Here is a 71,479-nt window from a genome sequence, read left to right as displayed (position 1 = left end):
GAGGAATTACTGAAGATTAAACCCAGGGGCATCCTATCTCCAAGCTACATCCCCAGATCTATTTGATGTTTATTTGGAAAGAGGGTCTCACTAAGTTGCTAAGATCCTTACTAAGTGCTGAGGCTGGCTTTGAATCTATGATCCTCCTGTCTAACCTCCCAAGTAGTGGGACTATAGGAATGCACTGCCATGCCTGGCCCATTTATGTTTTTCAGTACTTGGGAGACCAAGACAGGAGGATGATCACAGGTTCAAGGAAAATTTCAGCTCCTTAATGAGGCCCTCATCAACCTAACAAGACCCTGTTTCTTGGGAAGCTGAGACAGAGACAGGAGGATCTCAGGTTTGAGACCAGCCTCAGCAACTTATCAAGAACCTCAGCAACTTAGAACCTGTTTCAAAATAAAAAGTAAAAAAGGGCTGGGGGTGTACCTCGGAGGTAGAATGCCCCTGGGTTCAATCTCCAATGCCACAAAAAATAAGTAAAATAAAATAGCGATTTTGCATAAAAAGACTAACAACATGTCTGTTGTGTGATTTTACATTAATAAAATTATATACACACAAAAGAAAATTTGGAAAACACAACAAGTAAATAAAATAATCTCCAACCCCATCTCAGTTGCTAGCCCTGGTTTTTTCAGTCATTCTATTTTTGTTTGTTTGTTTGTTGTTTTGCAGTACAGGGGATGGAGCCCAGGGGCATTTTACCTTCGAGCTACATCCCCAGCCCTATTTTTTATTTTTTATTTATTTATTTTTGTTTGTTTGTTTTTAATTTATTTTTTTTTTATTTTTTATTGGTGCACTGTATTCATACATCATAGTGGGATACAAACTTTTGTAGACATACATGCACACATCGCCCAGTCAGCCCCCACCCGATCTCCACCCCATTCTCTCCCCATCCCTCCCTCCCATGCTTGGCTTAGTGGTTGACATCTAGTATTATAGCAATTTATCCAAAATTAAAAATGATAATCTCACATAACAGTTTCATTTGTCTGATACCAAGCTTTTGATGACTTAAAGATAACATTTCAATATTTCTTTTTACTTTCTTTCTTACCAGAGAATTTTTTTCTATTTTTTTTAGGTGAAACTATCATATATTTATATATTTATTTTTCAGAAAAAAAATCTATCCTAATATGGAAAATGGACTCTAGATACCCAAAACGATCTTGAAAAAGAACAAAGCTAGAAGATATATATTTTCTGATTTCAAACCATATAAAGCTACAATAATTGAAACAGTGTAGTACTATTCTAAAGGCAGATATATAAACCATTGGAGTTAAATAAAAGCCTAGAGCTAAATTCTTCCCTATATTGTCAAGTTATTTTTGACAAGGTTTCCACGAACATTTGGTGGTGGAAATAATAATCTTTTAACTAAATATTGTTGAAACATAATAATTACATGGAAAAGAATAAAGTTGGACCCTTACCTAATCCCATATACAAATATTAACTCAAAATAGATAAAAGACCTAAATATAAATCTTAAGACTATAAACTTTTAGGAGAAAATCTGGGTCATAAAACCTCATAACATTGAAATTGGCAGTGATTTCTTGGATATGATTTCAATGGCACAGGCAACAGAAGAGTATACAAACTCCCTAAAAAATAAAAAAAATATTGTATATCCAAAGACAATGTAAACAGAGTTAACAGTTACTAATAGAATGGGATAAAATATTTCCAAATGCTATATCTGAAGGTATATTAATATTCCAACTAGAAATCCTAAAAATTAACAACAATAAAGGCAAACAATACCATTTAGAGATAGGTAAAAGACTAACATAAATAATGAATCTCCACAGATAACCAATCTTAGTTGACTGTTGGATGGAAACTCTTGTTTCTCTGGTCCTGGTGTGTGTTACCTATTTCTTCTTTGTAGTTAATCTCTTTGAGTATTTTCTCTAGTGCTGGTTTTGAAGACATAAATTCCTTCAGTTTCTGTTTGTCATGGAAGCTTCTTATTTCTCCATCTAATTTGATAGAAAGTTTTGCTGGGTAGGACATTTTTGGCTGGAAGTTTTCTTTCAGAGTTTGGAATATGTTACTCAAAGCCCTTCTGGCTCTCATGACTTGGTTTGGGAAGTCTGGAGTGATTCTAATTGGTTTTCCTCTGAATGTCACTTGGCCCTTTGTTTTTGTTGCCTTTAAGATTCTCTGCTTGGCTTCCACATTGGTCATTTTGACAATTATGTGGCGTGGGGATCCTCTTCTCCGATCCTGTCTAAAGGGAGTTCTATAAGTTTCCTGGACCTGTGTATCAACCTCTTGCTCTATGTTTAAAAAATTTTCTGCTATTACTTCCTTGAAGAGATTATTGAATCCTTTGGTTTCACTTTCTTTTCCCTCCTCTATTCCAATTATTCTTAGGTTAGCTCTCTTAAAATGGGCCCATATTTCTTCAATATCAGATTCCTGCTGTCGAATATTTTTTTCTAGATTAGAAACTATGCATTCATTTTTGGAATGATCATCTTCTAAGAGCGAGATTCTGTTCTCCATGTGGTCTAATCGGTTGTTTGTGCTTTGAATTGAGGCCTTTACTTCATTAATTGCATCCTTTATCTCTTTTTGGCTCTCTCTGAGTTCTTTTCGAAGCACCTCTATTATTTCTACAGTTATTTTCCTGATTTGATCTTCTAGAAATCTCTGATTTTCTGTTTTATCGGGTTCTGATGTTGTGGGGTTGTGGGCATTCATTGCTCCAGTATTATTCCTCTTTCCCATGATTTCGGAAGTTTGTGCCTTCTCTGGGTTCTTCCCTTGGGTCACTATGACTTCACTTAAGGTGTTCTGGATCTCGAGTCTGTAGTATCCCAGACCCCACTACTCCTTTACTGGGTTGTATCACAGAGTCTCCGACCCAGAGATTCGATAGAGGCTGCTTTAGACTGTGGGGGGTGCCAGGTTGCACGTTCTCCTATGGTGTGATATCTCTGCCACCGCCCCTCCCCCACTGGGTCAAGTCCCAGGGAGTACAGTACTGGGATTTCTCCTCTGTGGCCCGCAATTTGACTCACTGTTCTTGAGTACGCAGATGTAGCTGTACTGGATTCGGTGAATTCTCTGCTGCTGCCGCCGTTGGCAATATGGCACCGCTGCTACGCCCTCGGCCGTGAGGCTGGCATATTTCTTCTTGGTTTTGATTTCCACTCTGAGTTCTTGCAGCGTGTGCTGAGCTCAGCCACTGGGAGCTTTAGATTTTACCTGCGGCGAGAAATCCCGCCTGGCTGTTCCACAGCGGCTCACCTCGGCTTGCTGTAGCCATCCGCTGCTGCCGGCAGTATGACGCTGCTGCCACGGCCTCGGGTGTGAGGCCAGTGTATCTCCTCTGTGGCTCTGAGCTCTGTTCTCAGTCCGCTTTCTCTCTGGAGCCTGGTGATTTTTTTGTTTCTCTGGTGATGGTGTTTTCTGGCTATAAAAGGCGCTGATTTTGTGGTAATGGAGATTAGTTGTTAGCGGGGCTCTTAAGCCCCGCTTTTCTCTTTCGCCATCTTCCCGGAAGTTATTTTTTATTTTGAAACAGGGTCTCACTGAGTTGCAAAGGGCCCCACTAAGTAGCTGAGGCTGTCCGTGAACCACAATCCTCCGGTCTCAGCCTCTCGAATGCTGGGATTACAAGCGTGCGCCACCCGTCATTCTGTAAAGGGTCTGTTCAGGGCCACTCAAAGCACACCCATCGGGTCAGCAACTGCCCTTCAGCCCACAAGGGATCTGGCACCACTGGATCCAGCAGAACTCCTAATCCAAATAGCACCTGGACCACAAAGGTCATGCAGCCCACCCACCCTTTGTAATTCAGAACACAAAACGCTAAACAAAGTTCTGAATTTTCCCATGCCAGCTTCAATGCTTCCTTTTAAGCAATGAATATCAAAATCTTCCCAAACAAATGCTTCCCACCCCTTTTCTTAGTTTGGGTGTTTGTTTTGTTTTGTTTTGCTTTGTTCTGTCGGGGTTCTTTACAGCCCTGCATCTTGGATCCCTAACCCACACGCGGTCTGCCTCTTAACTAATCCAGCTTCTTTCCTTACCTCCAAAACAGACTGTTTGCAAAGACACACCCCCTTTGCAGCCCCCACCCGCTCACATCTAGTCCTCCTGTCTCCGGCTTACCATTGTGCCCAAGGCAGGCTGCAGAACAATGAGTTCTTAGCAGATGACGGTGTTGCCCAGTCCCCGCGTTCTGAGCCAGCCTCAGTTATGTGTGGCATCCGGGAGTCAGCACTTTGCAGGCTTCTGTGACATTTGCGAGCTCACATCCCACTTCTTTCAGCATTTGGAGAAGAGAGGACAGAGGGCTGCTCTTGTCACCACCAATGAGCTCATCCTTCTCTGAGCAGCAATAAGAAAGATCAGTCTCAACCCGCAAATCGGGAAGGCTCATTTCATGAAAACGCACACATTCCTCCCCAGCGGCCTGACCACCGGCTGACCTTTCAAAAAAAAAAAAAAAAAAGGAAATGTGGACTGAGGCTGCGTCCCTAGAATAAATGAATCAACTGAACGGGAAAGACACTTTTCCTGAAACAAGCCCTTCACCCCATCCACCTGCAGCCTTTAATTTCTATCTGCCTTCCAATGTCACAACATTTTTATTTTCTGTCCTTTTGGGTCTGAAGTCACACATTTCTGGGAGCCTTCCCCAACTTCAACACTTGATGCAGTGTAACTGTTACGGATTGAGAGAATATGGTTTGGGGAAACTGTTCCCCGGGGACCCCTGCTAGGGTCCCGGACACACTTCCCTCAAGCCATAATAAAACCCAGAATGACCAAAAGCAAAAAAAAACAGTGGATTCTTGTCCTAAGCTAAGAATAAATATGCATAGCTTGGACAGTTGCTGAAGATTTAAAGAAGTTTATTAAAAAGATAGAAATACAGGAGATAGTCACAGCCCTGTGCCCGAGAGAGGGGCACAAGGGGGGCAATTCGATGAAAATACCAGAGAACTCCAGTTAACTGAGTGTTTTTATCCAGACCAATTCTGGATCTGTAGATATGTTACTCTATCTCTAGCCCAGTTTTTCTGCTATCTCCAGCCGGATTTGCCCGGAAGTGGGGGGCAGTCCTGCCTTCCTGACACAGACCTCTCCACCTTTGTTCTGTCCCCAAGATGTGTTAAATTGCTTCTCCATTTGTCTCTCAGAAATGTAAAGAAACCTCTTCCCTGGCTCTGGCTTTCTTCCTTCTCTTTAGAAATGTAAATTACAAGTCCCTCCTTCCTACCAGTCCTGGTTTTTCTAGTACAAATGATATATTTTTAAAATTGGAAATCTTTCCCAATACTGGTACCTTAATACATTTTAAAATCTCTTCCCAATACTAGTACAGTAACCATATGAAGTCATTTCTCCACTCTAAGTTTCCGGTTCCCAACCCAGAAGCCGGGAATACAGCGCCCTAACTTTTTGCATCATCAGAAGGGCTCACCGTGTAATCCTAGTGCAAAATGTCCCTCAGCTTTACTCACTACCCAACTCAAAACAGCAACTGTCCAACTGGCAGGTAAATAGTGCTGTGGGATTCTCCTTGGCTGTGCTGTTCTTGGGAGGTCAAGTCAAGGAAGGGTGTACTATTATGTAACAGCACAGGTTCTAGAGAGATAGACTTCCTGGATTTAAATATTCTCTCCACCATCTTCTGGTGGCAGAATGATAAACAAGTTCTCCAAATCCTAGCTCCTTCCAATTAAAAGTGGGGAACCAGAGAGAAGCATGCTGGGTAGGATTGTCATGAGTGAGAAAGGAGATAATGTACTTAGCACAGTGCTTTTGATATGATTTTGATTCAGATTAGATTTTGGCTATTATCTTGGTGATTATTTGGTATATACTGCAAGTACACTGCTAGAGAACAGAATCATTAGATCCATCCACAATAAGATCACACGTTTCCTAGAGAAGCATCAGGTGGAAGAAGACTGTCAAAGTTGAGATAGCAGAACTGGGCGTGGTGACATCCACCTGTAATCCCAGTAGTTGGGAGGCTGAGACAGAAGGATTGCAGGTTCAAGGCCAACCTTGGAAATGTAGTGACACTCAGAAACCTAGCAAGACCCTGTTTCAAAAAAAATAAAATAAAATAAAAATTAAAAGAGGGTGTAGCTCTCTGAGGTAGAACAGCCCTGGGTTCAATCTCCAGTACCACAAAGAAGAAAAAAGAAGTTGATAAACTGGGGAGTGGTTTAACCAGGGCTCCTCAAATTACAAGTGACAAATGTTCAAGAGAGTTTTCATTAATTTTGGTGAAAGAGGGATTATTAGCCCCTGTGCAGGATTGGAGTTGGCTTGGAGCATTCCTGCTCGTTATGGCCCCCACTCCAACTCCTCCCCTCAGTTCTGTCTCCCTCTGTGGATTAGTCTCATTCTCTCTTTCTACAGATGGCTTCCTTTATGCAACCAAAGGAGAAACGCTTCTCTCCCCCAGCATCTACATGTAAAAGCCAGGGAAAGACTTTAACTGGCCCTGATTGGATCATATGCCCATCCCTGGACCAATCACTCTGGCAAAATAGATCAAGTGTCCTGATTGGCCAAGCCTAGGCTGTTCCATTCCTTTGGTGGATGCTGTCTCCCAGAACCACAGAGAGTGTTGGTCCATTCCAATAAGAGATGATGTGCTGTTATCAAAGAAAGACAGGTGAGAGATACTGAACACATCATCAGATGCCTTGTCTAGGCAACAACCATAAATAATATATTTTCTTTCTTTTTTCCATTGAAGGTTCATTCTTCTTTATTACAAAACACATTTCCAACCCTTGAAATACCATCTGTTCCCATTTTAACAAGTTAACCATTTACTAATATGTAATATCTTATGCAATACTAATATTTAGCATTCTTAGCAAAAATCATCCCCAAGTTAAGAATGGGGGTAAAGTATGCTATGCATTATTAAAAACCAGTCACTTTCATGCCCACAGCAATAAGCAAAATCTGTCCTTCTGCCAGGCATGGTGGTGCACACTTGTAATTACAGTACTTGGGAGACTGAGACAGGAGGATGGCCCAGGTAGTGAGGCTCTCAGCAACTTAGTGAGACGCTGTTTCCAAATAAAATATAAAATAGGTCTTGTGGTATAGCTTGGAGGTAAAAGGATTCTGGATTCAATCTCTAGTACCACACAGAAAAAAATCAGACTTTAAATTCTTCAAGCCGAGCATGGTGGTGCACACTTGTAATCCCAGTACTTGGGAAGCTAAGACAGAAAGATTGCAGGTTTGGGGACAGCCTCAACAAGTAATGAGACTCGCAGCAACCCAGCAAGACCCTGTTTGAAAATAGAAATAGCAGGGCATGGTGGTGCACACTTGTAATCCCAACATTCAGGAGGCTGAGACCGGATGATTGCGATTCGAGGACAGCCTCAGCTACTAAGCAAGGCCATTCACAACTGAGTGAGACCCTATTTTGAAATTAGAAAGAATAAAGAGAAACAAATAGGGCTGGGTGTCGCTCAGAGGTAGAATGCCTCTGGGTTCCATCCTCAGTACTGCAAAAAAAAAATTTAAACAAACAAATAAGTAAAAATAAAATAGGGCTGAGGGTGTAGTTTGGAGGTATGACACCACTGGGTTCAATCTCCAGTGCCACATACAAAAAGAAAAAAAAAAGTTCTTCTGACTCTTTTGTTAAATCTTCAAAGCCATTTTCTACAGTGGGGAAGAAATGGAAATCCCTGCTGCTTTTCCACCTCCCCACAGCTGTTACCTGCTGGAGTGCAAATGCTTTCAAGTGATAGATTACTTGTTCAATAAGATGCCTCTTTTGCCGGGGCCAGGTGTGGTGGCGCACGCTTGTAATCCCAGTACTTGGGAGACTAAAACAGCAGGATCTCAGGTTCGCAGCCAGCCTCCGCTACTCAGTGAGGCTCTCTGCAACTTAGTGAGACCCTGTTTCAAAATAAAGAATAAAAATAATAGGCCTGGGGGTGTAGCTCGGAGGTAGAATGTCCCTGGGTTCCACCCCCAGTACTGCAAAAAAAATTTTTTTTAATGTTTTTAAATGCTTCTCGTTGTTAGAGGGTCGAAGTAAGCATCATGGGAGGAGGCTGGGCTTTCATGCCCCATGAGTACTTTGGTGCTTTTGATTATTTTTTTTCTGGGACTCTCCGGTCTCCTCAGAATAAAAAACCTTAACTGGGGCGCCAAATCACATTACGGTTTTTAGTGCCACGAGCCATCCTGGTTATGGGACTGCGGTGGTCCGCTGCCTTTCTGTAGCACTCCTGTCTTCTGCTGCGTCAGGGGTCCTGTTCCCACCTCTTCCATTGGGAGATAGCATTTTCTACTCTTGCAGGATTCAAAAAGCCCTCCTTTCGTTAGAATATCCAGCAAAATACTTGCCCTAATATATAGGTAAGTCTGGCATGTTACAAAACAAAAACAGAAACACAATCTGGATGCTGAAAGTATTAGGGAACACAAGGTCTCCCCCATACGTTCAGTGCGTTAAGTCTGACCCATCTCTGCTGATGGTTCTTAATGGGAGTCACCACACACTGGGTAAGAACTGTAGTGTTCACGCTAGGGTAGAGGAAGGCGTTGGGGGAAGAAGACGGGGAGGGAAAGGGAAGGTGCCCCAGTACTCCCCAAGGGAAACTGACCAAAGTATATTGTGTGCACCTACAGATATGACACAATGAAACTCACTATTCAATATAAATTATTATGCACCAATAAATAAAGAATTATAGGGTCTGCAAATCAAATATCACACTTGGTTAACAGGATTGCTTGATCTTCTTAAAACCTCTGCAAGACAGCCACCCTGGCCTGAAGCCATTGAGTTTCTGTCCCATCTTATAGGACAGTGACCTGATTCTCCCACCACAGAATCCCCAGAAGGGAAATAGATATCTAAGTGTCAATCAGGTGGTCTTTATTTTTTAAGGGGAATTCTTTCTCTGAGTAACACCCCAGCCCTATTTTTTTTTTTTTTTGAAACAAGGTTTTGCTAAATTGCTGAGGCTGGCCTCAAACCTGAGATCCTCCTGTCTCAACCCCCCAAATACTGAGATGGCAGGCATGCATCACCACTCCTGGCAACTGGTCTTCTTTCAAACTCAACTGACCACACATGTCTGCTGGTCGTCTTTGCTCTGTATCCTATAAATTGGGGCCAGACAACCCTTGTTCTTTTACTTTTTTTATTTTAATTGAACTGGGAATTGAACCTAGGGACATTCTGCCTCTGAGTTATACCCCAAACCTATTTTATTTTTATTTGGAAACAAAGTCTCACTAAGTTGCTGAGGCTGGCCTTGAGCATACAATCCTCCTATATCAGCTTCCCAAGTACCTAGGGTTACAGGCATGCACCACCACACCCAGCCCCCTGCCCTATTTTTTAATTTTTCTTTACGTGTCTCTTAGAACACATCTCTGACTTCGCTTTTCATTTTCCTCAATGGGAATTTTGAAGGCTTTGGCATCCATATCTACAGGGGCTCCTTTCTCCTTCAGCCTACAGCCACGGTTAGCCTGTCTCTGCAGAGTTCATCTTTCTGTCTCCGGCCTTTCGTGAGCCTGCTGCAGAATCGACCCACTGACTCGGGCTCTGTGTCGGGCTCAGGAGTTTCTGTCCCTCAGCGCAGTAGCCGCCTGACGACATTCTAAGCGCTCTTGGTCTGTTGGAAGCATGGTGTTGGCGCATACTCCATCTAAGTCAGGCGCCTTCTGTGCAACGGCAACTACTGACATAGGTGTCCCTTCCAGGAATCAAAATCACTAATGTTTAATAAGTATGAAGTAGTCAGGAGCCACAGGAAATGAACAGAAAGCTCTTGAGTACTTTCCCTGCAATTGTTTCATCTGTTGATTCAGGAAAGGATGACTGTTATCTTTCTCCATAGGATGTGTGTGTGTGTGTGTGTGTGTGTGTGTGTGTGTGTGTGTGTGAGAGAGAGAGAGAGACAGACAGACAGAGAGACAGAGAGACAGAGAGAGAGAGAGAGAGAAAAGAGAGAGAAAAGAGAGATAAAGAGATAAAAGGTATGCTATAATTGTTAGTTCTTTTATTATCAGTAATGGTCTTGACAGTTAACACTGGACTTTTGTGTGTGTGTGTGTGTGTGTGTGTGTGTGTGTGTGTGTGTGTGTGTTACTGGGGTTTCTGGAAGCCCTTCTACCTCTGGGCTACACTCCCAGACCTATTTTATATTTTTATTTGGAAACAGGGTATCTTAAGCCAGCAAAGCTGGCTTTGAACCTGCATGATCCTTCTATCTCTGCCTCCCAAGCGCGGGAATTACAAGCAGGTGCCACCATGCCCAGCTGGACTTTTTTTGTTTTTGTTTTTGTTTCTGTTTTTGTGGGTCTGGGGATGGAACCCAGCGGCATTCGACTTCCGAGCTACACCCCCTGCCCTGTTTTTTATTATTTTTTGGGGGGGTGGCACTGGGATTCCTGGAAACCCTTCTACCTCCGGGCTACACTCCCAGACACCTTTTTTATTATTATTATTCCTATTTGGAAACAGGGTCTCTTAAGCCAGTGCGGCTGGCTTCAAACCTGCGCGATCCTCCTGTCTCTGCCTCCCAAGCGCAGGGATTACAAGCGTGCGCCACTATGCCCAGTTTTATTCTTTATTTTGAAACAGGGTCTCACTAAGTTGCAGAGGGCCTCACTAAGTAGTAGCTGAGGATATCCGCGAACCACGATCCTCCGGTCTCGGCCTCCTGAATGCTAGGATTACAAGCATGCGCCACCATGCCAGACCTACACTGGACTTTAAAATACAGATAAGTATACACCTGTAACCCCAGTACTTGGGAGGCTGAGACAGGAGTATCAGAGGTTAAAAACCAGCCTTAGCAAATATTGAAATTCTCATCAATCTCATAAGAACTTGTTTCAAAATAAAAATTTTTTAAATAGAGCTAAGGATATAGCTTGTAGATAAATACTCCCGGGTTTAATCCCCAGTACAACAACAACAACAACAACAACAACAACAAAAAGTGAGTGTTGATGGGGAAAAAAAGGGGAAAGAAAGGAAGGTAAGAGGCAATTTTTTCTGTGGCCCTGGAGATGGAATCCAGGGCCCTCTACCTCCGGGCTACACCCCACACACACCTATTTTATATTTCATTTTGAAACAGCGTCTCACTAAGTTGCTGAGAATCTCACTAAGTAGCTTAGGCTGGCTTCAAACCTGTGCGATCCTCCTGTCTCCTCCCAAGTGTTGGGATTATAAGCGTACGGTCATCATGCCCGGAAAGAGGAAATGATAACTCACAAAGCCAGGCATGGTGGCGCACGCTTGTAATCCTAGTACTTGGGAGGCTGTGACAGGAGGATCGCACAGGCTCGAAGCCAGCCTCAGCTATTTAGTGAGACCCTGTTTCCAAATAAAATATTTAACAAAAAATTAAGTCTGGTAGCACAGCCCAGAGGTAGAAAGTCCCTGGGCTCCATCCCCAGTACCACCAAAAAAAAAAAAAAAAAAAGACATGATTAGGCTTCACTGTCAATAATGAGATACACAAGGAGCTTCCGGTGGTGGGTGGCAAAAAGACTCTAAGAATAACATATAACATTCCATTTGCAGTTGCTCGTGTGTCCCTGATGTAAACTCCTCCTCTGCCCCCACCCCAAGTACTCAGGAAAAAATCTGCTTTACATGCGAATCGCCCTGTGCAGTGGGAGTGTGGATTGTGTGGAGATAAAGGGACACCGGGAGAGAGGCGGAGTGGAGTGGAGACGTCCCTACGCTAAGTGCTAAGGGAGCAGGGGTCAGAGCCTCGGGAACCGCAGCCTCTCTGCTCCTGTGTCCCCACCCTGACCCCGGCCCAGAGCCTCAGGAATCCACAGAAACTTTAAAGAGACCTCTGGAAGCTGGGCGTGGTGGCGCACACTTGTAGTTCCCGCGCTTGGGAGGCTGAGACAAGAGGATCGCACAGGTTCGAAGCCAGCCTCAGCTACTTAGTGAGGCTCTCAGCAACTTAGTGAGACCCTGTTTCCAAATAAAATATAAAATGGGTCTGGGAGTATAGCCCAGAGGTAGAAAGCCTCTGGGTTTCACCCCCAGTACCACAAAAAAAAAAGAGAGACCTCTGGATTCCCAGATATGAAAGAGATGACTCCGAGGAATCTTATCTAGTGTTGTGGGACTTCAGCGACCCTGACTGACACTGGGCAACGCTGGGGTCTGTAGACCTAAGACGGCTGAGTGAAGCTCCTGGGTTGACTCCATTCTGTAATTCAATGACTCGTCCTTGGCTCACTCAGGCATGAATGAAGCAGTCAGTGAATCACGATTACGGAGAAGGGCTCAGGTGGAAGGCACCGAGCAACAAGCACCAGGGGACTCAGCCAAACAGTGAGCACGTTACCTGTGCACCCTCCAGGCGCCCCCGGCTGATGAGTGGTACCAAGGAGGAGAGCAGAGAGGGAAGGGACGCGCACACTCAGCCCCGTGGCAGTGTCCAGCCTCTGGGTGGTGCAGATGAGGACCACCCTTAAAGACCAATGAAGAGCACCCTTCCGATATGACTTGGCCATGGCTGGCACCTTCCTTTGAGCTGGACTCCAAGACCACCCCGGCTCTTTAGTTTTCTTTCCTCCCAGCAGCAAGTTCCCCACCATCGCAGCTACAGCCACTGTGACCTCTGGATTCTCCTCCCGCCTCTCCCCAAGCTAGTTCAAACAGTGAAGTAGGAGACAGTCTCCTCTGCTCCCTTTTAAAATTAGTCCCCCAAAATCAAGTACCCAGGAATCTTGTTTTTAAGGATTTATGTGCTACTTACTGGAGAATAGTAGGACTACAGGAAATTGATAAGACAGGTTTATATTAGTTACAAAGATTTCTAAAATAGCACCATATTCTTATAGTCCTGGTCTTTGTGTGTGTGTGTGTGTGTGTGTGTGTGTGTGTGTGTGTGTGGTACTGGGGGTAGAACCCAGGGGCCCTTCTACCTCTGGGCTATACTTCCAGACCTATTTTACACTTTATTTGGAAACAGGGTCTCACTAAGTTTCAGCCTCACGCAGCCGGGCGTGGTGGCGCACCCTTGTAATCCCAGCATTCAGGAGGCTGAGACCTGGAGGATCGCAGTTCGCGGACAGCCTCAGCTACTTAGTGAGGCCCTCTGCAACTCAGTGAGACCCGGTTTCAAAATAAAGAATAAAAAATAGGGCAGGGGGTGTAGCTCAGAGGTCGAATGCCCCTGGGTTCCATCTCCAGACCCGCAAAAAAAAAAAAAAAAGTTTCAGCCTCACTAAGTAGCTGAGGCTGGCTTCGAACCTGTGTGATCCTTTTGTCTCAGCCTCCCAAGTGCAAGGATTACAAGCGTGCGCCACCACATCCGGCCTCAGTCCTGGTCTTGAGTCAGAAGTTCCTGATTTTCTCTGATCATAAATAAAATGATGATGATAACAATAATACCAGGAATTTGGCATCTAGAGTTTCCAAATAAGTTGAATTCTACATATAAACAAGTTTAGTAAAATATCCCTATGAATAAACATAAATATGAAGATGAAGAAACAGAGGCTGGTATTAAGTGGCATGTCCAGCCGGGTATGGTGGTGCATGCTTATAATCCCAGCATTTGGGAGGCTGAGACAGGAGGATCACGGTTCGCGGACAGCTTCAGCTACTTAGTGAGGCCCTCTACAACTCAGTGAGACGCTGTTTCGAAATAAAGGATAAAAAAAAATTGGGCAGGGGGTGTAGCTCGGAGGTCAAATGTCCCTGGGTTCCATCCCCAGACCCGCAAAAAAAAAAAAAAAAAAAAAAAGTGGCTTGTCCAATGGTGGAAAGCAAGAAGACCTAAAGGCCAGAGTCTTTTTGCCGACCCACCAGGCCCCAGTGGACCTCCATCCTCCAAGTGCACTCACTCCTGAAGCCAGAGCTCACCTCTCCTCTCCTCCCTTGGCCAAGGTCCTAAGGGCATGGGCCCTCCTTCCAGATTCGTGCAGACTTATCTCTAGTAAGCAATTTGCCTCACCAAGGCCCTGTGGACTAGCAGACCCTGCTGGTTACTACCCTACACTCCCTCCATCACTACTCAACTCCCATAATGCCCTCCCTTCCTGGCTTCCTGCAAATGTCATCATAAAGGTCACCGGTGACCTCCTCAGTGCCAAATCCGATGGCTTCTTTGCTGCCACACTTGACCCCAAGGACCACTCCCTCTTCCTGGAGCTGTCCCAACCCGTGCAGCCATTCTCACTGAGTTCTCCTCCTACTCCTCAGACCAAACCTTCTTACTGTCTCTGCTACCCCATCTCTTCAAGTGTCGAGTGGTGCCAGGCGTGGTGATGCACAACTATAATCCCCGTACTTGGGAGGCTGGGACAGGAGGATCGCAGGTTTGAGGACAGCTTCAGCAACTTAGCAAGGCCTTGTTTCAAAATACAAAATTTAAAAAGGGCTGGGGTGTAACTTGGAGGTAGAGTGCCCCTGGATTCAATCCCCAGTACCAGATAGATGATAGATAGATAGACAGACAGACAGAGACAGATGACAGATGAATCAGATAAAGGACCCCAGTTTTCCTGGCTTGGTCCCTTTTTCTTCTGACTTGATACACTCTCCTTGGATGATCCCATTCACTAACATATCCTCAATGACTCTCCAAATCATTATTTCCAGGGCCCAAGCACAGAACATATACAGCCAGCCACACCTTATTGCAAATTGTGGGTCCTCTAAGGCACCAGAGGCAACATTTTCCTAACCAAAACTTGACCTTCTTTCTGCCTGGTGACCCGCAGGCATTTTATGTTTAGCTTTCAAAGTACATTCACGGCAATGTCTTCTGCTAGGCACTGGGGGACGCATGAGAAATCCCTGCAAGCTGGCCACCAGCCCTGCTCCTGCTAGAGTCCTTTGCTAGAGTCCTTTCCCTTGGGACATCCACATGGCCAGGTACCCCATCACTGCCATCACAAGTACTGTGCATCAGAAAGAATGAGTCCATCCAAAGAATGAGCTCCTCCCTCTGCCTTTTTCTCTCTTCCCAACACTCTTTCTATTTGCCCTCCATCCCCCAAGGTCAAATGCATCCAACATCTCAGGACAACAGTGCCCTCTAGAGGAGTGTTTTCAAATTGCAATGGCGCCCTCTGGGTTATAGCCTATGATAGTTTCCAAAGATTACCTCCTCAATTTCTCTGCTCTGCTTTCATGGGACTTGGAGGCTCTCTCCATCATGAGGTGGAGTCTACGTTCCCTTCATTGAACTGGGGTGGGATTGTGACTGCAGAGGAAGTGACTCTTGTGACTTCCAAGGCTAGGCTATCTCCTGCCTGGTCCTTCCCCTTAGATCCCTGACTGGCCTTAGTCAGTTCCGCTGCTCTGAGGCTGCCATTGCGTGAGGAAGCCCAAACCAGCCCATGGACAGGCCATGTGGAGAGACTGTCTGGAGAGGTGTGGCGGGTTCAGACCCCACTGTCCCAGCCCCAGTTGTAGTCATAGGAGACACCAAAGTCAGAAGAGTCCTGCAGAATCCTCTGTAAATTCCTGCTCCTCAGAAAACATGAAAGATGATAAAATGATTAGTGTTGCTTTAAGCCACTAAGTTTGGAGATGTTTTTAGGCAGCAGCAGATAACCAGAACAGTTAAGATGAAATTAATCTAATGTATAATGACTAACATGTTTTTAAAAAAAAAAGTAGAACAGAACAGAATGAAAAATAAAATCATGAAGGTAAAGTATTATTGAGGTTGGGGGGGTATTTTTGTTTTTTGTTTGTTTTTTGTTTGTTTGTTTGTTTGTTTTTTGTTTTTGCAGTACTGGGGATGGAACCCAGGGGCATTCTACCTCCAAGCTACACACACACCCAGACCTATTTTTTATTCTTTTATTTTGAAACAGGGTCTCACTGAGTTGCAAAGGGCCTCACTAAGCAGCTGAGGCAGCCCTCAAACCAAAATCCTGTCTCAATCTCTTGAATGCTGGGATTACAAGCGTGCGCCACCACACCTGGTGAAAAATTTTTTTAATAAATGTGTGTAGAGCCAGGTGTGGTGGTACACACTTGTAATTCCAGTACTTGAGAGGCTGAGACAGGAAGATTGCCGGTTCACAGCCAGCCTCAGCAACTTAATGAGGCCCTCCACAACTTAGTGAGATCCTGTTTCAAAATAATGAATAAAAAATCAGGCTGGGGATATAGCTCAGAGGTAGAATGCCCCTGGGTTCAATGCCCAGTGGCAATAAATAAATAAATAAATAAATAAATAAATGTGTGTGTTTTCATAGGTGTATCCTGCATCAAGAAGTGAAATTTAAGCCAGGTAAGGTGATACATACCTGGAATCTCAATACTTAAGAGGCCAAGACAAGAGCACCACCGCTTTGAAGACAGGCTCAGCAATTTAGTGAGGCCCTGTTTTAAAAATAAAAAATAAAAAGGGCTAAGGGTGTTGCTCAGAGTTAGAATGTCCCTAGATTCAGTCTCCTGTACCACAGAAAGAATGAGCTACATCTCCAACCCATTTTTATTTTTTATTTTGAAACAGGATTGGGAGAGGGCACCAAGCACAGTCTGAATGTGTGCCATTTTCAGTATGATCCACATAAAAATTAAAATAAATAATAAATAAATAACAATTAAAAAAAAGAAATTTACTCCTCACAGTTCTGGAAGCTGGGAAGTTCCAAGATCCAGGTGGTGGGAGATCTGGTCCCTGGGAAGGCTCACCTATTGACTGACTCATAGACGGTCACCTGTCCCCTGAATCCTCATATGGCAGAAAAGGCAAGGGGCTCTGTCTTGTTTGTTTGTTTGTTTGCTTGCTTGATTGCTTGCTTGCTTATTTATTTGTTCATCGGTCCTGGGGATTGAACACAGGGGCATTCTACCTCCAAGCTACACCTCCCACATATTTTCTTCTTTATTTTGAAACAGGGTCTCACTAATTTGCTTGAGGGTCTCATTAATTTGCTGAGGCTGGCCTCAAACCTGTCATCCTCCTACCTCAGCCTCCTAAATACTTGGAATTATAGGCCTGTGTCCCCACACCTGGCTGTTCTCTGTCTTTTCAAAGACACTAATCCTACCACATAATCACCTCCCAGAAGCCCCACCTCCAACACATTGAAAGTTGGATTTTAACATATAAACCTCAGATGATACACACATTTTCAGTCTATAACAGGGGGAACATAATAAATATAACCACTTAAAAAGAAAATAGTTAGCCTGGCATGGTGGTACATGTTTGTAATCCCAGAGGATTAGACAGGAGGCTGAGACAGAAAGATTGGAGGTTCACAACCAGCCTCAGCAACTTAGAGAAACCCTGTTTCTAAATAAAAAATAAAATAGATCTGGGGTTATAGCCTGGAGGTAAAAGATCCCTGGGTTCCATCCCTAGTACGAAAGAAAGAAAGAAAGAAAGAAAGAAAGAAAGAAAGAAAGAAAGAAAGAGAGAGAGAGAGAGAAAGAAAGAAAGAAAGAAAGAAAGAAAGAAAGAAAGAAAGAAAGAAAGGAAGAAAGAAAGAAAGAAAGAAAATAGTCAGCCAGGTGTAGTGGTACATGCTTGTTAATCCCAGTACTTGAAGATGAGACAGTGCATGGTGGCGCACACTTGTAATCCTAGTACTTGGGAGGCTGAGACAGGAGGATTGCAGGTTCCAAAACAGCCTCAACAATTTAGAAAGGCCCTCTGCAACTTAGTTTCCAAATAAGAAATAAAATCTGGCTGGTTGTTTAGCTCAGAGGTAGAATACCCCTGGGTTCAATCCTCAGGGCCACAAAAAGAAGAAAAAAAGAAAGGAAGAAAGGAAGGAAGGAAGGAAGGAAGGAAGGAAGGAAGGAAAGAAGGAAGGAAAGAAAGTCTGAGCCAGGAGGATCACAGATTCACGGCCAGCCTCAGCAACTTAGGCCCTCTACAACTTAATGAGACCCTGTTTCAAAATAAATAAATAATGGGGCTGGGATAGCTCAGTGATAGAATGTCCCTGGGTTCCATCACCAGTACTATAAAAAGAAATTGAAGCAAAGAAAGAGGGAGGGAGGGAGGGAGGGAGGGAGGGAGGGAGGGAGGGAGGGAGGGAGGTAGGTAGGTTGGGAGAAAGTAGTCCAAACTGGCTGGGTGGTGCATGCCTACAATCCCCACCACTTGGGAGGTGAGACAGAAAGATGTGGGTCTAGACCAGCCTCAGCAACTTCGTGAGGCCCTCCAAAACTTAGCAAGACTCTGTTTCAAAATAAATAACAATATAAAAAGGGCTAGGGGTATACCTAAGAGGTAGAATGCCTTTGAGTTCATTACCCAGCACCAAAAAAAAAAGAAAGAAAATATTCCATATACCCAAAGATATCTTAAAAGTCAAAAGGAAAGTTTTGTTTTGTTTTGTTTTTTAATGAGGGAGATCTATATCCCACCTAATAGAAAAAGATGCCCAAGTGGAAAGCTCGAACTATGAAAGACTGCACACATACAGCTGGGCATGGTGGTGCATGCTCGTAATCCCAGTACTTGGGAGGCTGAGACAGGAGGATCAGAGGTTCATGGCCAGCGTGAGCAGCTTAGTGAGGCCCTCTGCAAGTGAGGCCCTGTTTAAAAATAATAATAAAATAGGTCTAGGGGTGTAGCTCGAAGGTAGAATGACCCTGGGTTTAATCCTTAGTACCACACACAAAAAAGGCTGCATACAATATAGTCAGTCAACATTTGGATAAATGAAAAACCACCAAAATTCATTTTTTATGGAAGCATATACACAGAAATATAATATTCAAAATATAGAGTCCTAGGTATGGGAGTGCGTGCCTATAATCCTAGTACTTGGGAGGCTGAAATAGTAGGATCGCAGGTTCAAGACCAGCATCGGTAACTTAGCAAGACTCAGAAACCTAGTGAGATTTTTTTTTTTTTTTGTAGTACTGGGGTTTCTGGAAGCCCTTCTACCTCCGGGCTACACTCCCAGACCTATTTTTACATTTTTATTTGGAAACAGGGTCTCCTAAACCAGCGCACGTGGCTGGCTTGGAACCTGCGCGATCCTCCTGTCTCTGCCTCCCAAGCGCGAGGATTACAAGCATGCGCCACCATGCCCGGCAGTGAGATCCTTTTTTAAAAATAAAATTTTTAAAAGGCAGAGGATAGCCAGGCGTGGTGGCACACGCGTAATCCCAGCATTCGGGAGGCTGAGACCGGAAGATCGCGGTTCGCAGACAGCCTCAGCTACTTAGTGAGGCCCTCTGCAACTCAGTGAGACCCGGTTTCAAAATAAAGAATAAAAAATAGGGCAGGGGGTGTATCTCGGAGGTCGAATACCCTGGGTTCCATCCCCAGAGCCGCAAAAATAAATAAATAAATAAATAAATAAATAAATAAATAAATAAATAAATAATAAAAGGCGGAGGATATAGCTCAGAGGTAGAATGCCTCTGAATTGATTCCCTAGTACCACAAAAAATATAAAAATTAAAAATAATAAGGTATATAGCAAGACAGACACAAAGGTGCAGTATGCCCGTAAATCCTAGTACTTGCGATGCTGTAACAGGAGGATTGCTGGTTCAAGGACAGCCTTAGCAACTTAGTGAGACTCTCAGCAATTTAGCAAGACCTGTTTCTTTTCTTTTCCTTTTTCTTTGTTTTTCTTTTCTTCTTTTCTTTGTTTTTCTTTTCTTTTTTTCTTTGTTTTTCTTTCCTTTTTTTTTTTTTTTTTTTTGTGTGTGTGTGTGGTACTAGGGATAGGACCCAGGGGCATTCTACCTCTGAGCTATACCCCTAGCCCATTTTATTCTTTTATTTTGAAACAAGGTCTCACTAAGTTGTGAGAGGCCTCACTAAGTAGCTGAGGCTGGCCATGAACCTGTGATCTTCCTATCTCAGCCTCCCAAGTACTAGAATTACAAGTGTGGGACACCATGCCTGGCTGCAAGACCTGTTTCAAAATAAAATTAAAGTAAGGCTGGGGGCATAGCTTGAAGTTAGGATGTCCCTGGGTTCTGTCAACAGTACCAAAAATGAAATAACTAAGTGCTGTGTGCATATATTTATATATCACTTTGAATCTCACTATGATATATAATATAATGCACCAATAAAAGTATAGAAATAAAGAGCCTTGAAATATATATTAAGATAATGAAAGACATTCATTGTGGCAGCCAGATCATGATGTTCTTAACTCCATAAACAATTCTGAGACAAGACCATATTGAAACCAAATTTGGAGATGAGGCCACTCTGCAATTACAAAAATGACTAAACACCCCGTTTTCCGACCAACAGGGGTGGTTACATACTTACCAACAGCCACTCTAGCTGAGCTTTAATCTCACTGAATCCTCACCAGAATCTTCCTAGATTAAAAAAAAAAAAAAAATCAAGCCGGGCGTGGTGGCGCACGCTTGTAATCCCAGCATTCGGGAGGCTGAGACCTGGAGGATCGCGGTTCGCGGACAGCCTCAGCTACTTAGTGTGGCCCTCTGCAACTCAGTGAGACCCAGTTTCAAAATAAAGAATAAAAAATAGGGCAGGGGGTGTAGCTTGGAGGTCAAATGCCCCTGGGTTCCATTTCCAGATCCGCAAAAAAAATTAGAAAAAAAAATCATAGGCCGAGCGTGGTGGTGCACGCTGATAATTGGGAGGCTGAGACAGGAGGATCACGGTTCGCAGACAGCCTCAGCTACTTAGTGAGGCCCTTTGCAACTCAGTGAGGCCCTATTTTAAAAAAAAAGAATAAGCCAGGCCTGGTGGTGCACACTTGTAATCCCTGCGCTTGGGAGGCAGAGACAGGAGGATCACGCAGGTTTGAAGCCAGCCTCACTGGCTTGAAACCCTGTTTCCAAATAAAAAAATAAAATAGGTCTGGGAGTGTAGCCCGGAGGTAGAAAAGTTTCCAGGAACCCCAGTACCACACACACACCAAAAAAAAAAGAATAAAAAATCAGGTTAGCTCAGAGGTAGAATGCCCGTGGGTCCCATCACTAGTAGCACACACACACACATTTTTAAAAATCATTAAGATATTTAATCTTATCCAGGCATGGTGGCTCACCCTTGTAATCCCAGTACTTGGGAGGTTGAGACAGGAGGAAGATCTGGGTTGGCAGCCAGCCTAAACTGCTTGGTGAGGCCTCCACAACTTAGATCCTGTTTCAAAATAAAGAATAAAAATAGGGCTGGGGGTATAGCTCGGAGGGAGAATGCCCCTGGGTTCAATTCCCAATTTAAAAAAAAAAAAAAAACCTCAATCCCAAATCCTACTATCATTTAACAATCTAATCCAGAACCAGCCCCTCCTTAGAACTAGTCAGCACAAACCCAGAGGTTCTGGGAAACCCCTCCCACCTCTCTCTGGCAGAGGATTTCTGGGGTGTGTTCTCCTGGCTGCAGCTGGCTAAGTAACCTAATTTGTCTTCACTGCAGCTGTTTCTGGTAGCCTTTGGTCAGTGACCATCAACAATTCTACTTTAAGTTGTTTTCATTTTACTTTATATGACAGGTCATGATTTCGATTTTTTAAATTAAACATGTTTAGCCAGGGTGATGGCGCACGCTTGTAATCTCAGTACTTGGGAGGCTGAGACAGGAAGATCGTAGGTTTATGGCCAGCCTCAGCTGCTTAGTGAGGCCTCTGCAATTAGTGAGACCCTGTTTCAAGATAAAGAATAAAAAATAGGATTCAGGTTGTAGCTCAGAAGTAGAATGCTCCTGGGTTCAATCCCCAGTACAGAAAAAAAAAAAAAAAAAAAAAAAAAAACCTACAGAATCATCTAGAAACAGTGAAGTACACCTCTAATCCCAGTAACTGGGAGGCTCATAGAGGAAGATCACAGATTTGAGACTAGCCTCGGCAATTTAGCAAGACCCTGTTTAAAAAAAAAAAAAAAAAAAAAAAAAGATAAACCGGGCGTGGTGGCACATGCTTGTAATCCCAGTGCATGGGAGGCTGAGAAAGGAGGATCACACAGGTTCGAAGCCAGCCTCAGCTGCTTAGTGAGGATCTTAGCAATTTAGTGAGACCCTGTTTCCAAATAAAGTATAAAATAGGTCTGGGAGTATAGCCTGGAGGTAGAAAGCCCCTGGGTTCCACCCCCAGTATCACAAAAAAAAAAAAAAAAAAAAAAAGATAAGCCAGGCGTGGTGGCACATTTTTGTAATCCCAGCATTTGGGAGGCCGAGACAAGAGGATCGCGGTTTACAGACAGCCTCAGCTACTTATTGAGGCCCTTTGCAACTCAGTGAGACCCTGTTTCAAAATAAAGAATAAAGCCGGGCGTGGTGGCGCACGCTTGTAATCCCCGCGCTTGGGAGGCAGAGACAGGAGGATCGCGCAGGTTCGAAGCCAGCCACGTGCGCTGGCTTAGGAGACCCTGTTTCCAAATAAAAATGTAAAAATAGGTCTGGGAGTGTAGCCCAGAGGTAAAAGGGCTTCCAGGAACCCCAGTACCACCAAAAAAAAATAAAAATAAAAAATAAAAAAAATAAAGAATAAAAATAGGGCTGTAGCTCTGACATAGAATGCCCCTGTGTTCCATCCCCAGTACTGAAATAAATAAATAAATAAATAAATAAATAAATAAATAAATAAATAAAACCAGCCTCAAACTAGGCATGGTGGAGCACACCTGTAATCCCAATACTTGAAAGGCTAAATCAGGAGGATCACAGAGGCAAGGCCAGCCTCAGCAATCTAGCGAGACCCTCAACAACTTAACCCTGTTTCAAAATAAAAATATAAAAAGGACTAGGAATATAGTTCAGAGGTAAAATGCCCCTAGATTCAATCTCTAGTTTAAAATTTTAAAAAGGCACTAGTTAGTGAGGCACTCTGTAACTTAGTGAGACCCTATTTCAAAATAAAGAATAAAAAACAGGGCAGGGGGTATAGCTCAGAGGTCGAATGCCTCTGGGTTTCATCCCCAGACCCGCAAAATTAAAATAAAAAAGGCCAGGTGTGATGACTCATTCCTGTAATCCCAGTACTTGGGAGGCTGAGACAGGAGGATCCTGAGTTTGAGACCAGCCTCAGGAATTTAGCAAGACTCTCATCAAACTATTGAGACCCTGTTTCAATAAAAATAAATAATGCTGGGCATGGTGGAGCATGCTTATCATCCCAGCATCAGGAAGGCTGAGATTGGAGGATTGCGATTCGCGGCCAGCCTCAGCTACTTAGTGAGGCCCTTTACAACTTAGTGAGACCCTATTTCAAAAATAAAGAATAAAAAATAGGACTGGGTTTGTAGCTTGGAGGTAGAATGCCCCTAGGTTTCATCCCTAGTACCCCAAAAAATAACAATAAAAATAAAATAAATAAAAAGGGCTGGAGTAGCTTGAAGGTAAAACAACAAAACAGCCCTGGCTTTAATCCCCAGTAACACACACACACACACACACACACACACACACACACACACACACACACACGAACCAGCCCAAAGTCATGGTTTGTTGTCAAATCTAGTCTCCAGCAAGGCTTGTTGGTTCTGTGACCTTCCTTTGTAGAGCAAAGCGTGTCCCACGTGTAAATCTGAACAGCTAAGAGCTCCTTCAGAGATCCGACAAGCAGATGAAGTCCAAGACGTGCTGGTGAAGAAGCCATAATTATCCTGGAGCTCTCTCCACGTATATATAGAAAGAGCTGCTAATGAATACTTGTAGGGTGATCAGGTAAAATAAGGAACATGGAGTAAATTTTGAAGTGCAGACAAACGACAAGTGATGCTTATTCACCTGGGACACAAACATCACTCATTCTTTATTTCAAATTCAACTTTGAGTCGGGCGTGGTGGCGCATGCTTGTAATCCCAGTACCTGGGAGGCTGAAACAGGAGGATCACAGGCTGGAAGCCAGCCTCACCAACTTAGTGAGGCCCTCTGCAGCCTAGTGAGACTCTATTTCAAAATAAAGTAATTAGCCAGGCGTGGTGGCGCACGCTTGTAACCCCAGCATTTGGGAGGCTGAGACCGGAGGATCGCGGTTTGCGGACAGCCTCAGCTACTTAGTGAGGCCCTCTGCAACTCAGTGAGACCCGGTTTCAAAATAAAGAATAAAAAAAAATAGGGCAGGGGGTGTAGCTCGGAGGTTGAATGCCCCTGGGTTCCATCCCCAGACCCAAAAGAAAGGAAGAAAGAAAGAAAGAAAGAAAGAAAGAAAGAAGGGAGGGAGGGAGGGAGGGAGGGAGGGAGGGAGGGAGGAAGGAAGGAAGGAAGGAAGGAAGGAAGGAAGGAAGGAAGGAAGGAAGGAGTATGTGCAGTTCAGAGGTAGAATGCCCCTGAGTACAAGCCTCAGAAACACACACACACACACACACACACACACACACACACACACACACATTTTTTATCGTGCCCTGTATTTGTAATTGCTAAATCTAGCAACTCTAAATACTTGGCAATTGTGGCATGTGGGTCTTGGTCTTTTATCTGTGTGAGGTCTCACATCATAGGCAGAGTGGGAGTTCACTCCCAGTTCTTTCTAGCTCTCTGTGGATGTTCAAAGTGATAGCTGACAGGTCTACTTATATTTAGAGAGCTTTTAAAAGGCACTCTTTCAAACTTTATTCCCTCTGAATAATGGTTGATGCTGAAAATAGGTTGGCCCAGGTATAAAATAAGCCTTCCCAGGGGATCCCCTGAAACCAGAGTACACATTCGACATCCTGAGTGGAGACAGGAGGAAACCGAAAGTTGTGGCTGGCCAGGTGCTCAGGAAACCAGTGCAGCCCAGTGTTTGGGGCCCTCCATCAGGCCTACTATGGAATCCATGGATCTGAGATCAATAAAATAAGTACTTACAAATTGATGGACTAAGTGGGGTGAGGTGGCCCATTCCTGTAATCCCAGCACTTGACAGACAGGAGGGTCACAGGTTCATAGCCAGCATCAGCAATCTAGAGAGATCTCCAAAACTTAGCGAGGTCCTATTTCAAAATAAAAAATAAAATAGGGCTGGAAGTGCAGCTCAGAGGTATAACGCCTCTGGAGTCAATCCCTAGTACCACACACAAAATTAATCAATTGATTGATGATTTATTGATTGATTGACTCATCATAAAATGTTTATGGACAAGAATATCTACAAAGTACAAGACAAGACACACTTTGGAGTCAGACATTCTTTTCTTTTTTTTCTTTTCTTTTTTTTTTTTTTTTGTACCTGGTAATTGAACCCAGCCCTGGCCCTTTTTATTTTTTACTTTGAAATAGAGTCTCACTAAACTGCTGAGGCTGGCCTTGAGCCTGCAATCCTCCTGTCTTAGTCTCCCAAGTACTAGGATTACAGACACGTACCACTACACCAGGCTCCCAAGAACTGGGACTATAGGTATGTGCCACCACACCCAGAAGTTTAACATATTTTCATATGTGTTTGTGTACAGATTTGTACATCTGTATATATACAGACATATGTGGGAAAACTAACAGGAGATTCTCAAGACTAACTACTATAAACAGGTGCCCAGGACACCCCTTTTACTTTGAGAACTACTCTGTCCGAGCCCCAGAGGCCCCATCTGTCTGTAACCTGAACTTCAGCTCTCCTGTCACAGGCCAGCCCACCTGCTCTCCCAAAGTTACAGACAGACAGACAGACAGCTCTGCTCGACTTGAGAGTGGATGACACGGGCAGGGCAGCAGGAGAAGTGAGCAGAGGGTGTTTTCTTCAAGTGGAGGAGAAGAAAAAACTCAGTTGTAGCAATCACACCGTGAGCCCCAAAGACAGAATGACACAGGTAAGTCCTTGGGAAACAGGCACCGGGGCTAGGATGGGCCATACCCGCCGGTAGAATGGCCTTCCGTGTCCCAAGTTAGGAAGAAGCGCGTCCGCTCAGGAAGCCAGGTGAGGCCGGCCTGTCATTAAGGCAATCCAGGCAGAGCTGTGATTATGGACGGACCAGCTCCTCTGGATGCAAACCAGAATCCACAGCGCTGCTCGCTGCCGGCCATGGGGCCAGTCCTTCCCGCGCGGCCCTTGTGTCCAGCTGGTGTATCTGGACAGCAACATGGCCGGAAGTGTTTGTAGATAAAGCACCTGATACTTAGCAAAGCTAATAATCATTTAAACATATCTCTGAGTGAGCTGTTGTTTTACATGAACCGGTCAATCCTCACTCTTCTTGCTCATTCATTAGGATATAATATTCTAATTTGGGAGTGTGTGTGTGTGTGTGTGTGTGTGTGTGTGTTACTGGGGATTGAACTCAAGAGCATTTTACCTATGAGTTACACCCTCAGCCCTATTTTATTTATTTTGAAACAGGATCTCGCTAAGTTACTGAGGCTGTCCTCGAATCTGCAATCCTCTTGTCTCAGCCTCCCAAGTACTGGGATTATAGGCATGTGCCACCCCACCCAGTTTAAATTGGGATTATGAAAAATAGAGTAATAGAGACTGAACCCAAGGCCTCATACATGCTAAGTAAATATGTACTCGGGATTAAACTCAGGGGCATTCTACCTCCAAGCTACACCCTCAGCCCTATTTTATTTTATTTTTATCTTGAAACAGGGTCTTGTTAGGTTGCTGAAATTCTCACTGTTTGCCAAAGCTGTTCTCCAACCTGCGATCCTCCTGTCTCAGCCTCCCACATACTGGGATTACAAGTGTGTACCACTGTGCCCAGCTCAGGCTCAGCAATTTAGTGAGACCCTGTTTCAAAACAAAAAATAAAAAGTGCTGGAGGTAGCTGGGTTTGGTGGCACAAGCTTGTAATCCCACTATATGCGAGGCTGAGACAGGAGGATTTCAGGTTCACAGCCAGCCTCAGCAATTAACAAGGCTCTCAGCAATTTAACAAGACCCCGTTTCCAAATAAAAATAAAATGAGAGCCGGGCGTGGTGGCGCACGCTTGTAATCTCAGCATTCGGGAGGCTGAAACAGGAGGGTCCTGGCTCGGGGTCAGTCTCAGGTACTTAGTGAGGCCCTTTGCAACTTAGTGAAACCCTGTTGCAAAATAAAGAATTTAAAAAAATAAAATAAGGCTGAGGATGTAGCTCAGTGGTAGAATGTCCTTGGATTCAATTCCCAGCACCACAAAAAAAATTAAAAATACAAAAATAGATCTTAAAGGACAAGGAAGAGAAGTTTGAAGACATTCAGTGGCCAATATTGCCTTTACAGCTCAGACACATTTGCCAAGGTGAGAAGAACCCTTAGCACTTGGTCTCCAATAGAGTCCATCAGGGAGTAAAAGACACCTTCATGTGTTCTCCTGAATCTCTGCCAAGAGACTCTGATCATCTTGGGTCAGACAACAGTGTCCGGCAACTGCGGTGGCAATGCATTATTATGGTCTGAATTTTCAGACACAATCAGGCCGCCTTCCTCTTAGGAAAAAATAAAGGAGGAATATTCTTTCCATTCCTCCTTCATATAGTTAGGCTAACTTTGTGTAAGACTTTTCTGGGTTCCAAAGAAATTCAGAGCAAAAATAAGATGTGATTTATGTTCACGGAGCTCACACTCAGACAACTATATGAGGCTGATGGATGACGAGCTGGATAAACATCGACAAGTGCTGCAGGTAATCGGAGAGGGGGAGTAGGCCTGGGGAGCGGGGTGCTCAGGAAGCCTTTGGAGAGGCAGGCCTGGCTGGGCCTTCGGAGGGTCTGAGTAGGAGGAAGATGCTCCCTGCTGACTGTCTACTTTCTCCTCCGCCCAGTCACATCACTGGCCCCTGAAAGCCCCACTTTGAAGGAGCAGGAGCTCAGGATTGTCACTTGAGTTTGCCTGATGTTTAGTAGGACGAAGAATTTAGTACCCCTGTGACTTTCCAATCATGTATCAAACTCCTCCTTTAAGTCGTTTGAACGGGGCCAACTGGGCTTTCTCTTCCTGCCCTGTTCTTCAAAGCAATCTTCCCAGGCTCCTTCTCCACCCTACACGTGCTGAGGAGAAGACTGCTCCACAGTTCCAGGAGACCCAAGCACTGTTCTCGAGAGAGCAAAGCTGACTCAGGGAGGGAGGCCTGTCTTGTAGACGCATGCTATGAACTGGCCTTCCTCCTGCCTCAGCCTCCCGAGTAGATGGGATTATAGCATTCCCCACTGTGCCTAGCTCTCGAGATCAAGGCAAGAGCCTGAATTACAGTGGCAGGAGTGTATATAAGAACAGAACTTTGACCTTCAACTTCCAACAACCTGTCCAGGAAACCAACCCCTTACCTACAATAAACCCAGAAAGCCAGCCTGTTAAAGTCAGGCTTAGAGGAGGCCAGATTGTTAACCCATGTGACAATCGAAGAAGCTAAACAGTAATTTCTGCAACAGTCACCCCAAAATGGCCAGGACTTGATTAACAATTGACAGCTTTCCTAATTTTTGTCTCCTTACAATTTTTTTTTTTTTTTTTTGGTAGAACTGGGGATGGAACCCAAAGGCATTCTACCTCCAAGCTACACCTCTAGCCCTATTTTTTATTTTTTATTTTGTTTTTTTGTGGGGTTTTTTTGTTTTTGTTCTTTTTGTTTTGTTTTGTTTTGTGGTACTGGGTTCCTGGAAACCCTTCTACCTCCGGGCTACATTCCCAGACCTATTTTATATTTTTATTTGGAAATAGGGTCTCTTAAGCCAGCACGGCTGGCTTCGAACCTACGCGATCCTCCTGTCTCCGCTTCCCAGCGGGGATTACAAGCGTGCGCCACCACACCCGGCTTATTCTTTATTTTGAAACAGGGTCTCACTGAGTTGTGGAGGGCCTCAGTAAGTAGATGAGCCTGTCCAAGAACTGTGATCCTCCTGTCTCAGCCTCCCAAATGCTGAGATTACAAGCGTGCGCCACCACGCCCACCTGTCTCCTATCGATTTAGAACCAAGCAGAGAAAGTCAACCATGACTACTTAGGAAGTACACAGTGTGCCGTTTTAGGCAGCCTCGCTAAAGGGGATGCCCAGTGCTTTCCCACTTCTAATGTGTTCCCACTCCTCTGCCTGCTTTTGAGACTTGCTAAAATGCAAGTGATGGTGGCTGCCTTTTTTCCTAGAGAGCTCAGAACAAATAGACTTCCCTTTCCCACTCAGTCCGTCTTCAGTTACCATAGTCCATGTGATGTCCACAGCTCCAAGTCACTGGAGGCCCAGGGCGCCGTACTGCGGATTGAATCCAGCGGCACTCTACCTCCAAGTTACACCACCAGTTTTGTTTTTGTTGTTTGTTTGTTTGTTTGTTTGTTTGTGTTTTTTGGTGGTACTAGGGGTAGAACCCAGGGGCTTTCTACCTCCGGGCTCTACTCCCAGACCTATTTTCTATTTTATTTGGAAACAGGGTCTCACTAAGTTGCTGAGAGCCTCACTAAGCAGCTGAGGCTGTCTGCGAACCTGTGATCCTCCTGCCTCAGCCTCCCAGGTACTAGGATTACAAGCATGTGCCACCACGCCCAGCTTTATTTTTTGTTTTGAAACCCTTCCCGGCTTATTTTGATATTTTCTATTACATTCTGGTCTATTCTACCTTGAGGTATTGTTTGTTGTTTTGTTTCTCGTATAGAGGATGGACCCAGGGACATTCTACCTCTGAGCTATACCTCTAGTCTTTCCCCCCCCCCTTTTGGTGGTACTGGGGATGGAACCAGGGCCATTCTACCTCCATGCGAGTTACACCCCCACCCAACCCTATTTTTTATTTTTTATTTTAAAACAAGATCTCACTAAGTTGCAGAGGGCCTCTCTAAATAGATGGGGCTGGCCACAAACCCATGATCCTCCTGTCTCAGCCTCCCAAGTACTGGGATTACAGGCATGTATGACTACACCCAGCTTTACTTTGTTTTTAAAAGTACTAGTTATAATCACATAAATGTATCTCAATACACATTAATGACTTGTGGCTCACAGTATGAAAAAAAATCACTCTTCAGAATTAGGCATAGTAGTAAATGCTATAATACCAGCTACTTGGAAGGCTGAAGCAAGAGGATCACCAGTTCGAGGCCAGCCTCGGCCACTTAATGAGACTTTGTCCCAAAATAAAAAAATATAAGGCCGGGTGTGGTGGCGCACGCTTGTAATCCCAGCATTCGGGAGACTGAGACAGGAGGATCGCGGTTCACGGACAGCCTCAGCTACTTAGTGAGGCCCTCCGCAACTCAGGGAGACCTGGTTTCAAAATAAAGAATAAAAAATAGGGCAGGGGGTATAGCTCGGAGGTCAAATGCCCCTGGGTTCCATCCTCAGACCCACAAAAATAAATAAATAAATAAAATATAAAGGACTGGGGATGGAGCTCAATGATATAGCACATCTGGATTCAGTTCCTAATACTTGGGGGGGGGGGGAGAAGAAAAGATAAAACAATTATCCAATGGGGAAAGGCAGGTTGAGATTCTTAGGTAAGAAAGCAGAAGTCAGCCATGGCGGCGCACGCTTGTAATCCCAGCATTTGGGAGACTGAGACAGGAGGATCACAGTTTAAGGACAGTCTCAACTACTTAGTGAGGCCCTTTGCAACTCAGTGAGACTCTGTTTCAAAATAAAGAATAAAAAATAGGGCTGGGAGTGTAGTCGGAGGTAAAATGCCCCATGGTTCCATCCCCAGTACCCCAAAGGAAAACACACACACACACACACACACACACACACATACACACACACACACACACACACACACACACACACACACACGAGAGTCAGGTGTGGTATCACACACCTATAATCCCAGTGTTTGGGAGGATGAGACAGGAGAATTACAGGTTTGAAGACAGCCTTAGCAATTTAGTGAGACCCTGTTTCAGATTAAAAAATAAAATAGGGCTGGGGGAATAGCTCAGAGATAGAATGTCCCTGGGGCTGGGCGTGGTGGCGCATGCTTGTAATCCCTGCGCATGGGAGGCTGAGACAGGAGGCCAGCCTCAGCTACTTAGTGAGGCTCTCGGCAACTTAGTGAGACCCTGTTTCCAAATAAAATATAAAAAAGGTCTGGGAGTATAGCCCGGAGGTAGAAAGCCTCTGGGTTCCACTCCCAGTACCACCAAAAAAAAAAAAAAAAAAGAATGCCCCTGGGTTCAATCCCCACTGCAAAGAGGGTAGGAGGCGTGTGCCACCACACCCGGCTTCCCAGACCTATTTTTTTATTCTTTATATTGAAACAGGGTCTCACTAAATTCCAGAGGGCCTCACTAAGTTGCTGGCCACGAACCTGCAATCCTCCTGTCTCAGCCCTCAAGCACTGGGATTACAAGTGTGCACCACCACGCCCGGCTCGGCACTGTCCCTTTGAAATGGGCTCCCGGTCTCTCCAAGGAAGGTTCTGTTCTCTGCTCACCCAGGTTGTTGGCGAGTGAGAGTAAGAAAAGGAGGTGATTTAGACAGAAAGCTCACAAGTCTTCTCTGCTTGTCATAAGTGAATCATACGATTTCCCACATTTCACCTCTCTGTTCTCTCAGCTCGAATGTTCAGTGATTTGACTCATAATAATAATCTTCTCTATTGAAAAGAGATTTTCAACCAACAACCTTAAAGTACTGTTTTTGCTTCCTGAAACTAGCTAATGAAAATAGACTTGCCTATTTTTTGCATCAATTTGGGGACTGAACAGTCGGGGACAGCTACTAACCAGGTCTCAATCAAGTAATCCCCATCCTCCATCGCTCTCTCCCCTCTGTGATTTTGGGTGAAGTTATTTCTTCATAAGCTGCTTGATTTTTCTCTGCCTTTTCCAACGGCCTCTCAGCAAGTCACCCAGGACCATCCCCACACACGGAGGAGGCCAGAGGCCCTGCGACCTTTGTAGGTGAGCTCTCGCCTTCCCGTTCATTAAAGGATTTCTCAGTGATGTGTGTGTTGTACTGTAATTAGTGGTAAGAAGAATGCTAAGAATGACATCATGTTCTCCATCACTGTCCAGGGAGACAACGAAAAAGCAAACAAATAATGACTTTCCTGAAGAGGTTAAGGGCCAGGGTTATCACTTCTTATCTGGGTCCACACTGTTTGGGGGTGGGTAGGAAATGTAAACCGGGTCCACACTGTTTGGGGGTGGGTAGGAAATGTAAACCGGGCTTGGTGGCACACATTTGCAATCCCAGTACTTGGGAGGCTGAGACAGGAGGATCCGGGTTCTTGGACAGCCTCAGCGACTCAGTGAGCACTGTGCAACTCAGTGAGACCCTGTTTCAAAATAAAGAATAAAAAATAGGACTGAGGGTGTAGCTCAGAGGTAGAATGCCCCTGGGTTCCATCCCTAGTACCACACACACACCAAAAAAAAAAGCAAAGTGACAAGTCACATAATATAAGAAGTACTTATGACACATATAACTGACAAAGAACTCATTACAGGACTATATAAAATGTTCTGCAGACCAGATAAAAGATGATTAATAGGAAGATGTACAAAAGATTTAGGCAGGATAACTTATAGTCACCCAGGCAGATAATAATAGTAATAGTGACTTTAGGGTGGTAATAGTAGGCTGGAGAAACGGAAAGAGAATCAAGGGATATTTACATGCCTGATATTTATAATCACAAAACAAGTTGGGCGAGGTGGTGCTTACCTATAACCCTAATTACTTGTGAGCTGAGGGAAAAGGATCAAAAGTTCAAGGCCAAGCTGGGAAATTCAGCAAGACACTCAATTTTTCATTTTATTTTTTTATTGGGGCACTAGGGACAGAACCCAGGGATATTCTACCAGCCAGCTACACCCCCAACCCTATTTTTTTTATTCTTTATTTTGAAACAGGGTCTCAATGAGTTGCAAAGGGTCTCACTAAGTAGCTGAAGCTGTCTGTAAACCATGATCCTCCTGTCTCAGCCTCCCAAATGCTGGGATGACAAGCGTGTGCCACCACGCCTAGTTCTGGCAAACTTTTTATAAGTAAAAGAGTTAGTCATGGTGGCCTGTACCTATTGAAAGGTTGAAAATAGAATTAGGGAGTTTAGGAGGGAGGTAAAAACACCAACCGGGTTATCAGAAACCACAGCTTTATTTGGACCCAACCCAGCACCCTCCGGGGAGTCAGCCGGCCATGGGGGAAGGGACCAATGGGCCATGCATGTAGAGAGGTGCGCATAGTCCCGATAGGCCAGCTGAGTCATGTGGTGGATCAGAGGCACCAATGTTTTATAGGGATGCTGATTCTCTCGCGACATCTGTAGTCTCACATCTCAAGTATGTCTCGCAGCACCTGTAGTCTCATGATATCTCCGCTTCTGGCTTCTGGAGTTCCGCCTCCTGTTCCCACTGCGAGATCACATGGGGGAGGTGAGGGACCCGACTTATCACCTATAATCTCAGTACTTGGGAGGCTGAGACAGGAGGATAACAAGTTCAAGGACAGCCTCAGCAAGTAGTATATATATATATATATATATTTTTTTTTTTTTTTTTTGGTGGTACTGGGGTTCCTGGAAACCCTTCTACCTCCAGGCTACACTCCCAGACCTATGCTTTTTTTTATTTTTTTTTGAAACAGGGTTTCTTAAGCCAGCAAGCTCTCTTTGAATCTGCATGATCCTCCTGTTTCCATCTCCAAGAGCAGGGATCACAAGCGTGTGCCACCACTCCCAGCTGACCCTGTTTCAAATTTTTTTTTTAATTTTGTGGTACTGGGGATTGAACACAGAGGGATTCTCCCTGCAAGCTACACCCCAGCCAGATTTTATTTCCTATTTGGAAACAGGGTCTCGCTAGATTGCTGAGAATCTCATTACCTGCTGAGGCTGTCTTCGAACCTGTGATGCTCCGGTCTCAGCCTCCCCAGTACAGGGGTTACAGGCACATGTACCACCACACCCAGCTTAAAATAAAAGTTTAAAAAGAGAGCCGGGAGTGTGTAGCTCAGAGGTAGGATGCCCCTGAGTTCAATCTCCAGTACCAAAAAAGAAAAGGTTGAAAAGGGCTGGGATGTTTGTAGTTCAGTGATAGTGCACTGGACTAACATGTTTGAGGACCTGGGTTTGATCCCCAGCACCAAAAACAAAGATCATGTGATCACAAAACATGTACTTCATGTGTGTGTATATATATATATATATATATATATATATATATATATTTAACCATATGTGTGTGTATATACTTGTGTGTGTGTGTGTAATTATGTGTGGTGGCACACACTTGTAAAAATAGAGTTTAGAAAGCCGGGCGTGGTGGCGCACGCTTGTAATCCCAGCACCTGGGAGCTGAGACAGAAGGATCGCGCAGGCTCAAAGCCAGCCTCAGCTACTTAGTGAGACCCTGTTTCCAAATAAAGTATAAAATAGGTCTGGGAGAATAGCCCGGAGGTAGAAAGCCCTTGGGTTCCATCCCCAGTACCACAAAAAAAAAAAAAAAAAAATAGAGATTAGAGTATAGCTCAGCGGTAGAATGCCTCTGGGTTCAATCCCCAGGACACACACACACACACACACACACACACACACACACACACACACACATCGCCAGTACCCATAAACAAATAAAATAACCATTCAACCACAACCAAAGTTTTAAATGTATATGTATTGGGGGGTAGTACTGGGGATTGAACCTAGGAGAACTGTACCACCGACCTACACGCCAGCCCTTTTTTTATTTTTTACTGGGAAACAGGGCTTCATTCAGTTACCATGCACTGGCCTCAAACTTGCCTTCTTCCTTCTCAGCCCCCCAAGTACCAGAATGCCTGGCTTCAGATGTTTGCTTGTTTGTTTGAAGGGATAGAACTCGGGGCATTCTTCTCTGAGCTGGACCCCCAGCCCTATTTTAGTTTTTGTTTGGAAACAAGGTCTCCCTAAGTTCCTAAAACTGGCCTTAATTCTGTGATCCTCCTCTCTCTCTCCCAGGTACTGAGATTGCATGCGTTCACCGCCTCATCCAGTTTCAGATGTCTTTCAATAAAGTACTTGTGGTTTCCAAAAGGGTGAATTCCTCATTCTGCAGAGAGAGTGTTCTTTGCCTGGGAGTTGTATTTTCCCCAGCAAGCCTGCTAAATCTACCAAGGATTGTCATGAATTGAAACGTGAGTCACACATCTTCCTATTTAGTCATATTTTCTCCAGTGTATAGACTGTTTTATATAGTTATAATGAGCTCTTTGTCAGTTATATGTGTTTGAAATGCCTTTTTCTATTATGTGACTTGTCCTTTTACCTTTTAAGTACTATGTATTGATGAAGCTGGGCATAGTGGTGCAGGCCTATAATCCTAGAATTTCTAGAATTGCTTTGGTGTGTGTGTGTGTGTGTGTGTGTGTACAGTGCTGGGGATTGAACCGAGGTGCATTTTGCCTCTGAGCTACACCCCCAGCCCTATTTTATTTTTGTGTGAAACGGAGTCTCCCTCGCTTAATAAAAGTCTACTTCCTGAGGCTATCTTCAAACCTGTGATCCTCCTGTCTCAGCCTCTCAAGCACTGAGATGACAGGTGTGTGCCAGCATGCCCAGCTTAAAGAATTGCTATTTAAATATCAGTTTGGTCCATAAAGGTTCCTCTAGAATTCTTCAGTGAAGGCTGGCCATCGGCGGCTCTCCTGTCACCCACTATTAACCTGAAGGTTAGAAAAAGTGGCAGCAATGAATGAAATTCACTGTTCCCCTCTTCCTCGCCTTCTTCCCCCATCTGTCCCACCCACATCCCGAATGTAAGTAAATAAGGGACTTTTGCCTGGTCCATCTCCAGCTGCCTCTGTCTTCAGCAGAGCATTTCTGCCACTGGTGGAACTCCCAGAGGCCTGAGGTGTGGCATGCAGGGGATCCCAGCAGCATGGCATGCAGGGGAGATGGGAAAGAAATTGAGTAACTGAGCACCCCAGGCCCTAAAAGGGCTCCGGCTTGCTTCCAGGGAGCCAACACAAGGACCGACAACCCGGAAGTTTCATTTCCTTTTTTTTTTTTGGTGGTGGTACTGGGGTTCCTGGAAGCCCTTCTACCTCCGGGCTACACTCCCAGACCTATATTTACATTTTTATTTGGAAACAGGGTCTCCTAAGCCAACGCGCTTGGCTGGCTTCGAACCTGCGCAATCCTCCTGTCTCTGCCTCCCAAGTTCAGGGATTACAAGCGTGTGCCACCACGCCCGGCTCATTTCCTATTTTTAAAGCACCAGGATAATAGCACAAACAAACAGGTATTTGAGCTTCCTAATGTGAGCTTTATTTTTTTTTCTTTTTTTTTTTTTTTTTTTGGTGGTACTGGGGGTGGAACCCAGAGGCTTTCTACCTCCGGGCTATACTCCCAGACCTTTTTTATATTTTATTTGGAAACAGGGTCTCACTAAGTTGCTGGAAGCCTCACTGAGTAGCTGAGGCTGGCTTCGAACCCGTGCGATCTTCCTGTCTCAGCCTCCCAAGCGCAGGGATTACAAGCCTGCGCCACCATGCCCAGCTCCTAATGTGAGCTTTGACTCCACTTCCCCCATGACTCCCAACTTAGTTTCTAAGCCAACTAGAAGTCAGGAATCTTTCTTTTTTCACAAAAACGAAAGAAGCATTCATTTTGCATACACTAGTTCACATAAATTCACAAGTCTGTATTACTTGAAGGCTTTTGACTTTTTTTTTTTTTTTTTTTTTTTTTTTTTTTTGGTGGGTCTGGGGATGGAACCCAGGGGCATTCTACCTCCAAGCTACACTCCCAGCCCTATTTTTTATTCTTTATTTTTGAAGTCTCACTGAGTTGCAAGGGGCCTCACTAAGTAGCTGAGGTTGGCCTCAAACTATGATCCTCCTGTCTCAGCCTCCTGAATGCTGAAATTACAAGTGTGCGCCACCACACCTGGCATAAGCTTTCTATTCTTGAACAACAGATTTCCTACTTCTACAGCCTGCTGTCAGCCTATCCCAGTAGGAAGTCTACCTCCACCGGTCTCTAAACGTGCATCCTTTAGCAAGTGACTTTGCCTCCTTAGGCCTAGGTTTTCTCCCCTGCGTAGAAGCAAAGTAGATAGAAAAGTGCCCATCGCAGAGATTGTTGAGGGAGTTAAATGAGATCACCCATGAGAAGCGATTAAATCAGTACCTAGGTTTCCAGCTGCTGCTGGGAGCAGCCTGTAAACTGATTAAAAGTGGAGAGGGATATCTTGCCTCATGAACAGTGGTTTCCAGGGAGTTACAGGACCTGGGAAGAGAGAGGGCTGGATGATGAAAAAATTCAGCTTTCTAGTTTGCTTGTTTTTTATGAACTAAGGATTGAGCCCAAGGGCATTCTATCTCTGAGCTACACCCTCAACCCTATATTTATATTTTTAAAAAGGGTCTCGCTAGGTTGATGAGAGTCTCATCACTTGCTGAGGCTGTCCTCGAGTCTGTGATCCTCCTACTCAGCCTCCTAAATTCTGGGATTACACTGGGTTAGAACTCAGTTTTCTTGAAATAATTGGACTGAGTCAGGCTGTCCACTGCCCTCAAACCAGAGTTGCCCTGCCACCTAGTGTCCAAAGGCTGTAAATGTCCGAGTTCCTCAGACCTACCCGGCTCTTTCCAGGGTCCCCATTCCCTCCCCAGTCTTCCCCCAAAGCTTTAGGCTTCTTTGCCCTATTTCCTTGATAGCCGCCTCCTAGGCCTGGCCTGGCAACTCTTCACGCTCTCATGAAGAGAACTGGCTGTCTCGATTCATTGCAAAGGCTTCCGGAGGCCCCTGGCGCTCACTCCCTCCTTGTGGGTGGGGCGGCCTCCAGCAGCACAGTCCTCCCAGCACTCTCTCCCCTTCTCCACCGATGCTCTCTCAGCACCCCAGCCCCTGCCTAGCACCAGGCCCGACTGGTGAGTTTAGGTTTTTGTTTTGTTGTGGTATCATTCTAATGCCTGGCTATACACCCAGCCCTATTGTTTTGTTTTGTTCTGAAACAGTGCCTCATTAGGTTGCTAAGAGTCTCCACTGGTGGCTGAGGCTGTTCTTGAACCTCCAGTTCTTTGGTCTCAGCCTCCCAAGTACTGGGATTACAGACCTTTGCCAACAGGCCCAGCTCCCAAGAGGTGTTAGATGAATGATAAGATAGTAAAGATGGGTGGGTAGGGTGCGCCCCATGGAACTGGAACAGAGCAACTGGGGAGGCATTTTTTTTTTTTTTTTTTTTTTTTTTTTTTTTGGTGGTACTGGGGATGGAACCCTTCTGACTCCGGGCTACACTCCCAGACCTATTTTATATTTTATTTGGAAACAGGGTCTCTTAAACCAGCGTGGATGGCTTCGAACCTGCGCGATCCTCCTGTCTCCGCCTCCCAAGTATGGGAATTACAAGTGTTGGCCACCACGCCCAGCTTTCTGCAACTCAGTGAGACCCGGTTTCAAAATAAAGAATAAAAAATAGGGCAGGGGGTGTAGCCCGGAGGTCAAATGCCCCTGGGTTCCATCCCCAAACCCGCAAAAAAAAAAAAAAAAAAGAATAAAAAGAATAAAAAAATAGGACAGGGGTGTAGCTTGGAGGTCAAATGCCTCTAGGTTCCATCCCCAGACCCACAAAAAAACAAAGGTATTTCCTCAAAAAGAAGCCAGGCTAAAGCAGGCTGGTGGTGCACACTTGTAATGCCAGCATGTGGGAGGCTGAGACAAAGGATTGGAGGTTTGAAGCCAGCCTCAGAAATTCAGTGAGGCTCTCAACAACTTAGGAAGATACCAATCTAAATAAAAAATAAAACCAGTCTGGAGCCAGGTATGGTGGCGCACACTTGTAATCCCAGCATTTGGGAGGCTGAGACAGGAAGATCATGGTTCAACGACAGCCTCAGCTACTTACTGAGGCCCTTTGCAACTCAGTGAGACCCTGTTTCAAAATAAAGAATGAGAAATAAGGCTGGGGGCAGAGCTCAGAGGTAGAGTGCCCCTGGGTTCCACCCCTAGTACCACCAAAAAAAAAAAAAAAAAAAAAAAAAGGATTTCCTCAAAAAGAAGTGTTAGGTTTATTTTGTTTTTTTTTCCTTCTCCCCACCCATTTCTCCAAACTATTCCCTCATCTCTAATATGCTTTCTTTTTAAATTCTAAATTGTAAAGAAAATCCTCTGCAATGCCCTTCTTCTCCCTAATACAAAAGGTAAGGAGTTTATATTTTTTTTTAAATGCAGATGCTGCCCCGATGTTCCCCTTTTTGTCCTGATACACCCCTTTACCCCCTCATAAAAGCTCTCCTCGCCCTGGATAGATTAAGTCTCCTAGTCTTCCTCAAAGCCAGCTTTGAATAAAACCATTTTTCCCCTGCCGATTTGCCTCCTGAGTATTTGTGGAGCAGGAGCTGTAAAGTCTATAGTTTCTTGTTTTTACCACCACCACGTGGCAATGGTTCCGCCCTATAGCAGAACCACTCCTTGCAGGAGTTCAGAAGCCATCCCACTCTCCGGCATATGTTGGCCTCACTGTTGATTAGGTATCTGACTCCCAATCCATCCTGCACTACCCTAGAGGGTTTTGTTTTGTTTTGTTTTGTTTTTTACCAGAATTGCTGCTTAAACATACATTCACCCTATGATCCAACAACAATTTAGATAGTTACCCAAGAGTACAGAAAATCTGCTCAGGAACTTTCCTGGTCACTGCTTTAGCAATTCATAATAGCTAATAACTAGACAAAAGTGCCCACCATCAGGGGAATGGCTACACAAACTGATTCCCCATTCAACGGAACACAAACAACTCAGGATTGAAAAAAATGGCTCTTTCCTTCAAAAGCATTATGCTGAAAACCAGACATAAGACAAGAGGGTTGCCGGTTCCAGACCAGCCTCAGCAACTTGGTGAGGCCCTCAGCAGCTCAGTGAGACCCTGCTTCAAAATAAAAAAAATTAAATAGGACTAGGGGTCTACCTCAGAGGTAGAATATCCCTGGGTTCAATGCCCAGTACCCCCCAAAAAACAAGAGCAATTACATGCTTTATAAGCACATATAGAACAGGACGTGGTGGTGCACCCTTGTAATCCTAGTACTAGGGAGGCTGAGACAGGAGGATTGCAGGTTCTTGGCCAGCCTCGGCTACTCAGTGAGCCCTCCGGCAATTTAGTGAGACCCTGTTTCAAAATGAAGAATAAAAAAAAGGGGGGACTCGGAGGTAAAAAGACCCTGGGCTCCATCCCCACTTCTGAAAAAAAAAAATCTAAAATGTCATATATATGTGATGATGATGATGATGATGATGATGATGATGATGATGATAATGATGATGATTTTTGCAGAACTGGGGATGGAATCCAGGACATTCTACCTCCGAGCTACACGCCCCAGCCCTATGTTTTAGTCTTTATTTGGAAACAAGGTCTCAAGAAGTTGCAGAGGGCCTCACCAAATAGCCGAAGCTAGCCGAGAACCTACAATCCACCTTTCTCAGCCTCCCAGATCCCGGGATTACAAGTATGTGTCACCACGCCCGGAGAAATTTTAGAATTTTAGAAATGAGAAATGTAACCTACAGATAGAAAGCAGGGGTGGTCAGCAGGAGGGGGTGTAGAGACCAGCAATGGGCAAGGCTTGTTAAAAATTCATCAATCTGCACACCAAAGAGCTAGGCGTTTATCTGTATGCTAAGGCCATTAAATATCTTCTTAAGAATGTGGAGCGGGACCGAGGGGGAGCGGGAGGGCGCGGGTGCGGAGGCCGAGGCCGGAGGCTGCGCGGACGGCGGGCGGAGGGCGGCGCGCGCCGTGCAGTTGCTCGGCTCGGACGCCAGGGGGCGGCGCGGGCCGGAGGGCGGGACTGCGCGGAGCCCATGTGGGCGCCGGCGCCGCGCAGCGCGGGGTCGCCATGGCGGAGCTGCAGCAGCTCCGGGTGCAGGAGGCGGTGGACTCCATGGTGAAGAGCGTGGAGAGAGAGAACATCCGGAAGATGCAGGTAGTGGGGCTCGCGCTCGGCCCGTCCTGGCCGGGTCGGCTCCGGGTCGCCATCCCGCAGGCCGGGGCTGGGCGCCCTTGGGAGTCCGGGCGCCCTCTGAGCCCACCTGGCCTCTCGCAGGGCTCGGCCGCGGCTGGCCGGCGCAGCCCGTGCGCCCTGCCGCGCTCGAGGCCGTGGCCCAGCCGGCCCAGCCGGGCGTGGGGTCCTCGGCCGGAGTTGGGGCCCCGGGGGCGGCGTCCGTTCCCCCACCTTCCCCTCCCGCAGCCCCAGGTCCGGGAAGGACGCGGAGGGGGGTGAAAGGCCGGGAAGGTGAACGCCCCCGGCCCCCGGGTGGCCCCAGACTCCCATCACACAACGCTGGCTCATGCGCAGCTCTGCCCTGACCCCCTAAAGATCTGTGGTCGTGGGTCCAACCCCTCTCGCTGGATTACGGGTTTCCTTGATACTGCCCGTTGAGGCTTTGATTAAGGGATCGGTTGCCCCCTGGTGGAAGTATATTGCCAGGTCGCTGACCTCTGAACCTTGAGCCTGTTGGCACGTGGCTTTGAGAACACGGGTTCATCTGACGTGTCTCCATCTTCCTTTCCCAGCCATGGTGCAACAAGTGCCCATGAGCTAGCAAGAAGGCCACGGCACATCTCCTAGGCGCAGAGGATAATTTTCCCAGGTGTGGGTTAAGGTCTTGACTTCTATTCTGATGGAAGGGGGGGGGGTGCACATACAGAAGCGGGCCCCTCACCCTCAGCCCTCCTCCGTGGCCTCCCTACCCCGTGGCTTTCCTACCTGACTGGGCTCTGCCCTCTTCCCGCAGGGCCTCATGTTCCGCTGCAGCGCCAGCTGCTGTGAGGACAACCAGGCATCCATGCAGCAAGTGCACCAGTGCATCGAGCGCTGCCACGCGCCCCTGGCTCAAGCGCAGGCCCTGGTGACCAGCGAGCTGGAGAGGTTCCAGGTGAGGGGTATCCCGGGGGTCTCCAGGCCTTGGGGTGCGTTTTTGCAGATGACGAGCATTGTTCAGATCTCTTGGCTTTAGGGTCATGGTTGTTTTAACATCTATAACTGTCCTGTGCTAACCAGTTGTCACAGGTTTTGACATTTTGGGGGGGGGGGAATCTTGGAAGTTGAACATTAAGTTGAATCGTATTTTCACATAGAAACAGTGGTGTGAAAGGCACTTATCATGGGAGTTTATGGCCAGAAACCCTTATGCCTTTTGCTGCTGCTGTTCCGCACGTTTAAGTACCAGATACAGTCCATATACTGTGTATATAAAATTCCCTGAAATATATATGAACTCGGGACGGAACCCAGGGGCATTCTACCTCCAAGCTACACCCCCCAGCCCTATTTTTTATTCTTTATTTTGAAACAAGTAGCTGAGACTGTCCCTGAATCACGATCCTCCTGTCTCAGCCTCCCAAATGCTGGGATTACAAGCGTGCGCCACCACTCCCAGCTATGAACTCGGTTTTTTAAAATAGCAGAATCCTCTGGAAAGTAGAATAAGATAGTCTTGAACATGTACAGAGTAGAAGACCCTCCCACTGTTTTGTGGGCTTGCACATCCTCCCAGGACTGCCCCTACTTGCTACATCCAGAGAACATTCCTGTGTCACTGGAAACATTTATACGAGCATTGACAGATGCCTAGCTCACAACCTACCTCCCCAGGTTACCAAAAGTCCCCTTTTTCCCTCTAGAATAAAGGATAGCCATGACTTCGTTTTACTTCCTCTATGTATTTTTCTGGAATTTGAAAGCAGAGCCCCCCTCCTGAACCGGTCTTTTATATCCTGAGATTCCATTCACATGAAAAAATTACACCTGACTGAGCTCAGTGATAACACGTCTAGAGTCCCACCTACTCAGGAGGCTGAAACAGGAGCCTCTCTTGAGCCCAGGAGTTCAAGGTCAGCCTGGGCAACATAGCAAGACCAGGTCTTAATATAAATAAATTAGTTTTTTTGTGTTTAAAGAAATAAATTATAAGCCAGGCGTGGTGGCACACGCTTGTAATCCCCGTGCTTGGGAGGCGGAGACAGGAGGATCGCGCAGGTTCAAAGCCAGCCATGCTGGCTTAAGAGACCCTGTTTCCAAAAATAAAAAAGTATAAAATAGGTCTGGGAGTGTAGCCTGGAGGTAAAAGGGCTTCCAGGAACCCCAGTACCACCAAAAAAGAAAAGAAAGAAATTATACCTAATATATGGTGCATTTTTATATTCTGCTATCCCTAATTCTTCAGTCACTACCATTATGAAGGTATAACTTCTCCAAGGTCATAGAACTCCAAAGGGATTCTTTGTTCATTTGACAGCTAATTTTGTAGATGAGGTCTTTGAAAGTTTCATTCTTTTTTAAACTTAATTCTTTTTCTTTCTTTCCTTTTTTTTTAATGAATTGAGCCAAGGAGCGATCTACCTCCAAGCTATACATCCAGCCTTTTTATTCTTTGTTTTGAAACAAGGTTTCAATAGATCACTGAGAGTCTCAGCTTGAACCTGCAAGTCCTCCTGCCTCTACTGCGATTACAGATGTGCACCATTATGTCCAGATGAAAATTAGATTCTTGGATTGCTGTATAACTTAAACCTTCCATATTCATTCATTCACATATCCTCCCTCCCCCCCCCTCTTTCTCTCAGATTCTTGGATTGCTATATAACTTTCTCCCTTGCAGTTGTGCCAAATCCAGTGGGTACTGCTCAGTCCTCATCCTCCTGGACCCACCTGCATCAGTGACACCGTGGCTCCTTCTCCTCCTTGAAGCACTTCATCCACTTGGCTACCAGGAGACCTCGCTCCTGGTTTCCCACCTCCCTCCCTAGCTACTCTTTCTTGGCCTTCTTTGTTGGCACGTTCCCTGTCCAGCCTCTTGAGCACTGGAGCGCCCAGGCTGTCCTTGGTCCTTATCTCTTTCCTAACAACTTCTCTAATGAAACTCCTACATTCAGGTCTCTGGACCAGGCCTCGCTCCTAAACCCAGCACCTCCATTTATTTGTCTCTCTCCCCTTGCTGAAACATCAGTTCCCTGAAGACAAGAACTTTTTATCTGTTTTACTTATTGCTGTATTCTACATTAGGAGAGTGCCTGGCCTGACACAGAGTGGATGCTTGATAAGTATTTAAATTAGATTGAGTGTTTTTTTATAACAAGGACAGACATTAAAGAATCACAGTCCAGTACTTAGGAGACTGAGACAAGATGATCGAAAGTTCCAGGCCAGTCTCAGCAATTTAGCGAGGTCCTCAGCAACTTAGTGAGATCTTGGTGTTTTTTGTTTTGTTTTGTGGTACTGGGGATTAGACCCAGGAACATTCTACTTCTGAGCAACACCCCGGCCCGATTTTATTTTTTTATTTTGAAACAGAGTTCCCTAAGTTGCAGGAGGCCTCACATGCTGAAGCGGTCCTTGAACCTGTGATCCTCCTGTCTCAGTCTCCCAAGTACTGGGATTACAGGCGTGCACCACCATGCCTGGCTTAACAGTAACTTCTCACTCATTGCCAGAGTCTTCTGTACAATTGATCCTCTCGTCCCCTTGCTTTCTAGTAATAGTTTGTCTAAGCCTTCCTGGTCCCATCTTCTGTTTCAGCCAAGACAGTCTTGGTATCCTTTTCGGGATACTAATTGCACTTAGCATCCCTTTAGCTAACCAAGACGATATGTGTCCGGTCTGCAGCACATCATGAGCACAGTAAATAGAGCCCAGCTTTCAGCCTTCACTTCTTTTTTTCTCTTGTCTTAGGACCGCCTGGCCCGGTGTACCATGCACTGCAATGACAAAGCCAAAGATTCGATGGACGCAGGGAGTAAGGAGCTTCAGGTGAAGCGGCAGCTGGACAGTTGTGTGACCAAGTGTGTGGATGACCACATGCACCTCATCCCAACTATGACCAAGAAGATGAAGGAATCTCTCTCATCCATTGGGAAATAAAGTCTTTGCCGGTGGCCATCGGGGCTCACAGCAGGAATCTATTTAAAAAGAGGAAAGGGAATCTTAATCTTTTAAGCAATTTTTTACATGAAGAAACTAAGGGTGGCAACAAGTTTTAAGGCATAATGTCGCTTGCCTCTAGACACTGGTTCCTTTGTGTTTTGGTCCTAGAAAGTGAAATGGAAAACACTGGTGCTAAAATTTACGTGAAAGGTAGCACAGGAGAGTTTCTAAAGCCTAATTTAATGTGGTGAGTGCTTGACTGGCAGTAGGGATCGCCCTCATACCAAGCCAGAGCCCTTCAAAGCATCAGATGGTACTTAACAGTACATGTACCCACAGGCTGACAGGTTCCCCCAACCTGCCTACGATCTGATAGTTTGAGAAGATGTTTCTGTTTTTCTTTTTACCAGCCTCCTGTTTGCCAGAAGCATTGCCATACCATTTTCCATAAGCTGTAAAACAAAATCCAGGAAGACACTAATTAGGAGGGGGAAAATTATCTTCAGGTCTTTATTTTTCTTGGAGTAGATTTAAGATGTGGAGTTGGAAGAGAGACTAATAAGAACTTTGAAAGGTTCCTTGTGTCTATCCTTTACTGGCGATCAAGATGTGGATTCTTAATGGGTTTCAGCCGGGAGACCATTGTAAAACCATGAGAAGCAATGTCGCAGTGAACAGCAGAGCCTTCTTCGCTGGCATGTGGGCTCTCAGGCTTTCTCCAGCAGAGTGACAGGGCAATCTTAGTGACACTTTCCTCTCAAAGGAAAGGGCTTTGGATTGTGATATTTATACACCAGTATCTGGGAATAATCAGTAAAGTAGGAGCTGCTGGCTAGTTAAGAGACCTATGAAATACTGGACTTGGAAAACCCAGGTTTTCATAGAACATACTGGAATAAAAGCCTACACCCAGCATGGGTTACTTGGCCCTCTGAGTTAACAGGGGATGCGCATCCAGAAGGTCAAAGAACAAGCAGCTTGAGCTGAGACAAGCTAACTCCTTTAGAGCAAAGGAGGGACATGCACACCCACCCTTTACCAAATACCATTTTTGCCTGGGGCTTTTGCAACATGCTATGTTCCTGCCCCGGCATGGCATCTTTATCTTTTGGATAAGGACCATGTTGTCTTTTTACCAACTTACTACTTGAAATAATAATAGCCTGTTTGCTGTGTCAAGGCTGTGATATATTTTCCTAGTGGTTTGGTTTTAAAGTTTCATCGTTTCCCCACTATTGTGTTTTCTTTCCTTGTATCTGGGCAGTGAATATATCACTTTCTCAGTATGCTCCTCCTTGTTATGTGTGAAATAAATTTCTTAAGATGTCCAGAAGAGTGGAAATTAGTTACATGTTCAGATCCAGTACTGGTTCACTGTAAACGGGAAGTGCTTTGAGGGAAGACAAGGATATGGCTTGAGATCTGTTTGTGTAAGGAAAAAAAAAATAATACTGGAATCTCATTCCCAGTTTCAACTGAACACTAACAACTGATAACTAGAAAAGTTCAATGGATTTTGAGCAACAAAGTAGAAAATAAATTATGTGTTTAAAATCTTTATCCATTGATATTTGAATGGAGCTGATCCTGAACATTAGGAATACGTTTAATTTTGGAGAACTACACCTTATGTAAAATCAAGCCCTTCTGTTCCAGCTTAAATCCATTTTATTATTTTGGAGTAACAACTGGAAACAAGTGGGAGCCCACTTGTTACTTATGCATTTGATACGGAAGGTCGCTACTTCAGAGACTATCTGGATGCAACATCTCATGCTTTATATATAAGGGGCAGTGATAGGGTGAATGGAGGGGGGGCGGTCTGGAGGCAGTGTCAAAAGGATTACCGGAGCCAAAGTGGTGCATGCTTGTAGTCCCAGTACTTGGAAGGCTGATATAGGAAGATCGCAGGCATGAAGCCAACCTCAGAAACAGCCCTGTGCATTTTAGTGATACCCTGTTTCAAAAATAAAGAATAAAATAGGGCTGGGGATGTAGTTCATAGAATGCCCCTGGGCTCAATCCCCAATACCACAGAAAAAATTACAGGACTGTCAACCAGTAATGTTTCAGAGTTCTAGATTCAAAGTGTTGGAGATAGGCCCAAGAGCTTGCTTCTGGCTCGGAGACCGTTTGACTATTAGGAGACGCCTAGGCTTGGCCCAACAGTACGCTGTAAGAACCCGTGCCAAAGAAATATTAGAGCTTATTCCCCTAGGGCTCGTCTCCTTTCGGTATATAAAAAGAAGTGTCATGACCACAAAGAGAAAGCAGTTGCCAGCATTCCCCGAAACCAGGCAGAGACTATTATCTCAGTTCCACACAAAGGAAATAGACCCGAAGCCCCGCCTCTCCCTCAAGGCCAGTCGCTAACTACGCAACCGGAAGCCAGTGGCTGGCCAACCGGCTCCGGCTTCCTCTAAGTATCGCGAGGCGAGGCGTAAAAATTATCAGAAAGCGATTGGCTGACGCGGGACAGTGACGTCAGCCGTAAAGCGACGAGGCGACGGCGGGAACGTGGGGCAGGCCGCGAACTCCGTTCCAAAGCCTCGCTGAGCCTACCTCCTAGACAACATGAGCAAAGCTCATCCTCCCGAGCTGAAGAAGTAAGTATGTGGGCGGGCTGCGCCGAGAGGGGCCGCTCCTGCGCGTGCCCCCGGCCCCTAGACGCTCTCCGTTCCCGTCCGGCCCGGCGCGCCCCTGCCGAGGGGCTTGGGCCTCCACGCCTTTTTTCTGCCTCGGCCCCTGGCCGCTAAGATCCAGGCCAGCAGCCGACGCTTGGGAGCCGGAAGCCCGCTCGGACCGCGCGCGTCGGCCTTGGTCGCCCGGCTGCCAAAGGCGAGCCAGGGCGCGTCCATCCCGACGCCTTGCTCCCAGCCCCGACCCCACGTTGCCCACACGCTCGCCCCAATGCTTTAAGTCCTCCAGTGCCTCTCCTTCTAAATACAGTGGCCGGAGGGGGTGATCGTATACGAAAATGTGGTAGCTGGAATGAAGATTTTTAAGAGTATATAAGGTACCCAAAAGCCTCTTTAACCTTAAAGAACCTGTAGTAGTTCCCTTGAGCTTTTACTGAGAAGCACTTTTGTTCCCCCCTTTTATTTAATTTAGTGGGGTGGCATGTGATGTTTCGATACACGTACGATAGTCTTGCTCTAATATTACAACTGTGTAAGAGCATTTACTTATTAACCTGAAAAGACTAGTTTGGAGTTAGCGGGGTTTTTGTTTTGTTTTTGCCATCCGTAGAATCACATGATGGGATACCCTTGTGTTTTTTTGTGTGTATGTGATACTTGGGATTGAACCCAGAGGCATTCTGCCTCCATGTTTCACTCCCAGCCCCTTTTGGTTTTTTTGTTTCCGGACAGGGGCTCACTAGGTTTCTGAGAGTCTCGCTGGTCTCAAACCAATCAGCCTCCCAGGTACTGGGATTACAGGTGTGTGCCACCAAGCCCGGCAGTAAGTAAGATACCATCTAAAGCTTAGTCTCTTCAAACACTTCTTGCCTGAACTTAACCTATTTTATGTCTACTGAGTAGTTCTCTTTTTTATATCATGCAATGCTGAAATTCTGCATATGTCATCTGGATTGAACAAAATGTGGCAGATCACTGGGAACAGTGGTGGTGTATCTTATAGTAGTGGGATGTAGTACCTGTGATTCCAGGACTTGCCAGGCTGAGACCTGAGGATTGCAGATTCAAGGCAGCTCAGCAATTTTTTTAAATATTTACTTATGTTTTGGTGGTACTGGGGTTTCTAGAAGCCCTTCTACCTCCGGGCTACACTCCCAGACCTATTTTTATTTGGAAACAGGGTCTCTTAAGCCAGCAAGGCTGGCTTCAAACCTGCGTGATCCTCCTGTCTCTGCCTCCCGAGCGCGGGGATTATGAAACAGGGTCTCACTGAGTAGCTGAGGCTGTCCACAAACCACTATCCTCCTGTCTCAGCCTCCCAAATGCTGGGATTACAAGCTTGTGCCACCATGCCCGACCTAAGCCTCAGCTTAATGAGACTTTAAGCAATTTAGTGAAACCCAGTTTCAAAATAAACAATAGGTAGAATATGAATATTGTGTTGCATGCCTATAATCCCAGTACTTGGGAAGCTGAGACAGGAGGATTACAGGTTTGAGGCCCACTTTAGCAATTTAGTGAGGCCCTGTTTCAAAAAATAAAATAAAATTGGGCTGGGATGTAGCTCGGAGGTAGACTGCCCCTAGGTTCAAATCCCAGTACCACAATAAACAAGTAAATAAGGTTAGGAGTAGAACCCCGTGGATTCAGTCTCCAGTACCAAAAAAGGGGACGTGCAGAATTCACACAACAAAGCCGGGCGTGGTGGTGCTCGCTTGTAATCCCAGCATTTGGGAGGCCAAGACCAGAGGATCGCGGTTCGCGGACAGCCTCAGCTACTTAGTGAGGCCCTCTGCAACTCAGTGAGACCTGGTTTCAAAATAAAGAATAAAAAATAGGGTAGAGAGTGTAGCTCAGAGGTCGAATGCCCCTGGGTTCCATCCCCAAACCCGCCCCCCCAAAAAAAATACAACAATCAATTTTTCTGGTGTAGACATATTTTTTTATGGGGGCCATTTGTTACTGCTCCTGTAAAAAAGTTAGACATACTGAACTTGGTGGTACAAACTTGTAAACCCAATGGTAGGCTGAGACAGAAGCATCACAGGTTCAAAGCCAGCCTCAGCAATTTAATGAGGCTCTCAGCAACATGGTAATACCCTGTTGCCAAATAAAGAATACAATAGGCCTGGAGATGTATCTTGGATATAGGATGCCCCCCGGGTTTAATCTCTAATACCCCGCCCAAAATATATGAGGTTTTATTCATCATGCTACATAAATACAAATATACTCTTATTTGCAAATGTATATGCCTCTCCCTTCAGCTATACTGTGTCTTATTTATCTTTCAATCCTCCCACATTCATAGAAAATATGAATAAAGTTTCATATTTTCTGACCTACAACTGGAAGAAGTAAAAACAGATTTAACTACATGGCACTGAAAAAGAAAAATACTCAATCTGTCCTACTTTCTTGTTTTATTCAAATTATCTGGAGGGTTTTTTTTTTTTTCCTTCGGGTCTGGGGATGGAACCCAGGGGCATTTGATCTCTGAGCTACACCCCCTACCCTATTTTTTATTCTTTATTTTGAAACCGGGTCTCACTGAGTTGTAAAGGGCCTCACTAAGTAGCTGAGGCTGTCCGTGAACTGCCATCCTCCAGGTCTCAGCCTCCCAAATGCTGGGATTACAAGCGTGCGCCACCATGCCTGGCTCAAATTATCTAGAGTTTCAAAGTAGGCATTTATTTTACTAAAGTGTGTGTACACATGCATATATATATATATATATTCGTGTGTGTGTGTGTGTTTGGTACTTGGGATTAAACCAAGGCGCATTCTACCTTTGAGCTGCTGCTGCACCTTCCCCCAAAGCCCTGTTTTGAAACAGGGTCCCACTAGGTTGCTGAGAGTCTCCCTGCTTGCTAAGGCCATCCTGTAACCTGCAATTCTCCTGTTTCCAGCCTCCCAAGTACTGGGATTACAGGCGTGCACCACCACACCTGGCTTCTAAAAAACTATCTTGAAAACTTAAAGTTTTAATACTAAATAAAACAATTATTAAAGTTGAGCATGGAGGCACATGCTTGTAATCCCAGAACTTGGGAGGCTAAGACAGGATCCCAGTTCGTGGACAGCCTCAGCTACTTAGGCCCTCTACAACTTAGACCCTATTCCAAATAAAGAATAAAAAATTGGGTTGGGGGTATAGCTTAGAGGTAGAATGTCCCTAGATTCAATCCCCAGCACCACACACACAAAAAAAAACTATCTTAAATATGAAATTAAATACCTATTGAATTGGGTATGTTTTAATAACTATTTTGGAAATAACCAGAGTATAACCAAATCTATCTGTTATGATTATAAAACCGAGTCACTGAACATTAAGTGTGGTAGCAACATAGTTCTGAGCAACAGTAATGTTTCTGAAATTCAAATTAGCATGAAGACTCATTGTAGATTAATATAGTCTATACATATTCCATTTTTGTTATCTTGCCTCATCCCAAAGCACATTGTTTTATATACTATCTAACTTAGAGCAAGTGTAGTGACGGCTTGCTTGTAACCCCAATACTTGAGAGGCTGAGACCGGAAAATCCTGGGTTCACAACTAACCTCAGCGACTTAGACCTTGTTTCAAAATAAAGAAAAAAAAAATAGAGCTAGGAGGTCGAGTTCCTGTAGATTCGATCCCCAGTACCGCAAAAAAAGTCAGCTGGGTGTGGTGGCGTACACTTGTAATCTCAGCATTCTGGAGGCTGAGACTGGAGGATCGTGGTTCGTGGCCAGCCTCGGCTACTTAGTGAGGCCCTTCACAACTTAGTGAAACCCTGTTTCAAAATAAAGAATAAAAAATACAGCCAGGGTGTAGCTCAGAAGTAGAATGCCCCTGGGTTCCGCCCCTAGTACCACAAAGGAAAAAAAATATGTTCCTATTGCATATATATAGGAAAATATTTTATTTTAACTATATTTCTATGCTTATGTGTCTTAAAAGTTTTTAAAATGAGTTATATAATTCTTACTCTTTTGTTTCAGATTTATGGACAAGAAGCTGTCATGTAAGTTTGTTGTTTTCTCTTCCCTTTTTATTGATATCATCCATTTTATAAAAATTTAAAACACACAGAACCTCTGATTTACTCCCAATAAGGTTTATTAAATATCTAGCTAAACAAATTTACCATGTGTGTATGTGGTGCTGGGGATTGATCCAAGGGGTGTTCTGCCTCTGAGATACACCCCTGCTCTATTTTTTATTCTTCCCTTTGAAACAGGGTCTCAACAATTTACTTTTTTTTTTTTTTTTTTTTTTTGCGGTACTGGGGGTGGAACCCAGGGATATTCAACCTCCGCGCAACACCCCCAGCCCTATTTTTTATTCTTTATTTTGAAACCATCTCACTGAGTTGCAAATGGCCTCACTAAGTAGCTGAGGCTGTCTGCGGACCGTGATCCTCCTGTCTCAGCCTCCCAAATGCTGGGATTACAAGCATGCACCACCACGCCTAGCTAATTTACTTATTTTTAATATACTTTTATTGGACCAGATGTGGTGGTGCATACCTGTAATTCCAGAGAGGACAAAATAGGAGAATTGAGGTTCAAGGCCAGCTTCAGCATCTTAGCAAGACCCTGTTTCAAAAAGGGCTGGGTGTGTAGCTCAGGTAGAACACCCCTGGGTTTAATCCCAAGTACAAATAAAAAAATGCTCGCATACTTACTGGTGCATGGTAATCATACATCATAATGAGATTTGGAATGATAGGAACATACATGAACACAGCACTTGGTGTGTTTCCCTCTGGATCCCACCCCACCCCCTCCCTTTCTCCATACATGTTATTGAGATTGGTGTGACACATTTTATATATGTGTATGGCATTATTTATTGAATTGTTGCCTTCATCAAGTCACCTTTCCTTCCTCTGTTGCTCCAGTGGAGTCTCTCCTTGAACTGTAGTGTTATAATACTTGAAATTTTATCAGTAAGCAACAAAGGACTTAGACGTGGAGCCACCTACTCTTGTTTCTTGGTAATGTATAAGGAATACAGGATCGTTCACCTTATCTAAAAACCTTTCTGGTGCAGCAGTTGAAGCATATAGAGTGTAAAAGCATGGGTTTTAGAGACGAGAAACCTTGAGTCTCAGCTCCGCCATACAGGATCTATATAACTTTAAACCCAACCTCAGATCCTGGTGTGTAAAGATAGTAACTTTATATAGGATTCATATAAACTAAAGTACAAACGTAAATATAAAATATGTGGCCCTGTGCTTGGCATGTAGTAAGGATAATGGGTCAAACTTCTCAACTACCTATGTCTTATCCAATCTGATTTGTAATGAATCGTTGATAGTTAATGGATGGGATTTTTAAAAGTCCTTTTTCCTTTTTTGTAGTGAAGTTAAATGGTGGCAGGCATGTCCAAGGAATATTACGGGGCTTTGATCCCTTTATGAATCTTGTGATAGATGAATGCGTGGAGATGGCAACCAGTGGGCAACAGAACAATATTGGAATGGTGGTAAGTAAGGATGAGGCTTGTCCTAGAGGGTTTTTTTCTGTGATTATGTATTAACGTACCTTTTATCAATCTTTAAATTGGAATTCTTTACTTAAGTAATAGGCAAATTACAGCCAAGAGTGGTAGTAGATCCCTGTAATTCCAGTATTTGAAAGACAGAAGGATTACCTTGTTTCAAAGTAAAAGGGGGGGTGGTGCTTGTAATTCCCAGCATTTAGGAGGCTGAGGCCAATTGAGGTTTGCAGACAACCTCAGCTACTTAAGCCTTTTGCAACTCAGTGAGACCCTGTATAGGGCTGGGGGTATAGCTCAGAGGTAGAATGCCCCTGGGTTCCATCTCTAGTACCACCAAAAAATAAAATAGCACTTGCGATATATCTTAGAGGTAGAATGCCCCTGGGTTCTCTCACCAGTACCACTAAAAAATAATTAAGAGCCAGGTTGTAGCTTAGAATGCCCCTTATTCAATCCCCAGCACCACAAAAACAAAAAGGCTGGGAATGTGGTTAGAAGGTGGAATACCCCTATGTTCAATCCCAAATATCACAAAGCATTTTTTATATTTATTACATAAGAAAGGCCCTTAATCCTTTGTTATAGTAAGAATGCTCAAACTTTAGCATGTATATGACTCCCCAAGGTATCTTGCTAAAACCCAGTAAGTGTAAGGTAGAACTTGAGGTTTTGCATTTTTAACAAGTCATACTTCTCTTTTGCATAGTTAACTTGGGTTTTCTGGTTTATCACACCCAGAATTTAAAAGTAGTTACAGAAGCAGGACGTGGTGGACCACACTTGTAATTCCAGTACTTGGAAGGCTGAGACAGGATGACAGCAGGTTGAAAATTAGCCTCCACCAATTAGCAAGGCTTTTTTTGTGTGTGTGGTACGGGGGATGGAACCCAGGGGCATTCTACCTTCAAGCTATACCCCCAGGCCCTATTTTTTAGTCTTTTTTTTTTTTTTTTTTTTCTGGGCCTGGAGTTGGAAACCAGAGGCATTTGACCTCTGAGCTACACCTCCTGCCCTATTTTGTATTTTTATTTTGAAATGGTCTCGCTAAGTAGCTGATGCTAGCCGTGAACCCAGATCCTCCTGTCTCAGCCTCCCGAAAGCTGGGATTACAAGTGACTTGACACCACCACCCCTGGCGCTTTTTTATTTTGAAATAGGTTCTTGCTAGGTTGATCGTCTCACTACTTGCTGAGTCTTTCCTAGAACCTGTAATCTTCCTGTCTCAGCCTCCCAAGCACTGGGATTACAGGTGTATGCCACTATACCTAGCTCAATTCTAATTTGAAAAGTTTTTGGGGGTTGTTGTTGTTGTTGTTGTTGTTGTTGTTGTTGTGTTGTTTGCAGGTCTGGGGATGGAACCCAGAGGCATTCGACCTCCGAGCTACACCCTCTGCCCAATTTTTTATTCTTTATTTTGAAACCGGGTCTCACTGAGTTGCAGAGGGCCTCACTTAGTAGCTGAGGCTGTCCGCGAACCGCAATCCTCTGGTCTCAGCCTCCCAAATGCTGGGATTACAAGTTTGCGCCACCACACCAGCTGAAAAGATAATTTTTTAGTTAATTGTCTAACTCTACCACTAGGGAATTTATCAAAGAAGAAACTGTTTTTTGTTTTGTTTTTTGTTGTTGTTGTTTTTTGTTTGGTTGGTTGGTTGGTTTTGTTTTGTGTTGCTGGGGATTGAACCTAAGAGTGTTCTGATTTTTTTTTTTTCTTCTTCTTCTTTATTTTGAAACAGGACCTTACTAAGTAGCTGAGGCTGGCCACAAATCCATATCTTCCTGTCTCAGCCTCCTAAGTACTGGGATTACAAGCATGCACCACCACACCCAGCTCCCCTTAGCCCTTTTTGTTAGGTTGTTGACAGTACATTGCTGAGGCTTTTTGCAACCTGTGATCCACAGCATTTATTTCAAAACCAGCCTTCTTTATTTCAAAACAAGAGACAGGAGAATCGCAGTTTGAGGACAGCCTCAGCTACTTAGTGAGGCCCTTTGCAACTCAGTGAGACCTGGTTTCAAAATAAAGAATAAAAAAATAGGGCTGGGGGTGTAGCTCAGAGGTCAAAAAAAAGGAAAGGAAGGAACAAAGAAGGATGGAATGTTTTAATCATTAATATATATGCTAAATGAGTTTTTCTTCTCAGATTTACTTTTTTCTTTTTTAGGTAATACGAGGAAATAGTATCATCATGTTAGAAGCCTTGGAACGAGTATAATGGCTGTTGAACAGAAATCCACATCCTCTCTCCAAAGGGCCTGTTTTACTGACACAAAAATGGGGTTGTGTACATTTTCATATGAAACTTTTTGTTAAATAAACTTTTGTATTAGTAAAAATATTTCCTCTTAGGGGTTTTGTATGTAGAAATAAGAGTATTTGGTCTTATTCTTTTTCTAACATGAATCTCGGTTTTTGGTTTTGGTTTTCGTTTGGTTTTTTTATTTTTTTGGTGGTACTGGGGTTCCTGGAAACCCTTCTACCTCCAGGCTACACTCCCAGACCTATTTTTTTATTCTTTATTTTGAAACAGGGTCTCCTAAGCCAGCAAGGCTGGCTTCAAACTGTGCAATCCTTCTGTCTCCGCCTCCCAAATGCAGGGATTACAAGCGTGCGCCACCACGCCGGGCTAACATGAATCTCTTTGGTTGAGATATTTCAAAAGGTTTTAAGATGGAAGAATCTTATTAAATATGAAATATGGCAAGGATTAAATATGAAATGTAGCAAGGATGTCTTTTCTTTTTGTGGTGCCAAGGATGGAATCCAGGGGCTTTCTACCTCTGGGCTATACTCCCAGACCTATTTTTTATATTTTATTTGGAAACAGGGTTTCACTGAGTTGCTGAGAGCTTCACTTAAGTGCTGAGACTGGCTTTGAACTTATACAATTCTCCTGTCTCAACCTCCCAAGTACTAGGATTACAAGCGTGCACCACCATGCCCAGCTTCTTTTCTTGATTTTATCACTGAACCAGAGATAAAGAAGTTACAAACATGATTGAAATTTTTTTCTGAAACATCTGTAGTAAATTTGATCTACTCTGACTTTTTCAAATACAAGTCTATCTCTTATCTAAAATGCTTGGAACCTGAAGTGTTTCATATTTCAGAATACTGACTGATGTTTCCTACATAGATATCTTGGGGATAAAGAACCAAATTTAAACATGAATTTTTTTTTTTCTTCCTTTGCAGTACTGGGGTTGAACCACCCAGGAACACTCTACCACTGAGCTAAACCCAGTCCTTTTTTTTTTTTTCTTAACAAGATTTCACCAAATTGCTAAAGGTGGCCTTGAACTTGCAGGACTCCTACTTCTGCCTCCCAAGCAGCTGAGATTGCAGGCATGCACTAACATACCTAGCCGCAATCTTCAGTTGTTTCACATACATATCCCTTCAACACTTAGACTGAAGGTGATTGTATATATTTTTAGTGTTATCTGCTTATGAGTCACTTGAAGTCTGGCACTGCAGTCACCATGAGGGCCGTCCTGTACTTGTGTGAACAGCATAAGTAAAACACAGTAAGTAATGGTGTAGTTGTTTATTTTTATCATAACCATTTAAGTGGAGAAAATTTTTAAAAAGTAAAAACAGTGTTTCAGAGAAAAACATTCCAGTGTATAGTGGTTCTTTTTGAGTAGCGAGAATGCTGTCCACAATGTATTCATCTAGTTCATGAATCTTATGGCTCACAAGCTCAAATGAAATTTATTACAAATGGTTGTATTATAAGCCTAGCTTTAAGAAAGTTTAAACAAAAAGAATATTTTTGTAATTGGGTAAAAAGCCTGCAATTTTCCAATCATTTTAAAACTGGAGAATAGTGTTGGGCGTGGTGGCGCAGGCTTGTAATCCCCGCGCTTGGGAGGTTGGAACAGGAAGACCGTGCAGGCGCAGTCAGCCTCAGCAACTTAGTGAGACCCTGTTTCCAAATAAAAATGTAAAACGGGTCTGGGAGTATAGCCCAGAGGTAGAAAGTCCCTGGGTTCCACTCCCAGGTACCACCAAAAAAATAAAAAATAAAACAGGAGATAGTAGAATAGTGTGTATATGAGTACATGAAGTTCTTTAAGATGGTATAGACAGATGATTGATAGGTAGATGATTGACTGATACGGCATTCTCTACTCATAGGAAATGTGTATATGAGGGATCAAATTGAGGCACTAAGAACTGATATGAAGTACAGCACATTTTTATTCCTCAGCATCTCTGAAATCTTTCACCGATGCTGAGTTCTTGTAACTACACAGAACCAGTTCTCTTGAGTGTGATTCACCTGGGAACTTCCTCAAGACACAAATTTTTTATCCCTCTACAAAGCTGTTGTATAATCAGTTCTGAGGTGGGGCCCAGCAGTGCTTTAGTCAGCATTCCAGGTAACTCATGCCTGCTCAGCTCAGCTAGAGAACCAGAACTAGTAGAGCTGGCATCTCTCAGCCCCTACATCATTTTTCCCAGTCTCCTCTTCGAGCAGCAAACCCTAATAGTATTTTTCTTTTAATAAAATTATTATTTAATGCCATAGTTACATTAAAGCTAACAGGCCTAGAATAGCAGGCTGTTATATTTTTTGCTTAGTATTCTTTTTTTTTTTTTTTTTTTTTTTTGGTGGTACTGGGGTTCCTGGAAGCCCTCCTACCTCTGGGCTACACTCCCAGACCTATTTTATATTTTAATTTGGAAACAGGGTCTCTTAAGCCAGCGAGGCTGGCTCCAAACCTGCGCGATCCTCCTGTCTCCGCCTCCCAAGCGCAGGGATTACAAGCGTGCGCCACCATGCCAGGCTCAGTATTTTTAATACTGTAGTAGTTACACTGAAACTACCTAATTATGCCTGATGTACTTACAACCTGTTTTGGTTTTCAGGTGCCATGTTGAAAATTTTAATCAGAGTAGGTCTGATGTAGTACCAACAACATTTTAAGCTGGCATTTTTACAAGTAAAAATAATATCCCATTGAAAAAACAAGTCTACAAATGATAGAAATTATGTCATTTCATTATTATTTACCTATATTTACAGTAGTCTTCCCCTATCTGCAATTTTACTTTCCATGGTGTCAGTTACTAAGTCAAAAGGATTTGGAAAATGCCAGAAATCATACATGGTTTTTGTTTGTTTGTTTTGTTTTTACGGAACTGGAGATTGATTCCAGGGGAATTCTTCCTCCCAGCTACAGCCCCCCGCCAGTTGTATTTTTTATTTTTCATTTTGAAACAGTCTCAGTTGCAAAAGGCCTCACTAGTAGCTGAGGCTAGCCGTGAACCTGCAATCAATCCTCCTATTTCAGCCTCCCAAGCGTGCGCCACCACGCCCAGCTCAACTTTCATTATAATATAGTCTTAACATTTTCTATTTTATGATTGTTAATTTCTTACTGTGCCTAATTTGTAAATTAAACTTTATCATAGATATGCATGTATAGGGAAAAACAGTATATATGAGGTTTGATACTCTCTGCAGTTTCAGCCATCCACTGGGGTACTGGGACATAGCTCCCTCAGATGAGAGGAAGTACTGTAACAAAACACAGTGTTACATTCTCTACAAACTGTCTTCATTAAAACCACAAAGGAAAAAAATATAAATGCCTCTTAACATACCTAGGAAAATTTGAAAAATGCTAATCCTTTGACAAGCTTAATTCCTGCCTCCTTATCAAATATATATATCTTGGCAGTTTTTATCAGCATATTAATATTCATAATTGTAAGAAAGAAATTTAAGAATCATTATTCTTATTTGTTAACGTAGTTACTGCCATACTCTGGCAAAAGAGATTTTGGTTTTTGTTTCTGTTTTTACTACCAATACATGTTAACCTGGTTGCAGTTATTCTTTGTGTTGTACCAGCAGTTTTGACAATTCTGATCTTTGTACAACAGATGTACAAGTGGTTCTCAAGATTGGCCGCATACACAAAGCTTTGAGCCCTACAGTTGATTCAGTTGTGCAGCCAAGGTTGACAGACATTGCTTTTAAAATTTAGCAACCAATTTTGCACCCAACATGCTACAGTAACTATGCATTTAACACCCTGAACTTATGCTGGGTTTGGTCGAGCTTGGTGTCACTGAGTAGCCTGCTCTAGTACCAACAGTTCTGTCTGGGGTTATTGAGGTTGCCTCTCCTATTAAGACTGTTGGTTCTTCTTAGATTCTCACTAAAAGAAAGCATTCCTTTCTAAATGGATCTGCTGTGATAATAGTTTGGGTTTCTTAGGACTATTAAGGCACTAAAAACCCTTTGTACACATTTTAACCCACATACCTGTGATTCAACATGAAGGACCTTAAAGAGCTACAATGTCATGGTCCTGTCTTCAATCCATTAAATCCTAATCCCCAATTGTGTATTCTGTGTGTGCGAGTTACTGGGGATTAAACCCTAGGGCACTTTACCACTTAGGTGTACCCACACATCCCCAGCCCTATTTTACTTTTTATTTTGAAACAACATCTCACTAAGTTGCTGAGGCTGGCCTCAAACTTGGGGACCTCCTGTCTCAGCCTCCCAAGTACTGGAGCTATGGGTATGGGCCACCGTGCCTGGCTCTCAGCATTTTTTAAAGCTCCTCACATATGAGGACTTAATATTAGAATGCCAGTTTCCTAATTCAATAGCCCATATTTGCTTTGTGTTTTACTTCATATTTCTGTACAAAATCTTAAGATTATATATACTCCATGACTTCTGAATTTCACCCTTAATAAGATCAAGATAGAAACAATCAAAAGATAACATTTTAAGTCAAGGCTTTAGGCATGGGTACATTTACATCAAAGTACAAATTACTAAGAGCCAGGCTTAAAACATTATCTTTTAGAATAGTTTTATCTGACTAAAGACCATATTCAGCCATCAAACTCAAAACTATTCCTCAAGTAAGATTTCTAGGTTTTTCTCAAGTGCTCATCTTAAAATGCTCTACAGATCTGATCAAACTCGAGTCCCACCCCTGAGCCTACTGAATGGAAACCTCAGAGAAGCCTGAGAATCCATGTGTTTAACAGACTCCAGGTGATTCTTATGATCGGACAACTTGGGAAAGTGCTAATGGATACTGAAAGCACGGATGAATTCTTGGATGGCGTTAAGTACAGAGCTATCCATTGAACTTGTATTTTCACATGCCCCACCGGGATTACTTTGTTAAACAATGATAATGGTAAAATACCCGACTCAAAAATCACTTCTCTGATTTTGTGTTGTTTGCTTTCGCCAGGCGATGCTCATTGGGAACCAGGCGGAAGTGAAAGTGTCATTTCACAGCTCTGTTTTCAGCTTCTCGTACAGGCCGTCTTGGTCAATCATGTCTGCATGCCCGTTCCAGCGGTGATAGGCAAGGAGCGCGGCGTTGTGGGCTGCGATGGCACTCATCTCCATGGCGCTGGCTGCAAACTCTATGCCATTGAGGTAATAGAGCCGATCGTGGAGTATGATAGGAGGACACTTCTCCGGGGGCTGGTAGTGAGGATATGCAAGCCATGACTTCTTCACCGCATAATCATAGGACACAAACAGCTTTAGAATTTGCTGTTTGGTAAGAACTTCAGGGGAAAAAGTCTTCCAAACATATGTCCCATCTTCTGACGGTTGAGGGTTGTCCTCTTCTCTTACAGGGGACACGATCCCAATGCTGTTAATGAACAAATCTGAACTGTCGGTGGTTAAAACAGTAGAGAGGCCAAACTGATCTTTGGCTCTTGAGCTAAACAGAGTTGAATTCAATTCTCCCTTAACCAGAGTTGTCACAATAGGTTGGTAATGTTGGTGGAATTCCTCAATTGGAGGATCAAAGTTGAGGAAAGTTATATTGGACATTTTTTGACTCAACGGGGTGGCCACCAAGACGATGTCATAGAACTCTGAACGGACCTCAGATCCAGTTTGATAGACCACTTCATACATCTTTGTGGGATTTCCTAGAGGGAATAAAGTAGCATACATTTTGTTAGTGTTTCTAACATGTTATAGGCCATTTAAAAGCAAGCCTCTAAGCTGGGTGTGGTGGCACATGCTTGTAATCCAGTACTTGAGAGGCTAAGACAGGATCACAGGTTCCTGGCCAGCCTCAGCTACTTAGTGAGGCACTCTGCAACTTAGAGACTGTTTCAAAATAAAGAATAAAAAGTAAGCCGAGGATGTAGATCATGTAGCTCAGAGGCAGAATGCCCCTGTACCACAATAAAAATAAAAGCCTATAGCCAAAGAGTCAGGCAACTGCACTTGAGCATATTTCTACATAGCACAACATATACAATTTAAATTTCGATCCTTTTGGAACTGACTTGAGAAATACTAGAAGAGAAATAAATTTTTCTCCCTGAGCAATCATTTTCTGCAGGGATAACTGAAAACAATAAAAGTTTGAACTTACCTGTCCGCTTGGATCTTGTTTTTTCCTCTATAGACATTACTGAGCCAGATATAAGATTGCCTTTGGAAGCCTGGAGGAGCCTTGAGCAAACAAGTTTATTACCACCTTCCACCGCCCAGAGGCCAGAATCAGTAGCAGTCAGCGACACTGCCCCTGTCAGCAGGAGGAAAAGTGTGTTTTAATTCTGACTTAGGAAGAGGCCCTCTATCCACTCTCCCTTCTCAAGCAAATGTTTGGCTCCAAATGTCTTTAGATAACACCAAATGGCCTTTGAGGACAAAATCTCACATAGATAGGAACCACTAATTTAATAGGAATTAAGGCTCCTCTTCCCCTGAAAACGAACATCTACAAATATAGAATTTTACCAACAATGCCTAAGATTATCCAACTCAACGCCTAGTCAGAAGCTACCACAGCATCACTAAAAGACCCCTGTGAACGAATGCCCATGACTCTCCCACACCTGGCTTACCCACAAAGGCGCTGATGCCAGTGCTTTGGCCGTAATTGACCCTCATGACGGGAGCAACCATTTCATTGAGGAATTTCTCAGAGAAGCCTGCTTTCTGCAAGGTTTCTTGAAGTGTTCGGTTAAGCATTCCAAGGAAGTCATCCCCTCCTACGGCATGTAGTAATTTTTCTACACTACTGAAGGCATAGTCATGAGATTGGTAGCGGTAGATCCTTTTGAAAAGAAGAGAAATGGCCTTTGAACACTAAACAATGGGGGAAGGAGTCTATAAAGAAAGGGAATAGCATCATCAGAATCAAACTAACTTTCATGCTTCATTCTGATAAGTTTCTGCCCATCAGGTGAGACACAGAACAATCCATCGCTGCTATTGCCAACTCTCCCAAGAGCTCTTGGCCCTTCCTTTCCCTCAACTTTTCTGCAAGGCACAATTCCCTGAACGCCCTCTCCCTTTTCTGCCCTAATACAGTCACTGGGAGAACCTTTTAAAAAAAATGGATATGTCTAGCCAGGCGTGGTGGCGCATGCTTGTAATCCCAGTACTTGGGAGGCTGAGGTAGGAGGGTCACAGGTTCACAGTCAGGGAAAGTAAACTGAAAACATTGAGTGCTTGGAGCCAGGCCTAGTGGTGCACGGTTGTAATCTCAGCATTTGGGAGGCTGAGACAGGAGGAGACAGCCTCAGCTACTTAGACCCTTTGCAACTCAATGAGACACTGTTTCAAAATAAAGAATAGAAAATAGGGCTGGGGGTATAGCTCAGAGGTACAATTAGCCCCTGGGTTCCATTTCCAGTATACAAAAATATAAAAAGGTAAATAAATAAATAACCTATCACTGAAAAAAGATTCCCCTCCTCCTCCTGCTGAGCTGCAACCCCTTTCCAGCAAGCCTCCTAAGGGAAAGGCCTCCTACAAGTGAAACAAGACCACAAACAATATAAACACTGAGCACTGTAACTGTTGCACAATAGTAGGTACACTAGAATGAATATAACTACATATTAGAGAATGTGAGAAACCGGTAGTTTCTGCTAGTCACATTACTCAAATGAATCTCAAATGACTGTGTGTGTGTGTGTGTGTGTGTGTGTGTGTGTGTGTGTGCGCGCGCGTGTGTGTATGTGTGCGTGTGTGTTCTACAGAATGAACCCAGGGGCATTCTACCTCCAAGCTGCACCCCAACCCCATTTTCTTATTTTTATTTTGAGACAGGGTCTGACTAGGTTGATGAGAGTCCCACTACTTGCTAAGACTGTCTTCCAACCTGTGAACTTCCTGTCTCAGCCTCCCGAGTACTTGGATTACAGGCATGTGTCATGATACCCAGCTTCAAATGACATTTTTTTCTTGTTGTTGTTTATGGAATTGGGGTTTGAAACCAGATGCATTCTACCTCCGAACTACAACCCTGGCCCTATTTTTTTATTCTTCATTTTAAAACAGGGTCTCACTAAGTTGTGGAGGGCCTCACTAAGTAGCTAAGGCTGGCCACAAACCTGTGATCCTCCTGATTCAGCCTCCCAAGTGCTGGGATTACAAGCTTTCACCACCACGTCCGACTTTAAATGACAGTTTTATAATCTTTAATATTTATTTATTTACCCACTCAACAAATATTTAAGGAGCATGAACTTTGAGCCAGTCATTCTGGGTGCTAAGGATACAGAGGTCAACATAACAGATATAGAGAATTAGTGACTTTAAGAAGCCTGTGTTTTAGTTTGAGAAAAGAAAAAACAATCAATAAATGCAAGTAGGCTGGGCATGGTGGTGCACGCTTGTAATCCCCACGCTTGGGAGGCAGAGACAGGAGGATCACGCAGGTTCGAAGCCAGCTGTGCTGACGTAAGAGACCCTTGTTTCAAAAATATAAAATAGGTCTGGGAGTGTAGCCCGGAGGTAGAAGTGCTTCCAGGAACCCCAGTACCACCAAAAATAAATAAATAAATAAATAAATAAATAAATAAATAAATAAATAAATAAATAAATAAAACAAAAATAAATAAATAAATAAATGCAAGTAAGTTATAAAACAGGTTAGAAGATGATCAAGTATTCAAGAGAAAAATAATCAAAAAGGAAAAATGAAGCCAGGCCTGGGAGTGCACACCTGTAATCCCAGTACTTGGGAGGCTGAGAAAGCAGGATTGCAGGTTCAAGACTAGCCTCAAGCCAAGCATGTTGGCACACACTAATAATCCCAGCATTCAGGAGGCAGAGACCAGAGGATCATGGTTCACAGACAGCTGCAGCTATCTTAGTGAGAACCTTCACGACTCAGTGACACCATTTAAAAAATAAAAAGACTATTTTAGTCATAAAATAAAATGACTAAAAAATAGGGCTGGGGGTATAGCTCAGAGGTACAATGCTCCTGGGTTCAATCCCCAGCATTCCCCCCCAAAAAAATAAAATAAAATATGCTGTGTGGTGGCACAAGCCTGTAATCCAAGTATTTGGGAGGCCAGACAATAGAATCAGAGGTTCTTCAGCCTCACAACTTAGTGAGAACCTTTTTCTTTTTTCTTTTCTTTTTTTTTTTCGGTGGTACTGGGGTTCCTGGAAGCCCCTCTACCTCCGGGCTACACTCCCAGACCTATTTTATATTTTTTTATTTGGAAACAGGGTCTCTTAAGCCAGAAAGGCTGGCTCCGAACCACGCCCGTCTAGTGAGAACCTTTTTCAAAATAAAGAATAAAGCCAGGCATGGTGGTGCATGCTTGTAATTCCAGCATTCGGGAGGCTGAGACCGGAGGATCGCAGTTCACGGACAGCCTCAGCTACTTAGTGAGACCCTTTGAAACTCAGTGAGACCCTGTTTCAAAATAAAGAATAAAATACAGGCTGGGGTTGTAGTTTGGAGGTAGAATGCCCCTGAGTTCCATCCCCAGTACTGCAGAAAATAAAAAACTAAAAAACAGTGCTGGGGATGTAGCTCAGAGGTACAATGTCCCTGGATTCAGTTCTCAGTACCCCCCAAAACAATCTTTAACAACTGGTACATCATGAAACAGAAAGTATATTGTCTGTGGGAGTCAAACTGAGTCAAGACCCTCTTCCTGCTAGGGAAGAGGACTAAATTTCTTGAGTGGGGCCAATGCTATTTCACTGCTGTTAACAACTTACATATGCTGGCTAAATACCAACCTTCTCTCCAACTATTTCATAGAGTATGAACTTTTTAAAAAGCGCATCAAAACAACTTTTACATGATCAAGACTTATTTAAACTTTTTGGGAGGGGTCCTAGGGATAAAACCCAGGAACATTCTACCTCCGAACTACACCCACCTCCAGCCCTATTTTTTATTCTTTCTTTCTTTCTTTTTTTTTTTTTTTTTTGCAGTACTGGAGATGGAACCCAGGGGCATTCTACCTCCAAGCTATACCCCCTGCCCTATTTTTTATTCTTTATTTTGAAACAGGGTCTCACTATGTTACGGAGTGCCTCACTAAATAGCTGAGGCTATCCACGAACTGCGATCCTCTGGTCTCAGCCTCCCGAATGCTGGGATTACAAGTGTGCACCACCACACCCAGCTTCCAGCTTTATTTAAATATTTGTATAACAACCTTAACATTAATGTCAGTGTATATAAACAAACATCAAAGATAGAGGGAGAACAGTAATTCCAGAAAGTTTAAAAATTCTTTTTAAAATAAAAAACAGTACAATCTAGGATGGACGTGGTGAGGCCCTCTGTAACTTAGCAAGACCCTGTTTCAAAATAAAAAATAAGAGCCAAGCATGGTGGCACACGCTTGTAATCCCAGCATTTGGGAGGCTTAGACAGGATCGTGATTTGCAGACAGCCTCAGCTACTTAGTGAGGCCCTTTGCAACTCAGTAAGACCTTGTTTCAATATAAAGAATAAAAAACAGGGCTGGGGATGTAGCTCGAAGGTAGAATGCCCCTGGGTTCTATCCCCAGTACTGCAAATATAAAATAAAATAAAATAAAAGATGAAATAGGGCTGGGGATTTAGCTCAGGGGCAGAATGCCTCTGGGTTCAATCCCAAATACCACACACCAAAAAATACCAGTACAACGTAGCAGCTAAGGTGCAGGTCAATAGTGCCACTTGCATGGGCACACTCAAGGCCATGGGTTTGACTCCTAGCATACAGAGGAAGAAAGAAATGATGGAAGAAGAGAAAAGAATTTTTGAAAATATAAAGAAGCATAAAAAAAGAAAAAGAATTCCAAGGTGATTCCCTCTCCAAGGGGCTAACTAGTGCCTCTCTCAGGAAAGTAGCATCTTGGAAGAAAATCTGGCAGGCCTCAGGTCTTTGGGAACAGGGGATGCTATTCCGTTGCCTTCCTTTGGCTGCCTATATATATGCTGAAGTTCGCTCTGATAGATTATATCCTCCTTCATAGGCTGAATTTGTCCTCTTTCTTAACATAGGCCAGAGGCATTGATGTGCAGCAGGTTTCTTTAGTCATCAACTACGACCTTCCCACCAACAGGGAAAACTACATCCACAGAATCGGTAGAGGTGGACGTTTTGACCATAAAGGTGTGGCTATTAACATGGTGACAGAAGACAAGAGGGGTCTTCAAGACATTGAAACCTTCTACAACACCTCTATTGAAGAGATGCCCCTCAATGTTGCTGACCTCATCTGAAAGAGGCTGTGCTGTTACCTCGCCCCAGCCAGGGTTCAACTCTGGGGGCTGAGGAGCATCTGGAGGGGGGAGGGAAGGGAGCCAAGGGATGGACATCTTGTCATTTTTTTTTCTTTGAATAAATATCACTTTTTGAGGCAAAAGAAGGAACCGTGAACATTTCAGACACCCTTTTCTTTGAGGTAGGCTCTTGCCCCAGGTGCCCTCTCCTCCCCCAAAACACTAATCCATATCCCTAACCTAGTCACCTCCAAATCCCAGAGGCGCTCCCACCTCGGCTAAATCCCCTAAAAATGACTTAAGGGGCTAGATGACTGTCAACTTGACCTCATTTTGCTGGACCAAATCTGCAGAGAGGACCCCTGAGTGAGGTTGCCCAGGGGATTGTCCCCAGGTGAGAGGAGCAGGGGAGAGAAAATGGTAGCCATTTTTACATTGTTTTGTATAGTATTTATTGATTCAGGAAACAAACACAAAATTCTGAATAAAATGACTTGGAAACTGCCCCAAAAAAAGAAGAAAAAAGAAAAGAAAAAGAGCCACCTGTATGCTTGGTACCTAGGACAATGCTGGAATTTAATACCAAAATTTAAATACTTGGGAACACAGAACTGACACTCCAGGTTGCTAACTCACTGGAACATCATATCATTATTAAACCTAATTTAAGATAGGTATGGTGGTGCATACTTGTAATCCCAGTACTTGGGAAGCTAAGACAGGAGGATCACAGGTTCTCAGGTAACCTCAGCAATGTAGGAAGGCCCTATTTCAAAATAAAATAGGCAAATCCAGGTGTGGTGCACACTTGTAATCCCAGTACTTGGGAGGCTGAGAAAAGAGATTACAGGTTCAAAGCCAGCCTCAGCAATGTAGGGAGGCTCTCAGAAACCTAGTGAGACCCTGTTTCCAAATAAATAAATAAAAGTGGGCTGGGGGTATAGTTTGGAGGAAGAATGCCTCTGGGTTCAATCCCTAGTACAAAAAAAAGTGGGGCCTGGGGGTATAACTTAGAGGTAGAATGACCCTGAGTTCAATCTCCAGTACCAAAAAAAAAAGCAAGCCAGGCAGGCATGGTGAAGCCAGGTATGGTGGCACACATCTGTAATGCCAGTACTTGGGAAGCTGAGACGGGAAGGCTGAAGGTTTGAGGACAGCCTCAGCAAAGAGTGACACTCTCATCAAACTAGCAAAACCCTGTTTCAAAATAAAATTAAAATAGGGTTCAGAGGTAGAATGCCCCTGGTTTGAATTCTCAGTAAAAAGAGGAGCAAGGACTCTAGACCCAGAATGCCTGGGTGGAAATTGCAGTTCCATCACTTACTAGATGAGTGAACATGTACACTTAAAACCTCCAGAAGCCTCCACCTTCCACATCTGTAGAAAGAAGCCCAAAACAGTACCTACCTGAGAAAGCTGCCGTGAGAATTCAAGGACTAATGTTTGTAGAGCTTCTACGAGTGGCAACACTGAAGGAGCGTTTGCAAAGAAAACCTCTTTCAGAAGCAAAGCTAAACCACAGCTTCAATTTCCAAGTGGACCAAAGGTCTGCGTATTTCCTACAAAGCAGTTTGCCTAACAATCTTACAAAAGGGGCTTCCAGTCAGATAGAGGACTGTTCCAAGAAACCATAGTTCCTGAAGTTCATCCAGCTGAAAGGTCTTAGGTCAAATGCAAGGAAAAGTATTACCTCATGAACTTGTCTAAGATGTCTTCTACCCACATGTGCATTCGGAGGGACTGAAATCCATAGCGCCAAACCAGTTTAATTATATTCATTATAAACCAGCTGCTCTCCTCAAACACCAGAGTCTCTCCATTGTACACCCCCGTTAAGCCACTTGAAGTCGGAGCAGCGGAAAGACCTGAAAAAGCAGAGAAAGGGCAGCTAAGCCAGTGGTCTCCAGGCTGATGGAATGAAAGAAGACGGTCTAGAGGATCTCCTTAGGATACTCTAAAGTGAGTGAATGTGGGTTCCCCCAGTTCTCAGGAGATAAAGAAGCCCTGTCTTTAGAACAGTGGGATACATTTACACTCACTACTGTCCCAAAGCAGATTCTCTAGGAGCTGGGTCGGAAGATCACATTAAACTGGCTATTCTTAGTCACAGAGGAAACGTAAGCACAGCCACAGGGGATGAGGAAAGTAGCTAAGGGACAAGAGGCACTCCCAGGCCTAGTCAATTCTTATTTTGCAAAACTGGATTTTTCAGCTAAGTGGAAGAAGGCCAAAATTACACAATATTCCCTGAGGAAAGGGCCTGCAGAGGCCTGCCAGTCAGTCTACCTCCACAACCAGGCCCGTGTTTCTGCTGGCTGGGCAGCAACGGGATGGCCCAAATCCTGGGTACACGTCTGTACCCAAAGCTGTGTGAAAGACTTGCGGCCAGACGCGCCAAGCCTCTGGGTCTCTTTCCTCACCTGTTAAATCAGTACTCTAATGTCTCCGTGAGCTCAAAGCGACCTCTGACTCTTCAACATAAACCCAGAAGTTAAGAACTGACAAGAACAGCCATCCTCACCCCCGCCCCATGGCTGTAATTCCAGATAACTGAAGATACAGATAACTGGTATCCCATTACAGGAAAATAGCTTCTAAGCTGATTGGACTGTGAGGGAAAGAGTTTCACAGTTTCATCAACTTCTCTTTAAAAGACAAGGCAGAAAAGTTTCAGTCAGCCATAGGATAAGAATATTCAGTGGTGAGCACTCTGTGGTGGATGAGCACTGTGTGGTCATTCAAGCCTGTAATCCCAGTACTTGGGAAGTTGAGTCAAGAGGATCCCAGGTTCCAGGACAGCTTAGGCAATTAAGCATGATGCTGTTTCCAAAAGAAAAAGAAAGAGAAATAAAGAAGGAAAGAAACAAAGAAGAAAAGAAGAAAAAATAACGGAGATGGGGTGTAGCCTAAAGGTACATTGCCCCTGGGTTCAATTTATCCCAGTACCATACACACACATACAAAATCCAGGAATGGTCACACAGAAATCTGAAATGTTTCTCTTTCTTTTTCTTTTTTTTTTCTTTCTTTCTTTTTTTTTCTTTTTTTCAGTACTGGGGATGGAACCCAGGGGCCTTCTACCTCTGAGTTACACCCCCAGCCCTAATTTTTATTCTCTATCTTGAATCAGGGTCTCACTGAGTTGCAAAGGGTCTCACTAAGTAGCTGAGGCTGTCTGTGAACTGAGATACTCCTGTCTCAGCCTCCCGAATGCTGGGAATAAAGAGTGTGCCACCACACCCGGCTCTAATTTTTTTATTTTTGGTGGTACTGGGGGTGGAACCCAGAGGCTTTCTACCTCCGGGCTATACTCCCAGATATATATATATATATATATATATATATATATATATATATATATATATATATATTTTATTTGGAAACAGGGTCTCACTAAGTTGCTGAAAGCCTCACTAAGTAGCTGAAAGCCTAAGTAGCTGAGGCTGGCTTCGAACCCATGCGATCCTCCTGTCTCAGCCTCCCAAGCACAGGGATTACAAGCATGGGCCACCACGCCCGGCTTAATTTTTTTTTATTTTGAAACAGTGTCATGCTAAATTGCTAAGGATCTCACTAAATTGCTAAGTCTGGCCTTGAACCTGCAATCCTCGTCTCAGCCTCCCAAGTAGTGGGATTACAGGGATGCACCACCACACCTTGAAATTTGCTTACTCTAAAACCAGTAACACATACCCAGGTCTTTGACAAATCGCTTCATGTGCAGATTTAAAGGATGAATGACAGAACCTCCTGCCTCATAGTCTTGCCCCTCCACCTTCATGGTGGCCAGACGGCCCCCCACCTCTTGTCTCTCAAACAGGTCAATCTTCACATCTTTCCCAAATTTCTGCCGCAGATAATAAGCTGATGCGGTGCCACCAATTCCAGCTCCAATAATAGCTGAGGGGAAAGAGGAACGGTTATTTTCTATTACCAGTGTAAGTTTTTTGTTTGTTTTTAAAAGGCCAGTAAATCATACAGGTTACTCAAGGCTATTACAAAAAATTTAGGGAACCCTAGCAGGGAGGGTTCTGCTCTGAAGACAGAACTTCCAGAATCTGGACAGAAGCTGTTCCCACTCCAAAGCGGTGGTAAAGTTACAAACTGATACTCGATTTCCCCCCCCCCACACATACCTAGAGATTCTCACAGGTCTTTGCACTAATAGGCCTGCACACTCTTCTAAGTGCCCAACTTATGGATGCATTTTAAATAAAGTGGCCGCCATTTTTGCCTAGCTTTGTTCTTTGTCTCAGTGTAGACTCAATGTAGACAGGTTAATGATCCCAAAGAACATAGCTGTAATTAGGGGGTGGCGGAGCCTGGGAATGAAAAGGCACGGCGACTGGAACGAAAAAGAGGATATATTCTTTTGGCAGCTGCAGCAGTCCTGGGCAGAGGAACTGTGCAAGCCCGGGGCCTCCGGGAGCAGGCCGACCTCAGCAAAGCGGAGAGACGGACAGAGAGTTCCAGCCTATCAAGGGAAGTAGACAGGGTCAGCTTGTTTGCACTGTCCCTTGTGCTGTGTCTGCGTGCGCCTGGTAATCTGCGGAGCGGGAGCAGCCAGAAGACTGCACGTTTGCCTCCCAAATGTGCAGCAAAAGCAAGGTGGTGAGAAGGACTTTGGCCTCCCAGGAACCCCACGCCTCCGAGAATGGGGCTGCACAGATGTTTGGCCCCCAATCCCACCCATGCCTCAACAGGGCATCTCTTCATGCTCGAGGAGGCACCACCCGGTCCCCAGCGAGACCGAAAACCGTCCTAACGTGGACAGGGAAAGGCGCGACCTGCGCACCTCGACCTGCGGCACCCAGGCGCGCTCCGCTGCGGCGCCCTCCCGCTCCGCCCCCTTCTGGCCTACCGATCTTATCCGGCGGGGCCCGCAGCTCCGCGCTCCCGAGGCACCCCCAGCTGCAAAACAGCAGCCCCAGCCCCAGCAGCGACGAGCCGAGCTCCGCGGCGACGCGCCCCATGGCCTCGCCAAGCACCGCGGCAGGTCCCCTACGCCCGCAGTCCTCGCGCCGCTGCGCGTCTGCGCGCGCGCTCGCCCCGCCCACAGGCCGCCGAGCCCCGCCCACAGGCCACTTAGCCACTCCCAGGCTACTGAGCCCCGCCCATACGCTGCCTGGCCACGCCCAGACTACGCCCCTCGTGCTCCAGCCTTTTCCAGCAGCTCTCTGCGTGGGGCCACTCTGTCCCCCAAGCCCATCCA

At 44.4% G+C, this 71,479-nt stretch overlaps 3 protein-coding genes across 5 annotated transcripts; 2 read left to right on the top strand and 1 right to left on the bottom strand.

The window, feature by feature from the left end:
- Nucleotides 1-40,573: 40,573 nt before the first annotated feature.
- Nucleotides 40,574-44,631, top strand: FAM136A (family with sequence similarity 136 member A; the record flags this gene model as incomplete). The annotated part of the gene is made up of 3 exons (XM_080711308.1): nt 40,574-40,695; nt 41,507-41,647; nt 44,443-44,631. Exons 1-3 carry the CDS (start codon nt 40,609-40,611, stop codon nt 44,629-44,631), a joined length of 417 nt encoding a protein of 138 aa, XP_080567434.1. The 5' UTR covers nt 40,574-40,608.
- A 2,577-nt stretch (nt 44,632-47,208) lies between these two features.
- On the top strand, nt 47,209-54,986 carry SNRPG (small nuclear ribonucleoprotein polypeptide G; the record flags this gene model as incomplete). Of its 2 annotated transcripts, none has more annotated exons than XM_080711151.1 (4): nt 47,209-47,240; nt 51,264-51,286; nt 52,631-52,752; nt 54,936-54,986. In XM_080711151.1, the coding sequence occupies 4 exons, from the start codon at nt 47,209-47,211 to the stop codon at nt 54,984-54,986; spliced, it is 228 nt and encodes a 75-aa protein (XP_080567277.1). The 2 variants fall into 2 exon arrangements, with proteins under 2 accessions (XP_080567277.1, XP_080567276.1); XM_080711150.1 differs by having other exon boundaries at nt 52,631-52,755.
- A 5,061-nt stretch (nt 54,987-60,047) lies between these two features.
- Nucleotides 60,048-71,240, bottom strand: PCYOX1 (prenylcysteine oxidase 1; the record flags this gene model as incomplete). Of its 2 annotated transcripts, XM_080711003.1 has the most annotated exons (6): nt 60,048-60,706; nt 61,162-61,314; nt 61,637-61,848; nt 67,958-68,132; nt 69,961-70,167; nt 71,129-71,240. In XM_080711003.1, the coding sequence occupies 6 exons, from the start codon at nt 71,238-71,240 to the stop codon at nt 60,048-60,050; spliced, it is 1,518 nt and encodes a 505-aa protein (XP_080567129.1). The 2 variants fall into 2 exon arrangements, with proteins under 2 accessions (XP_080567129.1, XP_080567130.1); XM_080711004.1 differs by lacking the exon at nt 69,961-70,167.
- Between the last annotated feature and the right edge of the window lie 239 nt (nt 71,241-71,479).

Source organism: Muscardinus avellanarius (genome assembly GCF_963383645.1).
Source record: "Muscardinus avellanarius genome assembly, chromosome: 15".
NCBI classification, from domain to species: Eukaryota; Metazoa; Chordata; class Mammalia; order Rodentia; family Gliridae; genus Muscardinus; species Muscardinus avellanarius.
The sequence above is the reverse complement of the archived record's forward strand: the minus strand, read 5'-3'. Positions and strand labels throughout refer to the sequence as shown.